The sequence below is a fragment of the Durio zibethinus genome, chromosome 5, assembly GCF_047325235.1.
Source record: "Durio zibethinus cultivar Kanyao isolate XHJ-2024 chromosome 5, ASM4732523v1, whole genome shotgun sequence".
In the NCBI taxonomy this organism is placed as follows: Eukaryota; Viridiplantae; Streptophyta; class Magnoliopsida; order Malvales; family Malvaceae; genus Durio; species Durio zibethinus.
Genome location: NC_143166.1, coordinates 6,870,894 through 6,942,982, shown reverse-complemented (window position 1 = coordinate 6,942,982; position 72,089 = coordinate 6,870,894). Strand labels below are relative to the sequence as shown.

Here is a 72,089-nt window from a genome sequence, read left to right as displayed (position 1 = left end):
GTTTTCGTATTTAATTTATAAAATATTATTTATTTTAATTTAAAAAATTTATAATTTTAATTTCTTAAAAAATATTTCATTTAAATTTATATATATATACATATCATATCATAACATTATATTTTTTTATTAAAAAATTAGAGGTATCACAATCTCCTTTGTTAAAATTTGACATACAATCATATTTCATATCAAATCATAATCAAAATCATATCAGATATTGAGATTTTAAATATAACTATAATTATATAGCATTTAATTCTCACTTATTGGAACTCTAAAGGTAACTCTTATGATGTAACACTTAATTTTTAAACTTTTAATTGATGATTGCTTTGATATTATTTATAAAAATCTATATTCAACCTGTGAAATATTATCCACTTTGATCTAAAAATCTCATGGATTTATCTTACAAAGGTATCTCACAAGTAAACTTAAAAATCTAAAATAGATATGATGACATAATATGAAAATAATACAAATAAAATATACAAAAATGATACGATTCAAAATTTTAGCAAAGATTATATATGGGTTTAACAAAAAAAAAAATCTTATATTTTCGTATTTACATGAATTGTGACATGTAATTTTTATATAAAATACAATATGAGTACAAAAATTGTTTATATTTTATATGACATAAATACATAAATTATTACGTTTATTCATAAATATAAATTTAAATATCTACATATATATTATATCATATTTTTACATTTTTTTAATATAAGATTTGGCATCACATAAGCTATCACTATGTTAATTAATGTGGTATTTATAGAGTTATTGTTCCATTACATTACATCACTTGAAATTAATCACATTAAAAATAATTATCATATTAATTAACAAATTTATAATTCAAATATTATATTAAAAATTTTTAAAAATAAAAATTTATATTAAATATTTTAATATAATTTAAAATCATTCCTAACATTAATTCTTTTAAAAATGAGGAAACCGAAAAAAGCCAGTTTACTAGGTTTATCAGTTACCTCAAACATGGAAAGGAACTTTGTCAAAGGTGAGAGACTGACTAATTGGCTTCGTTGCTCCAGCTTCGAGATAAGACGAATTTCTAACTGCCAGTTGAACATTAATGATAAATATTGTCTAGCTCAACTCCCAGCTGCATTTCATGGGCACGAAGGCTAGCCAGTTTTTCCAAGATTCATTGCACCAAATCGCAAATGAGCGCCGCCTGGAGATGATCTTGCAGAAATAGAGCAGGCGTTAGGTATGACATGGAAGCAACATGTCGAGAGAAATTCAGGAAAGCAATTTTAAATTATTACAGTACCGTCTATGAATTGCCTATGAATAGTTGTCAACGCTGTATATTTCCTTTGGATAGCACTAGATACAATGGTGGATTCAAGATTATATATATATATATATATATATATATATATTATTTATCATCTATTTAATTTTTTTATAAAAATGTGAATTTCAAAATTATTAATAGTGACCAACTTAAATACCCTTATACATTTTTAAATTAATAAATTCATCTTTAACTATATAACTTTTATTAATTGATTTAAATATATTTAAAATAGAGTTTATAAGAAATTAAACTACTTAGAATTTTAAAATTTTAATTTTAAGTTTTAATAGTAATTGACTAAAATATCTTTAGTAAATTTTTTTTATAAATTTTAATTTAAATGAATTTTTTTATTATTAAACTTTATTTTTATAATTAGATTAAAAAAGTACTAAGTGATTAACTAAACCTTAATAAAATTTTAATTTCAAAAATATTAAAAGTGATTGATTAAAATATCATAAGTAATTTTTTATAAATTTTAATTTAAATATTTTAATTTTATTATTAAACTTTTTTTTTCATAAGTAAAATGATTTTTCACATAAAATGAAAATACAAATAAAACGATACAAAAACTTAATGTGCACAAGAGTAAAACAATTATATGAAATTTGTTTCATTAGTTGTTATAAAAATAATAGTATATGTAGTTTATGTTAATAAATAAATTCATTAAAAATAATTATAATTGAGTCATTTAAGTATTTTTATTTTTATTTTTTTTCTTTCAATTTTTGTTTTAATATATTAACGATGTATGCATAATAATGATTTTATTATTTATTTGTTTTATGATTTGATCATTTGATCATGATAACATAATTAAATCTTTTTAATCCTTTGAAATTATTTTTTAATATATTATTCTTACACCTTAGTATGACCTTTATAATTAATTTTTTTTTTTTTGTATTTTCTTCTTTAAAATTTATAATTGTTATTCCCATGAACAAAAATTAATATCAAATCAAATGTAAATAAATTACACCCCATTCACCAACAATTAGCACTTTGTGATTTATTGAATACTTTAATTGGATTTTTCACATGTAAAATTAGATAATTCAAGAGATGGTGGAGCTATCAATAGCTCAATATGGGTCCCGTCAAATTGTCATAAGATTGTTCACATTGATTGAAGTAATAATTAATTTAATTTTCTCTAAACTTTTATCTTAATATGCTTATATATAATTAATTTATATATCAAGATTATTTAATCATTCTCAATTATATTAAATTGCTTGCTTTTTTTGGTCATCTAGGTGGTTGAGTTACTTAATGTGAATTATTTTAAATAAAAAATTATCAAGGAAAGTAAAATTAATTATTTGCAGTGAATTCTTTTAAGGTATGACAAAATTTATTGGAACTATCTTTTAAATGTGTTTATGCCAAAGTTACATTCATTCATAAAAATTTATTTGTTAATGTTGAAAATGAAACCATCATAAATTGTACAAGTATTACATAACAAGTTTGTTATTCTTGGAATTGAAATTTTCTTAATAAAACACGACAAGTACCAATATTAAGAATTTATTTTATTTTATTTTTTAAAATTATGTATTTTAATATTTTTATATAATAAAAATTTATATATAATAAAACTTTTTAAATAAAAGAAAATCTAATTTTTCAATTGATAAAATATACAATTATGTTCAATTGATGGAAGCATCAATGAAAAATTATCCTACGCAAAAAAAAAAAAAAAAGAGATGAAAGATTGATTGGTTATGCATAACTCTATTTTTTTCATATGAGAAAGAAAATTAGTGCTCTATGATTTTCAATGACAAATATATTATTATATTAGTTTCAAATTTCTTTAGGATTCATATGAAATTCTTTTATTTGGAAAAAGCATTGTATATTTCATCATTTTCTTTTTTATGTCAATTGAAAAATATTTATTGTTGTATCAAAAATATTATTATAAATTATAATTTAACTTTACTTAAAAGTGATTTAAAGACATTCATAAGCAAAATTCATTTGATAAATTTTTATTTCATTGTGTATTTAGTATTTCAATTATTTAAATTTTGATTTTTTTTTCATAATTTTGAGTTGAATTTTAGACTTAGATTTTGGGAATAGTGACTCAAATCTCATAAGAAATTTGTTTGAGATTTGTTAGAAACTAATAGACAAAAAAACTTGCAAAAAAAGAATTCTAAGAGAAAGAGAATTTTTAATAGGCAAGTATGACTTACAGAAAAAGAATTCTAAGAGAAAATGGATTCTTAATAGGCAAGTTTATATACTTATAAATAGGTTAAGGCTTTATAAGGTTAGGTATGAGAAAAAGATGTAAGAAAGTTGTAAGATTTTATGGGATAAACACCTCATAAAACTACTAGAAATTTATGTCTTATGGGTGTGTAGATTTGTATGATGCATGAAATGGACTAGAGGAGACTGAGAGGGTCCACATAGGTATGGTACATAGGTGTACAAGGTTTTGTGTTTGTTTAGGTTAAAAATACTCCATAAGACTAGAGAAGATTGAGAGGGTCCTATGAGTATTGATTGTTGAATGGTTGATATGTTTCGATGTATGTTTGTAATTCTCTACAACTAGTGGATCTTGCTTCTCATCCATGGACGTAGGTCGATTGGATCGAACCACGTTAAATTATTGTCTCTTGTGTGATTGATTGATTATTTGATTTCGCTTTCACTAGTGTGATTAGATTAAGGCTTTTTGGCCTAACAAGTGGTATCAGGCTGTGATGATCTCCAATAAGTGATATCAAAGCATGGTTCGAGACATGAAAAGAGACAAGCCTAGAGGAGCTCGATTCAAGAAAAGAATTCGAGTTCAAGTTTTGAGAATTGATGATTAGTTTGTATGAAGCGTGAAGACACACAAGACAAGATGATTATGAGACTTTCATTATAGGTAGAGCCAAGTATGCCTTACATGAAAATAAATGATTTGATGGAATTTGAGTCAAGATGGAGATTGTTGGGAATAGTGACTCAAATCCCATAAGAAATTTGTTTGGGATTTGTTAGATATTGCTTGATGGACAAGAACACTTGCAAAAGAGAAATTATAAGAGAAAGATGATTCTTAATAGGTAAGTTTGACTTGCAGAAGAAGAATTCTAAGAAAAAAATGATTCTTCATAGGCAAGTTTGTATGCTTATAAATATATAAAGTTTTTATAGGATTAGGAATGAAAAAAAGATGTAAGAGAATTGTAGAATTTTATGGGATAGACACCCTATAAGATTACTAAAGATTTATATCTTATGGGTGTGTAGGTTTATATAGTGCATAGGAGTGAACTAGAGAAGACTGAGAAGGTCCATATAAGTATGTTGCATGGGTCTACAAGGGTTTGTGTTTGTTTAGGTTGAGAATACTCTATAGGATTAGAAGAGATTGAAAAGGTCTAATGAGTATTGATCGTTAAGTGGTTGATATGTGTCGATGTATGTTTGTAATTCTTTACAACTAGTGAATCTTATTTCTCATCTGTAGACATAGGTCGATTGGATCGAACCACGTTAAATTATTACCTTTTGTGTGATTGATTGATTATTTGATTTCACTTTTGCTGGCATGATTGGATTGGGGCCTTTTAACCCAACATTAGAATCATTGACCAATTAAGTTGAGTTAAATTTTAGATGAGTACTCAATTATTCACTTATGCAACTGAGCAAACTTGACTTAATAATTTGCGTATGTTTCTCTTTATTTAAAAAATTGGATTTAAATCTAAATCAAAATAAAAAAAGTATATTCCATTACTTATCATTGCAATTTCATTTTAGAAATACTTTTTAAATTAATTAACTAATTCAACCACAAAAACAATAAAAATAAGACATTAAAGATTAAGGTAAAAAAGCTTAAATAAGAAAATTTTAAATTATTATAGAAGATAAATAAAAAATATTAAATTTTGATTAGGTTACTATTTTAATTTGGATTTTGGTTATGTTTAATCATTTTGGGTTTTAAATAACTACTAAGTTGTTAACTTTTAAAATCAATTGAAATCGAGTCAAGTTAGTTTATTTTTATAATTATGTGTATTATATTATTTTTAATTAAATTAAAATTTAAAATGCATAAAAATTTTATTTATACTCAATTTGAGTTTTGAATTGTTTCAAATTTAAATTGATTAATCCATGTTATTTTATCTATATTTTTATCATACCAATATAAAATTTCAAAATAGAATGAAAACACGACACAATGAAAATTTTAGTACAAAAATATGGAGATATTAATAATAATTAAAGAAGAAAATTCTTATGTTCAAGTCTTGCAGAGATTAAAGGATAAATTTTCTTTTGAGCATTTTGAAATTTGTATTGTAGAAATATTAATTTAGGTTAATAAATTTATAATCATTCATTTGTTGATCAAGTTGCAGTTATTTGGGTTAAGGGAAATAATTCAAAACATTTCATTTGAAAGAGATATCATAGTCCATACTTATTCAAGAAGATAGCATAAAGTTAAACATTTTTTGAGTTGTTATGACCTCTTACAATATTTTTTACTCTTTTCAAATGGAGTGGTAATTGGCATCAAAATGTATAAAAAAAAATCATTTTGAATGATGGTAATAGCAATAAAGAAATAATTAAAAATACACCATCTTTTTGTTTGGTATAAGAAAATTTTTATACAGAATGTGAAGATAATTATTATAAATTTAATATTTTAAATTGTGGTTTATTTAATTTTTATTTATTTTATTTAATAAATTTGTTCTCATTACTTTTGTCACATATATAATAAAATGTTTACCCAAAATTATATAATTAAAGATACAATCATAAAGCAAAATTTATTACTTCCATTGGTGATAGAATACTTCAAAATTTTTAATTTTTTATATGCAATTGTACTTCGTTAATAGGTGTAAAAAGATTTATACTAATAATTCAATCAAATCGTTAGTAGAGCTTATCTTAATATGTACTATTTTATTATGAACTAAAAAATTTGAAGAATTTCTTAGAAATGTTGACTTGATATATATTGTATGTATTATTTAACTTAGTTTTAATACCTGCATTAGTTTAAAAAGTTATAATTTTAATTTATTATTATGTGTTAAACTACTAATAATAAATTAAAAACATTTCTTGATGTTTTTCAAGTCATTTATACTTGAACTTTTTCTTCTTTCTTTCTTTACCTTACGAATTATATCATCTGAAATAAAATGTGATTATTTTCTTTTTAGATATATATATATATATATATATATAAATCAATGATAACATAACAATGGATAATTAATACCTTAGTAATTAATCATTAAAAACTTAAATTTAATCAATATAACTTAGTAATAATCATTAACAACTTTGTAGTAAATGAATGATAATTTAATAATAAATAATTGATAACTTTTTAGTAAATTAGTAATAATATAATAATATATGCATAATATATTAATGGTAAATCAATTATAATATAGTTGTAAATGTATAATAACATAGCACTAAATCAAAGATAACTTAATAAAAAATAAATGACAACTTAGTTGTTAATTATTAATAACTTAGTAATAAATCAATGATAAATTAATAGTGAATTAGTAATAATTTAATAGTAAATCAATTTCAATTTAATAGTAATTAATTGATAGCAATTATTCATTGAAAACTTAAAAGTAAATTAGTATAACTTAATAGTAAATCATTGATAATATAATAGTTAATAAAGGATAACTTAATAGCAAATCATACATAATTTAATATAAAATAGTAATAACTTGATAGTGAATCATAAATAATTTAGTGATAAATCAGTGATAATTTTGTGATAAATAATTAAAAATTAAATAGTAAATCAATGATAGCATAATAATAAATATATAAAAATATAATAGTAAATCATTGATAATTTAATAATAAATTGATAACTTAGTTATAAATCACTAATAATGTAATAGTAAATTACTAATAACTTAGTTGCAAATTAGTGATAATTTAGTAATAAATTAGTTAATCATTGATAACTATTTAGTAAATCATCATTAAATTAGTAATAAATTAGTTATGATTTTATAATAAATTATTAATAACTTAATGATAAATCACCAATAATAATTGTTAAATCATTTATAATTTAATAGCAAATCCTTCATAAATTAGTAGCAAATCATTCATAAATTAGTAATATATAATTGCTAGCTTAATAGTAAATAATTGATAATTTAATTGTAAATCACTAATAATTTTTATTATACTTAAAAGTTACCAGAGATTGAATCTTGAGTACTAGCAGAAATGAAATCAAAACTTTCACTTTAGGGATTAGGATAAACCAATCATGAATATATTCAATAAAAAATTAGTAAAAAAATTATAAACTAGAAGAAAGCAATAATATTATTATATAAAAAAATTTATCTAGTATGTTATTGGTGGACTTTTAAATTTTATGTTTCATAATTGTAAATATATAACAATATAATAGTAAATCAATAATAGGTTAATAAAAAATAAATGACAATTTAGTTGTTAATAATTGATAACTTAATAAGAAATCGATGATAACTTAATAGTAAATTAGTTTCAATTTAATAGTAATTAATTGCTAAATTTAGTAGTGAATCTTAATAACTTAATAGTAAATTAATGATAATTTAGTAGTTAATCATTGAAACCTTAAAAGTAAATTAATATAACTTAGTAGTTGTTAACTATCAATAACTTAATAGTTAATCAATGATAGCTTGATAGTACATCATGGATAATTTAATATAAATCAATGATAATTTGATAATGAATCATGGTTAATTTTGTAATAAATTTGTGATGATTTTGTAGTAAATAATTGAAAACTAAATAGTAAATCAATGATAACATAGTAGTAAATGCATAATAATATAATAGTAAATTATTAATAATTTAGATGTAAATATTGATAATTTAGCAATTAATTAGTAATAATTTTATTGTAAATAAGTGATAATTAGTAGTAAATTAGTTAATTACAGATAACTTTGTAGTAAATCATTTATAAATTAATAGTAAATCAGTTATAACTTTATAACAAATTATTACTAACTTAGTAGTAAATTATCAACAATTAATAAATAAATTAGTCTTAACTTAGTAGTAAATAAATATTAATTTAGTAGTAAATTATTGATAATTTAGCAGTATATCATTGATAATTTAGTAGTAAATCGCTTATAATATAATAGTAAATCAATGATAATTTAATTATCAATCATTGATAAAATTTTTTTTTATACTTAAAGTTATTAAGAATTGAATCTTAGTTACTAGCAAGAGTTAGAAAATTTATCTTGGAAGACTAGGATAAACCTACCATAAATCTATTAAATAAAAAAATTTAGTGAAAAAATTATAGATTTAAATGAAACAATAATATTATTGTATAAAAAAATTACCTTAAACTAAAATTGAATCTATGCTTTCTTATAAGAATCCGTTTTTAAATATATGATAACACGAATTCTTATCAATAATTACTGAAAATATATCATAAGTTATCACAAAATTAATAAAATTAAATTAAAGAGGTTACTAAAATTTTATAAAAAAAATTACCAAAATTGTATCAATAGTTATCAAAATTATATTATAAGTTACTAAAATTATGTCAAAAGTTATCAAAATTTTATCAAATGTTATTAAAATCAAAATTATATAAAAAATTATCAAAATTTACTTATATTATACTAAAATTAAAATTAAATTATTAGTATTTATTATTAGTATCATAATATAAAAATTATTTATTAAAATAAAGTTTTAAAAATAAAAATTTTACATGCATCACGCACATGCCAAAAACTAGTATATATATAATTGCCTTTGGGTTTATTAATTTTGTTAGTGGAAAAGATGTTTGAAAAATTTTTTTGACGGCGTTCACAAAAAAGTTTTTGTTCAAACTTTTTTTTGTTTTTTTTTAAATTTCCTTCAAATTTTTCTAAAATTTACTTTTGAATGTAGATCCACCCCTAACTAAACAACAAGGAGAATATTAATATGATCTAATTTTTGAACATATTAATTGGTTACTGCGTAAGATGTGTTAGGTGCAGATGCAGTTACTCTTTCCCAGGAAGTGAAATCCGCAGTACTTTTCCAAAGACCGTGTGCAAGTGTTACTGTTGTAAAAGATACAAGACATTCATATGACTTCACCTTTGAAACGCAACTTATGGACTTTTTAATGTATATATTTTGGTCTTGATATTTGCATGAATATAGGGTGAATCTAGGTCATAGCAGTTAGTGCTATTAGCTTTTGAATGCTCTCCCTTTTTAGGCACAAGGCACTGGACCAATATTTGGTAGCATTTTTCAATTTTAAAGTGGTCCAAATTTTTGAACTCGCTTTGAGGACACCACTCGAGAAATCCCTACTTGTTTTTCCAGTTCAGCTGCTATGAAAAAGGGTACAGCTCCCCATTTGTATACTTTTCCAGCCATAGGAAAGTGAAATTAGATAGTGGTATTTCAAAATTTTGGCACGCTGTAGTATTCCATTCTATTAGCTCCCTCTGCCCTGTGATTGAGACAGACTACAACTGAGCATAGGTTAAACGAGGTATAGTATTTGAAGTTTGTTTTCTTCTTCATTGTACGGGCGAGTTGGCTGTTGTTATTTTCCACTATCACATATATATGTTTCTTATGTGGGTGGCATGCTTAGCTCTAAGAACAGTTGCAGAAAACCAATTTGCATCAGAAAATGAAAAGGTTTTAACGTTTCTTAAAAACCTTATATTTGAATTAATGATCTTATGTTGCCAAAATGGTACTCTTATATCTAAATTTATCTTAAGATTTCTGGTCATGATCGAGTTGGGTAAATCGAATATCGATACTCTTGTCTCAAGAAAGTTGTGACTTGTGACTTGTTTATTCTCTTGGTGGTTCCAAACCATGCGACCTGATGTAGTGAGCTTCTAACTTGGTTCTACAATTTAAAAATGTCGTGGAACAAGCACGTTGCTTATGGGTACAAGGAATTTGGTCCAAATAGATACTCTGCAGCTGTTTCATAATTTGCATGTGGCTTATATTAATCATGTTCTTAAACATTGTTTAATTCCCTACTAATTCTGGTCGTGACATCTCTGTTATCTGGATTGGACTTGTACATATCCTTCTGGGTAGAAAATTTTTACCATAAATGTGCTTTAAAAAAAAACCATTGGAATCTGATTGTGAACATTGCCAAAATGGTTCACAAACATTAATGAAACTAATTGTCCTCCTTTTCTTATGATGAAAATTACCAACAATTTATCGATCCCACAACTCGCTTCGTTTCTTCTTTCTTGTTTCTCCTTCATTCTCAAGTGATCAACTGGAAAAAGCAGAGTTAGATCTGTTTTTCTGGTCAACTTGAAGCTTGAACTAGGTTTGGTTGCCCTGAGCTTAAGATCCTAAACTGTGATATTCGACCAAAAAAAAAATCGAATGGAAGGCAACAACAACATACACTTTTGAGTCTAAAAAACAAGTGGAAATGTGTGGACAAACAGAATTGAATATGGGACACGTTCAGAATAACAATCTCATCTCATGAACCTTTGGTTCTCTATCCATGGATGATTTGGATGCAACCTGTCTTGTCATGCTAACTAATATATAAGTCCTGATGTTAATGGTTGCGACAAACATCCAGAGAGCAGTAATTTTTCCTAACAGAGAAACCCTTAATGCATACAGCATCGTAGATCAGGTATGGTCCCCTGTGGCCATCCGAAATTCACCGGTCTTTCCGCAGCTTTGCCTATGGCATTGCATGCCCTTAAATAGGTTTACCAAAAAGTTGCTAATTCCTTGATTTTGTTCTTGCATACCAAGAGAATGGAAACTAAAATTGACAGATACTAATAGATTATAGGTAATGCAAACAGACAAATAGAGATGAGTAGTGCAATAGAATGGTTGTATCTGATGACAAAAAGAATATGTTCTTTTCTTTGTTGTTTGGGATTAAATCTGCTAAAAGATTGTAGAAAAGTAATTTTTCGTAACTTTATTGATTTGATATAAATAACCATGCTTCGATGTATACGAAAAGAATGTATTAAGCAAAATTCAAAAACATTTGCCACTTTGAAAAAAAAAAAAGGAAAAACAAATGAATGTCAAGGCGTTGTTATAAAACTAATTTTTATTAACTTCCCCAAAAGTTTGACGTAAATATCATTTGCTCAGATATTTTGTTTATAAGAACCTATGCTTAGTTCAATTCTGCAAATTGTTTGCAAGTCATGTTGGAGGATTCAATACTGATAGATTACCAACTTATATTCAATTATTGTTAAAATTTTAACACTAGGTTGATAGACTTTTTACTCTTTTCATGTATAAGATTTACTATTGCTTAACAAGTAAGATTGATACTATTATGAATCTTTCCAGGGTTGACATTAGAGAACAAAAGAGGCATGTTTGAAGCAAAAGTTGAATGAGTAATGAGTGGAAACGAAAAGAAACTCATTTAAGTATATTTATGAAAATCATAGTGTCTAATAAATTTGCTGCCCCATGTCTTGCACATTAAATCATTTTTGTCCAAATACTAGAACTTTCTTGTTTTTTTATTACTTAGTGGTAGCCTAGGCTCGTAGGCTCGATTGACATCAAAACTAGTGTTTGGGTCCCCTTTCTCATGGGTTAATTTTTTTTTACATTAATAAATTACTGAGATATAATAAGAATAATAATAGTAATTAATTATCATCTCTACTTAAAATTTAAATGTATTTCATATTTTAACATGTAAAAAAAAAATTTATACCTTATATGTAAAAATATTATGATGCTTATCAATTTAATTCATTCAATTTATATATTTCGATATCCATCATTTAGAGATAAAATAATAATAATAATAATAATAATAATAATAATAATAATAATAATAATAAACCCAATAAATATCATACAACAACTCATTAGTCATCATTTAACATAGTTTCTTTTTATTATTATTTAACCATTATAATAAATTTTTTATTCAGTACCTAAAAGTTTTTAAAGAATGGTATTTGTAAACTTGAAAGAAATAGTATATTGAACTTTTTGACAAAAATAAATTAAAAAAAAGGGTATAAGCACCTTGAAGAAGAATCAAACTTATATAAATTATTTTGTTAAAATTTTTATCTCTTATCTTCTATTTTATTTCAAATTCATTTGTTTTTAATGATATATAATTCTTATATTATCATTTTTTACATATATTTATTAAAATATGATTTTGAGAAAATTTGAAAATAATCTGATTCATCTCCTTCTTAAATTGCTATGAATAGTAAGATAGTCAATTAATTTATAAATCTTTTAAGTCACTCTCCTAAGCTTTCTGGATTTTAGTGATTTAATAAATATCATGGCTATTTAAAACACTTCACCAACCAAATTCTTTCATAAATCCTAAACTCTTATATTTTCTCAAGTTGTTTAGTATTTTAATTTGTGCAACATTTTTCTCCTTATCTTGGGGGCAAATTAACTAAAAAAGCCAAGCTTCCTTAATGTCCCAAATAATCTTTTTTGACTATTTTGACTAATGAACATCCGAATAAGTTGTGAAAAGAAAAATTATTATGTTTCACTTCACTTGAGTAGAAAGTTGAAAAATTGAATCATGAGTATAAGTAGCAAAAGAAAAAAAAAAGAAAAAAGGAAAAAAGAAAAGATATGATTATGACATCATGCATGTGAGACATTTAAATGAATCTAAAATCAATGAGAAAAAAAAATCTTCTCTTGAGAATGGTTTTTCAATAGAAGTATCCATACTTGAAATAAAAAATGACCATTTTTCAAGTTCATTACACAAAAGAAGAAAATATTCATTTGCTATCCCATTTGAGTCTGTTGATTTTTTTTTTGAATGAACCCTAACCAAGGATCAATTTTCAAATTTAGTGGCAAGTTCAAAAAAGAGGAATCTCATCGAAAGGGTATTTGATCTTATGTTGAGGAGCTAAGAAATAATGCCTTATGTTGAGGGAGAAGTTGATGTAAGTTGAGATCCAAAAATTTTGAACTCATGCAAGAAAAAAAAAGCAAAAAATAAAAAAAAAGAAAAAAAGAAAAAGAAAAAGAAAGAAAAAGATGAAAAGGCATGTTTGGAGTAAAGGAAAATGTCCTTATAGAAAAGAATGATCCTTGGTTTAATTACTCTTAAAACATATATTTTGAACCTTTTTATCCTTTTTTTTCAAAACCTCAAATCCTAGCCTATGTTGTAAAGTCCATTAGGATCATATATGGATACCTAAGCTGGATAGCTTGTTCTTTAGGAAATCATTATGATTTGGTTTTAGATGAATTTTGAGTATTTAGATGCATGGTGGAATAATCAAAACAAAGAATAAGAAAAGAAAAAAATAGAGAAATAAAAAAGAAAAATAAAGCTCTATGGTGAAAACCTGAAAGGAAAGTTTAGAGTAAAAGAGAAAATTTAAAAGCAACTCATTGATTGATGCAAGAAACATTAGATGAAGGCATTTTCGATTGAACTTCGAGGCATTGGAGACATTTGCGAATTTTAAGATCAACTCCATTTTGGTGAATTGCTTTTAAGTCTGAACCTTTTTTTTTATCCCAAAACTTTAAACTTTGCATGACTAGTCTTGGCATTTATTAAAATACTATATATTTAGAACTTAAAATAATGCCAAAATATATTGTACTTTAAAAGACAATTTTCATTTATGAGCCTAGATAAAAAGATGTTCATTTTTTCATTTCAATAGCCAAATACCTTTTGATAACTAAGATCATGATGTGCCAAACCATTACATCATTTTAGAAAGACTAAGTTGTAATTCATCACATTTATTCTAGGCAATAATAACCAGTTTTTAAGAGATTTGATCACATATGAAAAATTAGTTCATGTTTAAAAATATAGATGCATGGGGTAATTTCCATTATTATTGGTGAAAATTTTAGGAAATGTTCAAGTGGTCTTTTGAATCTCAATGTTTATTGTCCAAAACAGGTAAGTACTATGATGAAAGAGATATTTATGGGGCAAGGAGAAATTCCAAATGTAAGGGACATCTAGTGAAAAAGACTCATAAACAAGAAGAACGATTTTTAAGAATGAGAGGATTTAGCCAAGAAAATGTGAGAATGTCTAAACTTGTTAGTTTGTTTTGACACAGTATGGTGGAAAGTTAGAATGAAGGTTTTGAGAATCATGTTACCATAATAAATGACATATGGAATTGATTGCATGCATTGCATTCATTGTATGCATTTCATGCCTTGTATACATCACATTCATTCATTGTATTGCACTTATTGCATACTATTTAATTGATAGGAAAACTAGAAACTTAGGTTTGAAACTTTGGTTCAAAAAAAAAAATTTGTATGATAAGTTTTTTTGAGATAAGAAACCTCTTATGATGGCATCAAATGGAGTTTTACCTCAAGGTTTTTTTTTATAAAACTTTTAAGTATTGGTTTTGAAAACCTTCGATAATACTTTTTAAAACTTTTGGATATATTTTATAAGCTACATGATTTATAAGACCTCTGAACATGATCTATATAACTTTTGGGCATGATCTTTTTTTAAAAAAAAATGTTAGGGTATTTTTCTAAATTTTAAAGTTGTAGAACCTTCATATGGGATGAGCTTTTTTAAAATTCGATGTATAATCACCAAGTCTTTTATGTAAGGTTCAGAAGTTTTCCAAGCTAAATTTGTTTTAAAGTTTGATTTGTAACACCTCCAAGCCTAATCTGAGCAAGATTCGTAAGTATTTTAAGTTGAATTTGTTTGAGTCGAGATTTGTAAGACTTTCAGGCATAATCTCTAAGTCTTATGAATAAGATTCATAAGTCTTTCGAGTTGAAACTGTTTGAGTTAAAATTTATAAAACCTTCAGGCATAATCTCCTAGTTCTTTGGACATGATCTATATGACCTTGAGGTATGATCGTTAAGACCTTCAAGTGTCGTCTTTATTTTTAAAGTTGTGTGCCTTCATATTTGAGGAGCCCTTTATTTTTTTAAAAGTTGTCTCTGTTTTTAATGAGCCTGTCATAAAAAAAAAAAGAAAACAAACAAAAAAAGTTATGAAATAAGTTGAATCCAGATCTAATAGGTGTCTATATCTTTGCACAATTCTTGTTTCATAAAAAATATGTAAAGAGAGGCAACTGCAGACACCCCATTTTAGGATCATTTAAAATAATTTTGAATTTTGGTACTTAAATTTTGGATTTTTATTCTTTAATTTAAGTGATTTGACCCATTTAAATTTGAATTTGTTATTTGGGTGATGGGTTAACTTGTTTATTTTTAGGTTTATAAAGTTTTGGACTTAGATGGATTTAAAACCCAACTCAAGTATTTGACTTGCTGTTTCTTTCATAATTTTTATCTTATTATTTTACTATTATTTTATTTTTTTAAAATCTTCGAATAAATTGAACAAGATGAATAATCTGATTTTTGAAAAAACTAGATTTAGTCATACTTGTGTTGAAGATAAAATTTCAATGACTAATTGATAAAGATAAATAAAAAAAAAAGATAAAGAAGCAAGTCTTTTCAACAAGGAATTAGTTTTGATTTTGAACTCTATCTCAATTGAAATTAATCCCTATATAAACACAAAAAATAACAAGAATAAAAAATAGAAAGACTAAGCAAAGTCCACCCCACTAGCAAACTCCAATAGGCCCCTTGTACCAAGTCTTCATACCCAATCTTTACTGTCACAATTCCTATCAGCCAACAACACCTATAACCATCATCCTAACCATTGATACTTTCACCAATCACTAAAAATCATATCACCTCTATCATCCCACACATCATTTACACAATCACCATTGAAAAACCAAGCTCACTAACCCAAACTCTATATCACCAACATCAAACTCATCTAGCCTAACCCAAGGGCCTCAAATCCAATAAACAAACAAACACAATCACACAAACTCAAAAGGTACTACAATTACACAGAAAGCAAACACTAGCCATAATCAAACAGAAGAAAACCTAGAAGCAAGAAATTTGTAAAACCCAAAAAGTGCCATAATTTCCAGCCATGGCCTGGAAACCTAGAAACACAATCCTTGTTTTAAGCAATTCTAATTCTTTAAAATTTTGAACAATCACACCATAGCAAAAGAAATACCATAAACAACTACCAAAAATAAAAAAATGAACAAAAAAAGAGGTTTTTAGGGTTTCAGCTTCATGGTTTTTTCAGGTGTTATTAGAGTCTTGAGTTTAGGCAATAAAGGAAATGGTAGATTAGGTCAAGAAGAAAGGCATACCTGAAAGTGATAGGGGTTAGAGATGTGTAAAGTTGGTTTTGGTGGTTTGAACCCAAAAGCTTTTAATGTAGATCTAGGTCATTGCATTCATTATTTGGGAAAACTAATATGAAAAAGGTGAAGAGCACATTAGGAGGAATAAGGAATTAAAATTAGGATGCCAAAGGTGGCTAACAAACGACGCTTGATAGAGGAGAGCATGGCAGCGATGACAACCCTTGTCGATTTTTGAGCTTTTGGTTGCCAAAATTCACAAACCTAGTAAAGAGAGAAACAGAGAAATTGGCTTTTAGTGAGAGAAAAAGAATAAGGAAAAATGAAAAAAAAAAGCTTTAAAAAGGGATTTTATAATTATTTTAAAATAACAACATTTTAAGGTTTAAAGGAACTGGTTCTTTTTAACCCATTTAGCCCATTTTTGGACCTGACCTGATCGTAACTTGCCTTCTGTGTGATTCTGAAATTGTGCTATATTGCCGAGCCATGAGTTGTTAAACCAATTACTATTTCTAGAGCCAAGCTGAATTCTATGAGCTGCCAAGCTAGAATTATTTTTTGGGTATACTTTTATTTTATTTTATTTAGTTAATTATTTTTTTAATAAATTATAAAATCTTAGCAATATATTGGAATGTTTTTATTTTTAAAATAAATTGTTAAATAAAATAAGATCTTACCAACATATTAGAGGGCATGTGGTTTTATTTTTAGAAAAAATAAAGTTTTACTAATATATTGGAGAACTTTATAATATTTAATAAAAATTAAGTTTTAAAGGAAAAAGAAAAAATTAGTTTTCATAAAATTATACCAACATATTTGAGGATAATCTTCAATAGGAAATCTTACCAATATATTAGAAGATATTTGTGAAAATAAAGTGTTTTTATAAAAATTAGATTTTGAATCTCCAATGATAAAATTACTGGTAGCGTTACAAATAGCAATCCTATGTAAATTCTTAGGTGAGAAACTCTTTTCTAAAATTTTCCAACATATTAGAGAATTTAGATAAAATTTTTTATACCAAGGTTCTAAATGTCATTTGTTATCGCAAAGACAAGCCTTTACAAAAATTAAATGAATCCGATGATGAAGCCTCTTCAAATTATGACAAATAATCTCTTTAAATACTCCTAAGATGAGAAAATGTTCTTAAATTATTACAAACATATTGAAGTAATTTAAGAATAATTTTTAATATTAAATTATTTGATAAAATTTTTTAAGGTTTTTGGGTAAAACGAAATCAAATTGATACTATCTTTTGAATAGGTGTTGTGAAGCTACTATAACCTTCCTTACACATAATCGTAATTTTAGACCTATTCTTGATTTCATAGACTTGAATCTACCTTTCAAATATACTTAAGTCAAGCGTGAAATTTCTCATGAAAATAAAATAGATTCAGTTGGGTGACCAATTGCAGCTAAATAAAAAAAGATTTTTGACGACTTCTAAAGTCAAGTCTAGCGATAGGTTCATAGATCTATATATTATAACAGTTTGGTTACTCCACTGAGGATTAGCCAAAAGTTAGGCTAGTAAATTCGTATTATCTAAGCCTAACTTAATAAAATTAAAAATTTTCTTTAAATGTTTTATTTATATTTAACCATGTAATATTTTACCATTCACTTGTATAACATGAGCTTTATAATGGAGCTCTGTCCCTTAAGAGAGAGTAAAATATCTACCTTTTAATGAAATATCATATCTCTACTTGGATGAGAATGTGAGGAATGATTTGAGAAAAACCCAACCACATGTAGAAAATATAAGAAGTTAACATTCGGTTAGAGCCATGTCTACTCATTATTATAATGTAACGCTAATTAAGACATATGAGTAGACCTTTTGAGCTTCATTTGTATCAATTTTATGAGAAATTTTATTTGATCTTTTATTTGTTGTAAAGTTGTTAACATATGCATTCATCCATGTATCATAATATGACAAACATTAGTACATGCATTCATTTATCCATTCATATATTGTTGTGCATACATTTATGTATTTATGCATCATAATTTGTTGTGTTAAGCCTTCAATGCATTCATTCATTCATGTATATAGGATTCTTAAACAAATTAGGTTAATCTTGAAAACTTTGGCATAAACACTTAATAATATATCCATACTAATCATGGTACATAAGGTTCAAGGATAGTTTCACCATCCATGAACCTAGTTTAAGCCATTCACAACACTCAAGCCCAAGCTAGGCAAATGGAACAATAGAATGCACATTGTTTCAAGAAAATAGAAAAGGCTAAAGAAAAGCTTAGAGAAAAGTTAATAAAATTCTAGAAGTTTTAAACAACTTGAATAAAGGGAAAGATGTGGAAAAGGAAGCTAACCCCCAAGACCATCTATCATAAGGAATCATTGAGCCTTTGTGTGGACCATCTCAAGCCCAGTCCATTCAAGGAATTTCTCCATAATAATTCACATTTCCCTATAGGATATCTCGATATGCTATCTAAATAAACTCAATGGCATTTTCAAAGCTTTATTAATCTTGTCACATAACAAAGAACTAGTTCAATTCTTTAACTTAGAAGATCCAAAAGAGAAAGAAAAGCTACACTTAAAGGTAGTTGAGACTCTAGAGGACTCAAAAGCCAAAGAGAAAATGAACCTGCTGGATGAGCAGTTGAGAGGATAAACTTTTATGGTTCCATTGATGTAGCTGGCCTATACCTGGTCTAGATGTTGTAATTCTGCCAAAATTCAAGGTCTTAAAGTTTAATAAGTACGATGGTACAAAGTGTTCAATAACTTATGTCATTATATATGTTCCAAGACACCTAAATAAAAAAAAAATTTGGTGACAATTCTTAAAGTCAAGTCTAATGATAGGTTCATAGATTTATATATTATGGCAGTTAGTACGACCCATTTTACTATAATAATCATGCCACGCCTGGTCTGACCATATTTTGGCTACGAATTGGCAAGCAAAAGCCTATGATTGGCTAAGGGTTGGCCCACAATACAGACCCAGCATAACACAATCCATATTTTGCTGACAAAAATATACAATCAATTAATTCTTTAAAAAGATCTATCCATTTAACAAAATGCTTTATTTTATTATGGCAAGATAAAAAAAAAAATCAATCTACATTTAAAGGGATTGATTTTTTTTTAAAACTCATAATGATCAATCGGTTGGATGCCGAATATTGCTCATAAGAAAAAGTTGTATCATTGGAAGAAAAAAATAATTTATATCATTGGAAGAAAAACTTGTAAAATTTATTATTTTTTAGTTAATTAATCTTTGTAAAATTTACTTATTCATAGTAAAAAAATTTCTTTTTTCCCATAGACGTAGGCATTTTAAAATGAACCATGTAAATTATGTCTCCAATTCTTTCATAATATGTCACTAAAATAAAAAATATATATAAGAAAAAAGTCACAATTTGTTAAAAAATTAATGTAAAAAATTTTAAAAAGATTATTTGATGGCCCATGAGCTAGCACAGTAAAACCCATATCATTATCGAGTTATGGACCGTGCTAGGCCAAGGGTGTTTTTGAATAAAAATTGTGCTTAGCATGATCCATATTTTTTGTGTTGTGCCAACCCAACCCATTATAGTGCTATGCCAAACATAAAATCATGTCGTACCGACCCATTTGACCCATTTTGCCATCTCTAGATTAGTTGATATGATATTAAAACTGACATTTAAAAGTTGTAAATTAAAAAAAAAAGTTTATGTGTCTAATGTCTTTTTCAATCAAATAAGTATAAATATATTAGAATTTAAGAGCAAATTAAATTTTTTTAAAAAATTATGAATAAAAATAAAGATAAAATTTTAAGTTAATACAGTTAGTTAAATGATATGTGAATTATTAAGTTACTATATTTAGTTAATTATGAATGACATGTGAAATATATATGACTCAAAATAAAAAATATATTTAAAATTATTAAAATATTTATATAAATTTTAATAAAGTATTAATAGTTAAATGTGCGAACTAGTGGCTCATATTAAGCTTTAAAAAAATAAGAGGTAGATTGGAATAGGGATTATCGATGACACATTGCCTCATGGTAGGGATCATAATCAAACAAGTGGAGTTCACATCCTAAAGAATGAGGAATGAATTGAAAGATAGTGCTGTCATTGACACTTTAGGAAGTACAACATGAGTATGATCCATATCCCTTTTGAGGTTACTAGCAAAGGGACACATACTACTCAATGCAACCTATTGGCTACTAGTAGTACCTTCTTGCCTTCATATACTAATGCAAATGCAAATAAAATAAAATAAAAGAGAGAAATTAACAAAAATGAAAAAAGTGCCTAGGCTTGTGGCCTAAAGCTAGTATAAGGGGTCCCTTTTGCTTTATTCTCCATGCTTCTTCTTGCTTTTTAAACTTTTTTTATTTGCCTAACTCTTTGGCACTCCATCATTCTATTCAAATTATGTATGAATCTACCTTGTATTGTATAATATACACATTAGTAACTCTTAACATACTGTTTTAATAAGTAGGCCCATGAAAAATAATCCTTCTTTCTTAATTTTTAACTTCAAAACGTCAAGTTCAATAATATGGATATTTATGCCAAAAGCTTTCCATTTCATGGAAATGAGCTTTTAACCTTTAGAGGGCATTTGATTTACAGAATCTTAGATTTTAGAGGAAAGTATGATCCCTAGAAAAGTGCAATACCTAGATTTTTTTTTCATTTTTAGGACGTCTCGTATTCAGATTCACTCGTTTAGTTGGGAGAATCCACATATATTAATTCTTATATAATTACCATAATTTCTTTGACTTATATGATGGCAACTTTTCACTTTTTTTTGTTAATAATAAATACCTAAACAACAAATGATACCTTTAGCAGCAAAAGAAAACAAAATTTTAATTGATTATTGCTTTTATTTATAAAACATCATCAATTATTAGTAAACATTAATGCCTTAATCAATAAGGGAAAGGGTTAGAAAAGGGATCAATTAAGGCATTCGGTACTTTGAATGCCTTAATTGATCCTTTTTATAAATTAAAAATAAGATCAATTAATGTGTTTGTGTAAGGCATTTTTACACAAATGCCTTAATTGATCTTGCTTTTAATTTATAAAATGGATCAATTAAGGCATTCAAAGTGCCAAAAAAAAGTCTTAATTGATGCCTTTATAAATTTATAAAGAGATCAATTAAGGGGTTTGGTCACATAAAGGCCTTAATTGATCTCTTTATAAATTTATAAACAAGATCAATTAAGGTGTTTGGTTACACAAACGTCTTTATTGATCCTTCATATATAATTTATAAATTTGATCAATTAAGGCATTTGTGTTTACCAAATGCCTAAATTGATCTCTTTATAAATTTATAAACAAGATCAATCTTTTGGTTACATAAACTCTTTAATTGATCCTTCATATATAATTTATAAATTGGATTAATTAAGGCATTTATGTTTACCAAATGCTTTAATTGATCATCAATTTAAAATTATAATGTAGATCAATTAAGGCATTTGCATACAAAAATGCCTTAATTGATTATCAATTAAAAATTCTAAATTGGATTAATTAAGGTATTTTTGTACACAAATGTCTTAATTGACCTAAAAATAATTTTTAAAACTAATAAATAAAAGGGTTTGTGTTAACAATCGCCTTAATTGATCATTTTAAAATATTCATTCCCTATTCTTAAACCTTAAAAAACTAAATGGCTAATATAGTTGAACGATAAAAAGCTACAATGCGTGTATTTCCCTAAACCCATCAACCCATTTACTTTGCATTTTGGTTTCTTCATCTCTCTTGTCACTACCGACCGTAAACCACTCAATGCGGTTGCACATAGTTTTTACTAGGTATGTGCAAATTTTATCCTTTTTTGTACAATTTTTATTCGTCTATATATGTCATTTTTTCTTTCCCTATGATATATATTTTTTATTTTTATTTTTATAAGCATTTACTAGTGTCACCTACATCGCATACCCTCCCAGTATTGCATGCATGATGTTTTCTTTTTTGTTTGGTTTGAGTATTGTGGTTTACTAAATGGTTTTACGAAAAATAGTTATTATATTCATACTCATTTATTTTGCATGAAACTCTTATGATATGATGAAACATAGTACGGCTTGTACCCATATAATATTATTGGTTTTATTATGTTTTATATATATTGGTTTATTTATTGTAGTGGATATTGGTTGTTTTTACTATAGGAGATACATAGAGAAACAGTTTGGTGTATTTCATATAATTTTGATTAAAATGACATGTATTATGACATTTGAAGAACATACGTCTTCTTCTACTAAGCATGAAAAAAATAAACCTGTAGTGAATAAAAAGAAAATCAAAGGGACGTGGTAAATAAATTAAAGCAACTGGGATGAAAATTCACTTTGAGTTCAATCAAAATGAATAGCCTATGTTAATTGGAGGTGCAAAGTTGGCTAGCCACATTGGAGCTGTCATTCAGCATAATATATTTATTACATACCTTAATTGGCAAATGATTCCTAATGATAAAAATGATAGTATATGGGATTCAATTGTGGTATGTTTATTCAACAATATCTACATTTTGTTAATTTGGAATTTAAATTGAATTAATGTGTTGAATTTAATGTATTCAATTTATTAAGAACTGTTTAACGTCTCAACTGAGTAAAAAAAACTTGTGTTACAAGTAGCTGAAAAAGTATTTAGAGACTTTAAGAGCCAATTGACAACTCAATATATTTTGTCATTCGCTAACAATTCTAAATTGTTGGCTAATCCTTCAATGACATATGCAAATATTATCAGTTATAAATAGTGATCACAGTTTGTTCGAGATCATCTATCAAATGAATTCTTGATTTGTATACCCAGTTTGTTAATTGTTTATAATATTTTGTTTAATATATTTGATATCTTAATATGTGATTTGGCTTTTTTTTTCAAAAAATCAAAGAATAACAAAAGAACATTCAAACCAAACAAGTATATCACCATGGGACATCGAGAAAATGTTATACATATGTTAAGCATGATCTTGTAAGTATTCACATGCTTATTTTATACTCGTATATGAATATGTATGAACATGCAAGCAGAGATTCTGATTCTTATATCGATTCTTTTTTCAAGAATCATCTAACTCTGTAACCAAAGTTTCTATATGGGATATGTTAAAAAAAGGATATATGCGTAAACTTGGATCGTTCACAGATGAAGCAATTGAAGATATGGCTAAAAAGATTATAAGTTTAATTCGTTATTTTATCATGTATGATAAATGTGCTTGTATGCATGACTATATATTGTATATGGTTTGTTATGCACCATCTTTTTGTGTTTTAGGATGAATTTGCTACAATATTTGAATCTGGTGAATTGTCAACCAGTTATGGCAAAAATCCATTATCCTTAGCATAATGATCCAAAAACAAACATGGTCAAGTTCAAGAGGTTGATAAATTTGTGTCATTATCACAATACTTCAAAAATCAACTCAAACGTCCTTCAATGAAAAATTCAGAATATGAAATAATCATTCAGCAACCACAATAAAGACTTGATGAGTAAGAGTAACACCTAAATGATCAACAGTAACGATTCACAATTTTGGAGGCAATGTCAGTAGCAATGTAGCTTAACATACCTTAAGGACAATCTATTATTGACATCTAGCAGAGACATGATTTCGCGAATCAAGTCTTGCAGCAAATCCAAACTCCAATAATCATCATTATTTTTATTTTGTTTATTCATTCAATATTTATTTGTATTTTATATTTTTTGAATTGGTTTTAATATTTATATTTCATACTCTATTGTAACAGAATGTTCAGACTTAGACAATAACCTCTGCAGAGTTTGCCATTAATGCATTATCTAATTATGCACTTGATTGTTTATCTACAGGAAACATCATTGTCATTGATGGAAAGTATGGGTTGTTTGATCATCCATTGATGTTTTAGATTGGAGCTAGAGATTGAGGCATTATGTATCTTGAATGAGATATTAGCTTGTGATATTGTTGTGTATATGAAGTTAGCTTGTTAATAAATTTAAATATCCAAAGTCAATATCAATTATTCTATATTAGGTAGTATTACTAAATGGTACTATTAATTGTTATCATGCAGCCTTCTATACAATGAGATAAAAGAGAGACAAATGACCCATAGAGTTAGATTTGTTGACCCAAATTTGATTAGTCATGAGAGTGACACTATCACTACTCATTCTCGTCATGTGGGTTAATGCATACAAAAATGGACTCATTATTTTCTAATGCCTTATAATTCTACGTAAGTTCTATTTGTAATACTAATTGCATCATTTATGACATCTAATATCATGCCTATTATTTTTATATCATGCTTATTATTTTGCACGTGTTATTGGTAGCTTAATGTAATTGATACTAATTTGTGGATCCCACACTTATTTAACTTCACTCAACCAATAGTGATGCTTAAAATGGATATTGTCAATTTATTAAAGAGGTATTACATGTTATTAATAAGTGATAATTAGATTAAATTGTATTTTTTTATGATTAATATTAGTTTTTGTTTACTATTTTTTTTTATTCAATTTAGGGAAATGGTTGCAGTTGATAAGAATAAAAAGTTAAATTAGGTGTCATTATCGGCAAGTGTAAAATATATTTTTTTATAATGAGTTTGTTTAGATAAATATTCACCAACCCACTCAATTATATTTTTTAGGTTCCTCATCAACTAGCAACAACCAAATGTGAATATTATGTCCTTCGTTTTATAAGAGAAATTGTTTTATATGATTTTATAAACACACCATACAAAGTTAGTATTAATTTCATATAATAGTAATATCTTTCAATAAAAAAAAAAAAACCTAAATTTGGTGCAAGTTGAATAACATTGACTTATTATTTTTTGTTTATAATAGGAGAACAATGGAAGCTTCACAAAGGACGAACTTGATGAAGTTCGCAAAGATTGGTCTAATTATGTATTAGGATTTGCTAAACCTCGATGTTGGACAGTGTTGATTGACTGTAAATATATGAATTACATTGATCTAATTTTTTGGTAAAGGTAGTATGATTGGATATTTGTTAATTTTGATTAGTTTATTGGTTTATTTTTATTGGATTGGGTTTGTCTTATATCATTTGCATTATATCAAGACACATACAACGTTGACCACCAAATATTCTTCTATCAATACAAATATGAAATTTATAAATCCAAATTGTTTTGTCATTTACATAATTATGATTTTTATTCTCTAAATACAAATATGAAATTCGTAGTAATACAAATATTTATTTCATTCACATAAATATGATATCTGTTATAAATAAACAAATGTATAACATGCCACATAATTTGCATGTTTACAACCTTCCCCTTTTAACCTAAATTAAATAAATATGTTTACAAAATTATTGTATGACTCTATATACAAAATGTAGTGTAGTCTACATGTGTCCAAGAGAAAAAAAGTCAAATGATGGACAATATGCTTTACATTAATTTAACTGTTTCCTAATATAATTATGTCTAATTACAGTAAGTAAAGTAAAGAAATTTATGATTTTTTTTCAACATATAATCACTAACAATGATCATTTCATCAAGCGTGAATTTGTCAAGTTATATTATTTCATTGAAAAGTGACCTTTTTCTATCCATATTCTAGACTTCTATATAGAAGTAAGTAGAAATCTCTATCATATTCATAGCCCTATCATATGAAGCACAAGTTTTCCAATGTGATCAACCAAATCGATGATTGACCCATCTTCGCTCCTAGAACACTTTTTGCCTGACAACATTGTCCTAGCGTTGCTCAAAATAATTGAACCAATTTCTTCTTTATTATCTCATTTCTCCATATTTCTTTTGGTATAGATATCAAACTTTGAAGAGAAGTAAGCATCTTTAGTGGCATTCAATGATTCAACCACATCGATAGTTGTTTCAGCTCTTAGATCAATTGCTTTATCAAATCTGAAAATTATTTTAAAATCATCAAAGAATAGGAAATGTTTGTTCTTTTTAGAATGTGGATGTGCCTACCAAAAGTTCAAGCAAATACAAATCAAATAAAAAAATAGAAAAAAACATAAATAAGTAAGGTAAGTCATAATGTATTATTAAAAAACATATCCGAAGCCATTCATCAAAAACTTCTTTCTCAACTGTGATACATTTTTCTTGATCATTTCACCTAAATGCACTAAAAGTTTTCATATCACAAATTGTGTGATATTGTCCTTTGAATAGCTTAATCTTAAATTCAATGTAAGGGTGGTTTTAAGTTGTGAAGTAGGAATGAGTTGCTCCAGCATTTATTCAATATAACCTAGATATCTGACACAGAATGTCTTATTATCCATTTTCATCTTGGATCATTTGCCAAAGAATATAGGCACTAAATCGGATAAGAATCCTCTTTTTGAGTTTATGAATGGTTACCTACACTCGAACTTTCATTTTTTCTTTTAGGTAGGCCTTGAACGATTGCGATGGATTGGCACATGATGAAAACATGTTCAATTCCTAATCACAAGGTTAGACATTAAACAACAATATCAATATAGTAAATAACAAACCTATCAAAAGAATGAAATAAATGAATTCACATGGAAAGAAAACAAAGAAGCGTGTACTCTAAATTGTTATATACATTGGACACTCGAGAATGCAAAAATATAATATAAACATATCTTCAACATTGATATAAAGCAAAATCTACACTCAATCATATGGTACATACAATAAAATAAATTGAGCAAACGTTATAACATACGAAATATTTTTATAATGTTCTTAACCTTGGGATTACAGCCAATGGGTGAACATCTCATTAGTCAAATTATCTCTAAACTAAGTCCAAGAATTAGATGGCCCAACATGTGTAATCAAATCTTGATGTTCAGATTCATCTAGTTGGCTAATACTTCTTTCAGTAACATCACCATTAATAAGGTCAAAAACCATTTCAAACCTATTAAAATTATAGAAAATGCAACAAGTGAAAATGATTCTACACTATGTTTTTATTGAATAAAATGACTTATCCCTTAAAATTGTGTATCTAGCTTTCAATATACCAAAATATCTCTTAATACAATTTCTTGTTTGAGAGTGTTTTATATTAAAATATTCTTGCGAGATCGTTGGTTGAAGTCTTGCTCTCCAATTACTAAGATAGTATAGTTTATCTCTATAAAGTGCCAAGAATCATTCCCCTTTTGTGTATCAAACACCTCACAAATTGTAATTATGTGTTATCATCTCAACAACATTAATAATATGGAAAAATAATACCTAGTGGGATCTTTAACCCATTTCTACATATAATGGCATCGCTTTGCACTCTTGCATTTACTATAGAACCTTTCCATCCTAGTAGAACATATAAGAATTGCATATCTAGAATGCAAACACCAAAGACATTAATAGCAATATCATTTTTTCTACTCCTATATCTAAGCTTGTCAACTGCATTTACATTGACTTTCATTTATGTCTCATCTATGACACTCAAATAACCCTTGAGCCATTTTCATCTATTATCTATTAAATTTTTTGGTATTGGTTCAAGTTTTTTTATAAATAATAGTTTATACAATCTTAAAATAGAATTCAACATAGAATGAAATTGTCTACTTAGTGTTTCTCTAGATCGGGTCACTTGATGCTTCATAACCCTATTTTTTGTATGATGGGCTATGATATGGAAGAAGCTAATAACTAATTCTTCTATTAACATATGTCTAGATGATTGTAACACCCTTCTATTTTAAGCAAATTACATGATTTTGCAAAAGTTCTCTTGTCCATTTTAGTATTATCTACACATTGTTTATCGCTTTCAAAAACTATTGCATTTAAGTTTAACTCTCTAATATGTTACCTATGGTAAAATGTTTCACCCTAAGATAGTCTACATCATTTTTTAATGTTCATAATAAAGTTATAGCAACAAAACATAACACATGCAACAAAGTCTCTATTTGGTTCAAATGCATCATAAGCATTGTAACCAATTGCATTTTCGTTTTTAGTGATAAACCAACCATAACTGTTTAGAAGACAGAATATTGTTAAAGTTGAAAATATAAATGGAAAGCAAATCTTGGCATATGGTACATGAAATATATCAAACATCATAAAAAAAATATAAATAAGCCATAAAACATTTCTAGATGAAAGAGCTAAAACAAATAAACTACAAAACAAGGCATTTATATTAGAAACATAAATCCAGATTTGAACAACATATACAAATATGAAAAAAAAAAAAAAACATTTGAGGGCATAAAATAAGGCATATCAAATAAAAAGATCAATAAAAAAGTATACACACTGTTTTATGTAAAAGAATGAAGATAAACTTAATAGGACAAAAACTAAATGACGGATATTAAAGCTGAAGTTGGTTCAAAGAAAAAAGTAAATGCTACAAGTTGAGATATGTTGAAATAAAAATAAAAAAATGTATTGGTTATTGAAACATGATGAAGACATCAAATAAAGCATTTCATATATAGAAATGCCTTATTTAATGTATAAAATATAGGCTCTTTTACTTCACAATTAGACATTATAACATTCATATTATTAGAACACGGTTTTTGAAAAGGAAAACAAAATTTTAATATACTACAATTAAGGCATTTGTAGGAAGAAATGCCATAATTTGTTATCAATTAAAGTGTTTTTCCATACAAATGCATTGATTGATGGACACTTCAATTTTTATCATACTGTGATTGAAAATCATTCATATCATAACACGATCTTTAAGAGTAAAAAAAAATTTAATAAATTATCAATTAAGGCATTTCAAGGAAGAAACACCTTAATTAATGATCAATTAAGGTGTTTTTTCAATCAAAAACTTTAATTAATCATCAATTAAGGCATTTCTTCATTAAAACACCTTAATTGCAATATAAAAAAAATTAAATGCCATTGACAAAAATCGACAACTGAGTTCCAATCACTTTCAAACATACTTTTCAAAAGGATAACAGCTATGTTTAAAAATAAGACAACTGCCTTCTGGAATTCTAGAATAGCACAGGAATGGATGAGTTTCTAATTCTGAAACTTTAGGTATTATTGGAAATATAACACTTTCTTCCATAATTAGATTATCTTAAACCAAACGTAAAAATCAACTACCCACCATCAACATTTTAAAGAAAAATTTATAAATTTTTTCAAAAAAACATACTTTTAAGTTAAAATTTTGAGTTCCCAATCTCATGATGTGTCTTCTTCATATAGTCTAAAAAGAAAATTAAGTTTAACTAAAAATTAAATATATCTTTAATCGTATTATCAAAAAGAATAATGTTGGTACAAACTAAGCTGAAAAATTTTATGTCGACAGCGCACATCAATTGTTATTGATGTTAGTTGCTTTTTTTTTTAATTTAAAGAAAAAAAATTCAAATCTTATTTTTTAAATAAAGGAATCAATTATTAACAAACAAAACTAAATGCTTGAATGTTAATGTTAGTCAGTTAGTTAATCCTTAACTTTTCCTCAATGAGTAGGCAATGTCGAAGTCAAGCTCTCAACCTCTTATTCATGCGGTGAAAATTGTTTACCTTTATGCGTTGAAAACAAAAAAAAAAGTGTTAACCTTTCATGTCCAAAAAAACCTCCTTTTTTTTCTATAGTACTACTTTAATAAAATTTCAAATACGAGCACCAAAGTCCTAGCCTACCATTGTTTCTAAAACATGAGTGTGCTGAAAGCAGAAAGTAGAATGAAATTCAATGTGTGAATGATATTACATTGAGAAAAAAAAGTATGGCTCCGTCAGGAACCAAAACCATTGTAAAATTGACTGTTACCTACCACTAACAATGAATTATGGTGTCATGAAACAGACACATAATTTGGACAATCCAAGAAGGAAGGATTGTGGGGTTCCCATTTGGGCCATGGCCTGCCCAAACCTAATTGGATAGGCATATTGCGGCTTGTACCAAAGACATCCTTTGGTATGGTACCATGTTTAACATTAGATATAATAATTTATTTATTTATAATCTAAAATATTAATAATTTATATATTTTATCATTTTCTTACATAAAAATTATTTATCACAGTTTATATTAATTTAAAAATATTTTAATTTTTGTTAAAATCATATTTTTTTATTAAAATTTTAATTTATATTATTTTTATATATTATATTTTAAATTATCAAATTTATTTACCGCGTAATAAATAATGAAGTAACGTCATAATATTAGCAATAGCCGATTGTGGATCTCATTGAAAATATGTGGGCCTAACTTCTTTGATGGAAGGGAGAAAAGAATCTAATCAAAGCCATAATCCAAAATGTGTTTGAACATGGAAAATCAAATACCCAACTCCAATGTATTCCATTTTTTTTTCTTTGAGAAGAGAGACCAAAGAGCATCTTGCCTACACTGTGGCCATTCCCCAATGTGCAATCCCTTCTGTAAAGAAATGAAAGGAGAAAAATGACAAAGGAGAAAGTGCAATTGTTTAGCATTGAAATGACATTGTTGGGGACATCTTCAGGGTGAATAATAATGAATAATTTGCAGACATACTATGGTTGGTAGTTAGGGGGAAAATGTAATATGATGTCACAATTTTGTTAGTCCTTTAAAGCTTCTCAGACTGAGTTTTTGTTTGAATTGATAAATATATATTTATATGTACGTGTACTAAAGGTGTTGTGGGTAATTCAAGAGGAAAAAAAGAAGGTGAGGGGGTACCAATTTTTGGGTGATTGATCTAATGTCTCTGTCTGTACAGCCTTCACATAAGACAGTCGTGTTGTCTTCAACCAAGGGGTTTAGATGCCTATTCTATCTCTCTATGATTGTGAGTCCCTTTCAGTACTCTGTTGGTTAAAGAGGCTAGCATCATCAAAAGCTAGCCCACCCAAGTGGTGCAATCATATAGGTCTCTTTCTTGACTCAAATTAAGCTTTTTGATGATTCCAATTAGTTTAATTAGCTGATTATCTTCCACAATCAGCTCAACCAGACATTTGCATGGCTCCATCAGGATTATTAGGATTGTAGCTTTGATTCTGAGGTTCACTTTACCTCAAATGTCTGTCACAAAATCAATAACAAAAATGAGATCTAAACAAAATGGTTATGTTAAGAATTGTAATTATAGTCTAAAACTTTTTTTTTCTTGATGTTTGGTCTTAACCACTTTATTTGGGTGATGTTGATGAATGATGATAGTGAAGTAAATGGTGATAGCGAGGAGGATGGCCAAATCTTCACAAGCTCTAATGAGAAGACTTGTGTTTGAACATCTGTATCAACAATAAGGCTAGGTGGACCACCATCTGGATCGTCCAATAGATTGACTACTCTAGTGGTAGATGTTAAAAGTTGATCAATCACTTTCCATTTCTTAAACATGAAAGAACAAGAAAAAAATGGAAATTTTTTCTACCAACTTTGAGGTGGGAATGTGTAATATTATTTGATCAAACTTTTATAATTTATCCACTGCTTTTACTTCTATTGTATGGCCTAGATTGAAAATTAAGGCAGCTTCCTATAAGAGAGGCTTGTTCTTATGGTACAATATTGTATAAGAGAGAACTTTTTCCTACATTGATGATGAGGAAAATTTAACTGTGGGTAGGAAGTCAAGGGTTACTGAAGTTTTTCCTTTTTTTTTTCCCTTTTTTTGTTTGAAGGAAAGAATAGTTTTATAGTGATGAAAAGGTTAGAGAAAGTGCTTAAAAAGGACTGTCCTTCTTTCAGTCTCTTCTCTTTATTATTATTTTTCCCCTTTTTTTCTTTGGTTTTATTGGCTAGGTGTATAAGCTTTTCTAGGTCCTAGACGGTGACCACGACGCTTCACGTGATGCCTAGAAGTTTTTCTCCGCGTTAGAAAGCTAGAATTCCTAGTGGCTCCGATGCATTTAACTAGGTTTAGTTCTTTCTTCAGAAAATTAAATCTCCATATATTTTCCCATTTTTTCATACATCAAATTTAATAATATTAGACACGACATAAAAAAGATATAAAAAATATAAAAATAAATTATTCAAAATTTTAGTAAAAATAATATATTTTAACAAAAAAATATATTCTATATTTAATATATTAATACAAATTATAATATAATAATTTTTATTATTTATAAATATTTAATATATAATAAATATCATATAAATATAAGAAATATTAAATCTAGCTTTCAAACGTCAATTTTCAAGGAGACTATATTTTAGAATTTTCACGTCCCTTAATATATGTGATGTAGGGCATCCATAATCATGTAAAACATGTGTATGTTGGACACTTTTGTGTTGTACATTGAAAATCTTCATCATTTTTTCCTTACCCAACTCCTTATAAATGGTGAGGGTTAGCTAGATCGATCTGCAATAAAATATATATATATATATATATATACATATCATGGCATACAGCTAGCCGCTTCAGAATTGTTGTTTCCTCTAATAATGGTTGCTAGGATCATAAAGCTGGACTATGGTGACCTGTCATCAAACCACTAATTAAGTTTAGAGCATATTTTCAAATTGTGAAAAGAACTAAAAAAACCAATTAAGAGGTTAGGCATTTCAACATTTGCTTTGGGTTAGGGATTTTACTCTCATAACCTAATTAAACATATATATATATACATATATATATAAAGGGGATAAAGCTTTCAAATATAAAAATTCATACAACCAACGGTCAAAATACAAACCAAATCTCAAAACTTAAGCAAGATAACTGAATTATTAGAGATAGACATAGACATATTTCATTTTATTTCCATTTGTATTTATATATTTTTCTTTTATATTAGTCAATCTGTATACTATGTTATCATTCTAAATAGAATTATCAAGGAAGAATGACTCACTCATTCAATGAGTTTTTATTAAAAATCTCAAAAGTTTTTATGGTATCAAAGCAGGCTTTTTAATTCTTTAAAATTCTTAGCCTCTTATTTTTTAAAACTAGCCATCGCTTTTACTGCTCAATCTCAAATCATAAATTACCTTTATCTTTGTACACTTAATTTTTTATCTCTCAAATTAACATAAAACAATTTCTTGCTTTGGAAAACCCAAATCATGGGACTCATTGAGTCATAAGATATGATGGGTTTTATTGATGGGAGTCTACCAATTCCACAACAATATATAGAAGGTTTGATATCTGAAGTTGCTATTAGAAAGTATGGGGTTGTGAAACCAAAATATCTAGCATGGCAAAAATTTGATCGTTTTCTTCATGGTTGAATCCCTGGTAAATTGCCAAAAGAAACTCTTGAAATTATTGTTAGACTTGACACATCCGTAGAAATATGGAGAGCTCTGTTAGACACATTTGCTCAAAGCAATCAAGAATGCGAGTTTGCTCCATAGCAAAAACTTCGCTATCATCACCAGAACAATTACACTATAACTGAATACATCCGAATATTTAAAGAAATTTGTCATTAATTTTCAGTTATAGGAAAACCTATCAACAACAAAGATAAGGTATTTCCTCTTTTTATCAAATTGGGTCACGAATATGAATCATTTGTCACAACTATATTGAAACCTCTATGACCAATTTATATTGAATTGGTTTCCTAGCCTCAAAGTCATGAAATTATTAAAGCTATAAAACTTGATAGTGTTATAGGAGCAAATCACAATATGGCTTTTATGGTTCAATGCCAAGGTGAAAGATAAAGGAATTTTCCACGTAGAGGGAAGCACTCATCAAATCAGTTCTCATCTAAAGGACACGGATTTATTCACTCAAGTCAATTCCAAAATAAATTTAAAAATTCCCAATCTTATTCATAAGTAAATTCATCACAAAATGGCAAGCCAGAAAAAAAGAAAAGTGTGGTATGTCAAATATGCAAGAAAACAAGTTAGATTGCACTTGAATGTTATCATAGATTAAATCATTCTTATAAATATAAACAGATTCCTCAGTAATTTATGGTACTATCCATGATTGAAAATCCAAACAATGCTTGGTTTCCCGACACCAGTGCAAGCAATCATATGACCTTAGATCTTGGTAAGCTTAGTTTGTTAATTCCTTATTATGGTCCTAAAAGTAATGGTTGGAAATGATAAATTTATTGATATAACTCATTTAGGTTCCATTGCTTTAAATGTTGGTAATAATGAAATAAAAATTAATAATGTTTTTGTTGTACATGATATTAGAAAAAGTTTAATATTTGTTAGTCAACTTATAAGTGATTTACCTTATAATATTAAATTTTCATACAGAGGATTTATGATAAGAAATACAAAAGTAGAGTTAATGATTGCTACTAGAGTAAGAAGTAATGATCTTTATGCTTTGCAACCAAAACATGGAATGGATATGTATCCAAATCGATTCTGAATTGTGAGCATAGAGACTTAACATCAAAGATTGGGTTATCCCCAATTGCAAGTAGTTAAATATTTAGAAAAAAAATAAATTGATTCAAATTTCTAATAATAAAATTGATCATTTATGTTACAGTTGTCAAATGGCTGTAGGCTACGTTTCTTAATTTCTAATGAACCTTTAGCACAAATTTATTATGATTTATGGGATCTAACCCTAGTTACCTCTTTTCAAAAATTTTAATATCATGTTATTTTTATTGATGAACGTGCTCGATTTACATAGTTTTTTTTTTCATTTCATCGTAAAAGTGATTTTCCAAAATGCTTTATAGATTTTCCTAAATTTATTTTTAATCAATTTGATAAAAATTAAAAATTTTCCATCAGATGGTGTTGGCAAATTTTTTAACAAAAAATCTTAAACATTATTTAGTAGAACATGGAATACATTATTAAATGTCACGTCCAGGTGCTTCAAAACAAAATGGCTTAAAAGAATATAAGCATAGAAATATCACTAAACGTGGCTTGACTATGTTATTTCATGGACAAGTACCTAAAACATTTTGGGTTAATGCTTTTATTACTGCTGTTTGGTTAATTAATAGATTATGTACACATGTTTTAGACATGAAATCGCCATATGAAAAATTATTTGGTAAGACACCAAATTATACATCTTTACAAGTCTTTGGTTGTAAATTTTTTCCTTACATTCATGACTATACAAAGCCCAAACTTGATCCTCGATCCTTACCATGTGTTTTTCTTATATATAGCTGCCAATACAATGGCTATAGATGCTTGTATCCTTTTACAAATCGTATATTTACTTCATGCCATCTTTTTGATGAATGAGGATTTCGTTTTCAAAAATCTAAAAAATTATATGCCATTTCTGATACTAACCTTAATCTTAGTAGTTTTAGTGAATGGTTTCCAAGAAAGTTGTTTGCTCCAATTTTTGCATCATCTATAGAAAATGAAAAACAAGACATTAAAAATTTAGACTCGTCACAAACTATTGAACATCCTATGCCTCTCTTGACCAAGAAAATACTATTACCCATGATCTTCTAAACTTCAAACCATTTATAGACACCTCACTACCACCATTAGATGTCATCATCCCAATATCCCACATAGACCCCACTAATGCAAACATTACTCATATTAATGACTTTACCTCCACCAACTTTAGAAGTGAATAAGTTGCTCATGAAGCTATAGTGATACCAAATGATCTTGAACCACCTAATCAAACTCAATCCATTAATAGTCATCCTATGGTCACTCGTTCCAAGATTGAAATTATTAAATCAAATCCTAAATACTTATTATCCACTACTAGTGTCCCTGTTGAGCCAAAAACTATTCATTCGACTTTAAAACATCAAGGTTGGTATGCTACTACAGAAAAAGTATTAGGCTTGGTTTCTTTAATGTGGAGGTGGCCTCAACCAAAGCCCATTCACCAAGGACTTTTTAGTCCTTTCATGCTTGTTTATAAGGTTTTAAACTCTTATATGGCTGAAAAAAAAAAAAAAACAAGAGTGGCATGGCAGCAACAGAGAAAAAAAGGAAAAAAAAGGGTTTTGTGTAGTTTTGATCAAGTAGTTTGATTGAAGTTAATCCGTTATTCGATTGAGCTAAAATTTTATCAGTGTGTTCATGACTCATTGTTCTTTAGTTTGAATAGTGGAGAGTTTTCTATCTACTAATTTTGTAGGTATTTGTTAATCTCTAAATTTGTTGAGACTTCTCCAAATTTCTCTTGCAAAATTGTTTCCTACCAAGATTGTTTAATCATGAGATATTATGGTTGTATATAATCATGAGATATTATGGTTGTATACCTCTAGTTTTAGCTAGAGAGAACTTTGTATTCCAATTATTTTGATAGTGAAAATTATTTGTTACTGCCTGTCATTTTACTTCTTGTTTTAAAGAGGTTTTTCATGTAAATTACTTGTGTCCTTATGCTTGTGGTTTGGAGATTTATTTGTTAGTTCAATTTATTTGATTCCTATTAGATTCACACAAGAGAGAGATATTTTGATTTTTTTACTATGTGACATATTCGATTTAAATATTATTTGAAGCTATTTTATCCCATCAAAGTGATATCAGAGCTTAGGCTATTTGATTTGTGTCTTGTATTGAATAATGGAAGTCAATACAAGTACAATGATTAATTTGAATGGTTCAAATTACCATGTGTGCAAAGGAAAAATGGAAGACTTGCTTTATGTGAAAGATTATTATTTGGTTGCGTTTGCCACTAAAAAATCTAAAAATAAAATAAATAGGAAATGAAATTTGTTTCATCGATAAGTATATGATAATATTTTGAACCATGTTAGTGGAAAGACACATGTATGCACTATTTAGAACAAGCTTAAAGAGTTGTATACTCGAAAAACTAAGAATAATAAATTATTTTTAATTAAATAGTTGATGAGTTTGAAATATCATGATAGAATTCCTATGACAAATCACTTGAATGCCTATCAAGGTATTATTAATTAGTTGGCTAGCATAAATCTCAAATTTGAAGATGAGATAAAGGGCTTATGGTTTTTCAGTACATTGCCAAACTAGATGTTTAGAACAACATTATATAACTCAGCCTCAAATGGTATTATTACTATAGATTTAGCTAAGAGTGGTGTTTTGAATGAAGAGATGAGAAGAAAATCATAGGGTTTCTCTTCACAATCTAAGGTCTTAGTGATAGAAAATAAGGAGAAAAGTAAAGTTAAAGGTTTGAAAAGCAGAGAAAGAAGTAAAAGTAAGTCCAATACATTTGCCAATATTGAGTTTCATTATTGTAATTTGAAAGGACATATAAGAAAATATTGTCGAAAGTTGAAAAGAGACAATGATAGTGACAAGGATAAGAAAAAGAAGAATGATGATGGTAATGATGCTGATAAAGTTGCTACTATCACAGATGACGTTCTTATTTTATATGATGATGATGCTGTTAATCTTGCATGCCATGAAACTAGTTAGGTGATTGATACTGATGTCATAAATCATGCTACATCTCAAAAAGATTACTTTACATCTTACACACTTGGTGATTTTAAGAGTGTTAGAATGAGTAATGATGGCTTAGCTAAAGCCATTGGTATGGAAGATTTATTCTTAGAAACTAATAATGGCACTACATTGGTCTTGAAAAATGTTAAACATATTCTCAATATTCATATGAATTTGATTTTTGCAGGGAAGCTTGATGATGAAGGGTTTTGTAACACTTTTTGTGATGGTCAGTGGAAGCTCACTAAAGGTTCTATGATTGTAGCTAGGGGTCCAAAGCACTCTTCATTGTGTTTGATGTAGGCTAAATGTAGACACCTTATTTTGTTCAAGAATTTTTAAGATTGGAAATAGGCTTTTGGGTTGTGAACTAATCTCAATTGAGAAACTCTGAGCCTAATAAGAAAAGTTTTAATTTTAATTTGATTTAGTTTGTTTTATTTGTTTTTGTTTAATTCTACTTATTTGAAAACAAAAAAAAAGTTAAAGATTTTGCAATAAATTTCGATGCTTAATTCATGCAATTACATTGAAGATTTTGTATGAAGTTTTGGTGCGTGATTTATGCAATACATTACTAAAATTGATTCATAATAAAAAGTGATTAAATCCTATAAAGACAGCACCAAATCCACTATTACAGGATCCTATCAACCAAACCCAAAAATTCCCATACATGGACCCATTACCAGCTTTAATCACCAAAACCACTCTTCAATACCACCACCACTCGCATCTTTTTGCTCTGTATTTCTTCCTTAAAGGTGGCCCACTAGCCAGGGTTTCGAATGAGGAAATGTTGAAGCTTAAACAGAAGATGGTTTTCCTGATTTTGGAAATTGGGATCATTTTCCATTCGGTGATAATAGGGGTGACGATGAGGAGTGCCAGCCATGAAGCTGAATTTCACAGAATTGATTCCTTAATGCATCGAACACATAGTGTAGTCGGTGATACAGAACTCAGAATAAAAGATGCTTAAATTCATGGTCAGACTGGTGAATTTACTCCATACCTAGGTTGATGGATGAAGTTGTCCCTGACCAAATAAATAAGGAAAACTCTTATGGTGACAACCAAGCAATGCTATCTCGTTCTCTAGGAGGCGGATCATTGTATAAGCGTAGCATGGGGCATAAACCAAGTTGATTGCAACAGTTGCCTCAATGATACCATATCTAAACTCAGGCAGCAATGTCCCTTTTACAAGGAGGTGGTTGGATGGTCTGAATTTTGTATGCTATGCTACCAAACCAAGACATCTTCGGAGAAATGGAATACTCTCCTAGTGCTTGTCTACTCAACACACAGGACGTAGCGAATGCTGATCAGTTCCATCAGGCATTGGGTAACCTGTTGAATAATCTAAGCAGTCAAACCGCAGCTGGGGGTCCTCTTTGCGAGTATGCAGCAGATAACTTATCGATGGGTGCCTTTCAAACAGTATATGCTCTAGAACAGTGCACTCCTGATTTGTCCAAGCAAGAATGTCGTGATTGTCTAACTGTGGCTAAAGCAAGGGATTAGAGGTTGCTGATTCAAGAAGATGGGATACAGGGTTCTTAAACCAAGCCATTTCTTGAGGAGAATCTAGAAACTTTTTTGGGTTTATGGATGAACTTTCCAGTTGAAGTTTGAAGTTCTTTTGCTTGACTTGGCGACCCTCTAGAAAATCCATGCTTTAAACATAACCCGATCGTAAGTTTTCTATTTTTTTCATTTTATTTTTATTTTTATTTTTTTATTTTGATTTTGTTTTTATTTTTATTTTATCATTTTTATATTTTAAGTTTTTATTTCATTTTTATTATTTATTTTGCTATTTTTTATTGAGAAATTCATTATTTATTAAATATTTTATAAAAAATTCCTTTTATTATTTTATTTTTGAATAACAATAAAAAATAAAAATAAAAAAATATTTTCAAAATAAATTCATGAATTCTACCAAACTATTAGAGAATTTTCATGGATTTAATTTTTAAAATAGAATCTACCAAATTATTGAGAAATTTTATAAATCTATTTTAAAAAAAAGTAAAAAAATAGTTTTTATCCTTTAAACTATTGGAGGATTGCTTCCCAAATTAAGTCTTACCAAATTATCGGGAGACTTAATGAATTTTCTCAAAAAGAATAATTTTTTATAAATCTTTTTATAATAAAATCTCACCAAACTATTGTAAGATTTACTTCAAGGTAAGTCTTACCAAACTATTAGGAGATTTCACTAATTTTTTTGAATAAAAACCTTAACAAATCCGACGACGGAGCCTCTTTTAAGAGTGAGACACTAGTCTTCATGAATACTCTTGAAGTGAGAGAATTATCTTAAATTACTACCAAACTATTGGTACAATTTTAAGATTAATTTTTAATATTAAATATTTTGATAAAACATAAATATTTTTAAGGCTGGGATGATCTGAAAATAAATTGATACTATCCTTTAGATGGGCGTTATGGGGGTGCTATAACATTCCTTATACGTAATCGTACTTTCGAATTTAAACTCTGATTTTATAGATCAGAATCTACTTCAGGTGGTCAATCACACCTAGACAAAAAAGATTGGTGATGACTTCTCTAATCTATGTCAAGCGGTAGGTCCATGGATCTATATGTTATGACACTATGGTATCTTATTCCATTATCAATGCAGTATATAATGATGATATAACTGAGTTTTGGCATAAGCAACTTAGTCACATGAGTAAGAAGGGTTTAAAGGTTTTGTCTAAGAAAAATCTTCTTTCTAAAGTGAAAAATGTATCCTTGAAGAAGTATGCTCAATGCTTGGTAGGGAAGCAAATCAGAGTTGCATTCAAGACATCTCTTTCATCAAGAAAGCCAAATATACTTGATATAATATATTATGATGTTTGTGGTCTTATGAGAACAAAAATACTAGTGGTTTCATCTATTTTGTGACTTTTATAGATGATCATTCAAGAAAGATATGGGCCTATACATTGAAATCGAAAGATCAAGTGTTAGATATATTTAAATAATTTTATGCTTTAGTTGAAAGACAAACAGGATTGAAATTGAAATGTATAAGGACTGATAATAAAGGTGAGTACACTGGACCTTTTGATAAGTATTTTAGCTTGCAGGGTATTAAACATCAAAAGTCATCTCCTAAAACTCTTCAGTTGAATAGGTTAGCTAAAAGAGTAAATAAGATACTAATGGAAAGAGTTAGATGTTTGCTTTAACAAGCATAGTTATCAAAATCTTTTTAGGGTAAGCTTTTGAGTATAATTATACATGTTTTAAATATTTCACCATGTGTTCCTTTTACATTTTGATGTTTCAAATAAAGGTTGGTCAGGTAAGGATGTGTCCTACGATCATTTGCACACCGTTAGATACAAGGCTTTTGTGTATATTTCCAAAGAAGAGAGGTTCAAGCTTGATGTTAAAACTAGATAGTGTATGTTCTTTGGTTATGACTAGGATGAGTTTGGTTATAAGTTTTATGATCTAGTGTAAAATAAACTTGTAACAAGTAGAGAGCTATTTTTGTTGAAGATCAGACCTTACAAGATATTTAAAAGATTGATATATCAATTCCATAATGCAATGCTGGTTTAATTGACTTAGATCTAGTTCCTTTAATACATATACCTAAAAAGGTTAAAGATGTTGATGATAACCAACATAATACAAATGATGTTGATACCAATTCTACACAAGTTGAAGGGGATGATGATGCCCATAAACAATTACCAGTATCAAAGGTTCAACTAGAAATTTCACTAAAAGCTCCACACAGAAGGTCTACTAGAGATTGACAGCTTTTCATATGATATTCTATTGATGAGTATATACTACTAACTGACGATGAAGAACCCGAATGTTAGGTAGATGCCATGAAGGATAAACATAAGAAAAAGTGAGCTAATGCCATGTAGGATGAGATGAAGTCATTGTATGAGAATAATGCTTTTGAATTGGTAAAGTTGCCTAAGAGAAAAAGAGCTTTGAAGAACAGATAGGTATACAAAATGAAGCAAGAAGGACACACTTTACAGCCATGTTTCAAAGCTAAACTGGTTGTTAAAGGATTCAGTCAAAAAATAAATATTGACTTTTTTTAAATGCTGTTATCTATTCGTATAGTTCTAGGTTTAATGGCTAGTCTTAATTTGGAGATTGGGCAAATGGATGTTAAAACTACTATTCTCCATGGTGACTTGGACAAAGAATTTACATAGAATAGCCAAAAGGTTTCATAGTAAAAGTAAAAAAGGACTTTATGCATAAGTTGAAAGAAAAGTCTTTATAGGTTGAAACAAGCATCGAGACAGTGGTGTAAGAAGTTTGAGTTAGTTATGGGTGAGTAAGGCTACCGAAAAACTATTTCTAACAATTATGTGTTTGTACAAAAATTCTCTGATTGATTTTATCATATTATTACTTTATATTGATGACATGTTGATTGTCGATAAGAACACTTATAGAATTGACTAGTTGAAAAAGCAATTGAGTAGATCCTTTGCTATGAAGGACTTGGGGCTAGCACAACAATTCTTAAAATTTGAATTTATTGAGATAAAGTAGCCAAGAAATTGTACATGTCACAAAAGCACTATATTAAAAAGGTGCTTGAAAGATTCAACATGTATCAAGCTAAAATAGTTAGTTTTCTTTTTGCTACATACTTTAATCTAAGTATTAATCAGAACCCTTCTATAGAGAAAGAGAAAGAAAACATAGGAAGAGTTTTGTATGCTTTAACTATAAGAAGTTTGTTGTATGCAATGGTGTGTACTAGGCTAGACATAACCCATGTAGTTGGTGTTGCTAGTCACTTTTTATTAAATTCAAGAAGATAGTATTGAATGCAGTTAAATAGATTATAAGATATCTACAAGGTAGTTTCAACTTGAGTCTTATTTTTGAAAGCGAAAAACCAGTGCTAGTTGGCTACGCTATTTCAGATATAGCAGGAGATGTTGATTTCCAAAGTCTACTTTGGGTTATTCGATTACATTATCAAGTGGGGCTGTATCTTGGCAATCGAGACTACAGAAATGTGTTGTACTTTCTACAATAAAGATAGAGTATGTTGTAGCCACTGAAGCATGTAAGGAGTTATTATGAATGAAAAAGTTCATACAGAAACTTAGTTTCAAGCAACAACGCTATGTGATATTTTGTGACAATCAAAGCACAATTCACCTTGGTGAGAATTCTATTTTTCATTCAAGATCAAAGCACATTGATGTAAGGTACCACTGGTTAAGAAATGATCTTAATGATAATTTATTTGAACTTGAAAAAATTCACATCGATCACAATGGTTCTGATATGTTAACAAAGGCATTACCAAAGGAAAAGCTTGAAGTTTGTCATTCGATCACCGAAATGGTGATTCCCTCCACATAGTTAGAAAAAATGAGATTTGTTAAACTTGGTTTTCTCCATGTAAAGGTGGCCTAAACCAAAGCCCATTCACCAAGGACCTTTTAGTCCTTTCATGCTTGGTTATTAGGTTTTAAACCCTTATATGGCTAAAAAAAAAAAAAGAGTGGTGTGGCGATAATAGAGAAAAAAGGGGTTTGTGTAGTTTCGGTCAAGTAGTTTGATTGAAGTCAATCTATTGTCTGATTGAGCTAAAATTCTATCAGTATGTTCATGAATCATTGTTCTTTAGTCTAAATGGTGGAGGTCTTACTCATTGTTTTGGAAAGGTTTTTCATGAAAATTGCTTGTGTCCTTGTGCTTGTGGTTTAAAAATTTATTTATTAGCTCTATTTGTTTGATTCCTATTAGATTTACACAAGTGAAAGATAATTTTATTTTTTCGTTGTGTGACATATTTGATTTAAATATTGTTTAAGGTTATTTTATCTCATAAAAAAGAAATATATTTTCTTCATCTCAATAAAATGATCTACCTCCTCGGACATTGAAATAAATATTATCAGGTGTAAATGGGTCTTCAAAACTAAGTTTCATGCAAATGAAACACTTGAGCGCCTTAAGGCTCACCTTGTAGCCAAAGGATTCACTTAAATTCCAAGTATCGATTTTTTATAATCTTTTTCTTCGGTTATTAAACTAGCTACTATACAAGTGGTTTTGACTGTTGCATTAGCCAACAATTGGGATATACACCAATTACATGTCAAGAAAACATTTCTTCATGGTCGTCTTACTGAACTAGTATTTATAGAGCAACCACCAGGTTTCATAGATCAAGAGTATCCAAATCGTGTATGTAAGCTCAAGCATGTTCTTTATGGCCTCCGACAAGCACCTAGAGCCTGGTTTGATCAATTTGCCTCCTTTCCTTTATCTATGGGATTGATTTGTTCTTTTGTAGATTCTTCACTTTTTATATTTCGTGGTAGTCATGGAATTATTTTATTATTACTTTATGTAGACGACATTATCCCTGCAGGTGACAATGCTGAATTTTTAAGATGGTTTGTTACTTGTCTTATCAAGGAATTTGTTATGAAAGACTTACGACCACTACATTATTTTGTGGGTGATGAGGTCAAGAGTATCTAATATATAGCTTTTTTTCTTAATCAAGAAAAATATGCCAGCCAATTATTAGCTAGAGCGCAAATGAGTGGCTAAAAGCCAATCTCCACTCTCATGATAGCTAAAATAAAACCACCTACTATTGATGAGCCGAGCCTTCTGCAGATCCTCAACTTTATCGCAGCATCGTGGATGGACTTTAGTATCTTACCTTTACACATCCAGATAAATCCTTTAGTGTGAATTATGCCCGTCAATACATGCATCAACCTATAAATTTTCACTTTCAAATTGTTAAAAGAATAGGTCGTTATGTTGCAAGAACCATTAGTCATGGTGTTCAACTTCATTCCCATAATCCATTGGGTTTATATGCATATTTTGATGCAGATTAGGCAAGTTATCCATTTACTCAGCGCTCCACAATCGGTTATTGCAACTTTTTAGAAGGAAATTGTATTTCTTGGAGTGCAAAAGAAACAACTTACGGTGGCGCGATCTAGTGCTAAAGCCGAATATCGTGTTTTAGCCTCCACAACAGTTGAATTAACTTGGATATCCTTCATTCTACGTGACTTTGGTGTTCACTTGCCTAAAGCTCCAACTTTGTTTTGTGATAATGTCTTAACTCTCCACATGACCATTAATCCTGTCTTCCATGCTCGCACTAAGCATGTGGAGATAGATTATCACTTTGTTTGAGAAAAAGTTGCCATTGGTTCACTTGTAACATGATTTGTTCCTCTTCCAAGCGAGTTGCAGATATATTCACTAAGCCTTTAACCAAACCCACTTTTGAAGCTTTGCGACACAAACTGGGACTTAAAACAATTTTCTCTGTCAAGGTTGAGGGGGAGTGTAGAAAAAGATAAATCAATTAAACTTCGAGATTCATGCAACCAACAATCAAAATACAAATCAAATCCCAAAACTTAAGCAAGACAATTGAATAATTAGAGATAGGTAGATTTGATTTTATTATCGTTTGTATTATATATATTTTTTATATTAATCAATTTGTATACTCTGTTATCATTATAAATAAAATTATCAAGAAAAAACAACTCAATCATTCAATGAGTTTTTCTAAAAATCTCAAAAGTTTATATATATATATATATATATGTGTACACATGCTCCTAAAATCGTCTAAAAAAGAAATTATGATCAAACAAAGCAAAAGAGTACCTCTGATGGTCTTATTTAAGAAAAAGTATACACATTAATTTGTCAACTTTGGCTAATCCTTCTAATATTCAAGTAATTGCATAATAATATGGTTTTGGGAAGGAAAAATGTCGCATTACTCAGGACAACATGGCATAACCGGTGGGCACATGAGCATGGCATGCATGAAGATGCATGCATTATACACAAGTGATTGGAAATAGCTAGCAGGTTTTCCAGTTTTTGGACAAAAAAAAACCATGTCAGGAAACGTACGTGGAATATTACATTTTAGTACATAGTAATATTTTTAAATTAAAATACCAAAAAATATTTTTATATCAGAAACAAAGCGTTCTGTTTAGATGATTAGTTATTTCATTACTTCTAGAAACACTATAATTTAGATCTTTGGACATCATCGGCATCAAACATCCAACCCTTTCTAACAAAACCCAAGTACTGAGATTCAAGTTTGTACATCTGTTTCTCGAAAGCAAGAAAAAGGAACTCTAGCCCTACCTGTAATATATTATATAATATATCATCAAACATTCCAAATCAATATCAAATGAATTACACTCTCTTTTTCGATTAATAATATTCAATATATTATTATATTGTGTTTCATTGTCTGAGATCAATGTTCATCAGACGAACATCTATATTTTATTGTTATAAAAACACTCATTCAGTCTTTATTTATTGATTTTTTTGGTTCTTTGTTGGATGGGAAATACTTTTTTCAATGCCAACTGGGACATTGGAAGGATGGGATGAGCAGAGATTCCACTTCCTTAGCAGAAGAAAGGGATGGGGCATTTCAACACCTGTTATCTTGACCAAGAATCTTGTGCCACTCTTTTCTCCCATGCATTTCTATTCCACACAACATAATAATAATAATAAATCATATACTAGTATAAAGCAATAGGAAGAAACAATGTAATATGGTCACTAGACCAATCACCCCTTATCAGTAAAATCCAATGCTAGTTTCACTCGGGAGACCCGGCATATTGCTTTTGCTGACATCAAGTCATCAGAGGCTGTCCCCAACTCTGTTGTTTTTTACCTTGCAAAGGGACCGTACATTAATGCATAACATAACTTTAAACAAACAACAGAAACTATTTATAACCCCATCTCTAACACTAGCAGGTTTGCCTTCCAAGGCGCTAAAGGGCATATGCAATAGCATTATATACATATAAAATAAAACTATAAGAAGATAGGCTTGCCTGTCACTATCAAGAAATGAAGGGCGACAAATGCTAGCTGGTTGATGATAATGTGGTGAATTATAGGCTGTTTACAAGGCTAATGATCTCACTTTCTCATTAACAGACGGTCAAAGACGAGCATAATTGTCTGTCAAAACTTTCTTGGTGTCAGGAAGGTGAATTGAAAGCACTGAAAGCTCCCTTTAGTCATCACGTAACTGCAGACGAGAGAGAACAAGAAAGAGAAAGAGAGATCCCAAACTAATGAAAATCTTTTCTACCTGAGGTTGAAATCTACTACTACAAAGTACACTGGGTCTCATACATCTTTGCATCAATGTCCGTGTATGTCAAGTGTACAAAACTGTTTGTAAAGCATCTCTGGTAATCAATTAATTACCATATGACTGCAACTCAACATTTCTAATCCTGATTTGCTTTAATTTACAACCAAACCCTTTCAGGATCTCTCTTATATATCTGAATTTCCTATCAATAGAACCTCCTCTTGAGTGGTAGCTCGCAGGTGATCCGTCGATCAAAATTACAACAAAATGTATCCATCTGAAGCCAGTCAAACAGACCACTTACTGAATCTGTCAAGAAATCAAGAGAATCATGTGATTTTTGAGCTCTAGCACTTCCAAAGGTGGGATACTTTGTTTTTCAGGCTCACAATCTGTACATACTTTCATGTCATAAGAATGTGGCTGATGATGGCTTATATTTGGCAATATTTGAAGTCATGCATGCAGGCGTGTAGCAATATGAATATATCAACTCACCATACATATTCTAATTATATATGTGTTACAAAGGATTGAAAGTGGGAGCAAAATTTGACGTTTCTCTTCTAAAATATCACTATCAACCACCTAAAACAGCATCAATAATAATTCTCACACGTCTTCCTGATCATTCTCTCTCTTTTCTTTCATGAATCTGGAACCGTACAAGTTAAAAATACATGGTAAATAATAATTAGGCATAAATAAACTTCTTGCATTCATATTCTGTAGTAGCAAAGTAATAAAGTGTGATGATATTTGGTTGTTGATATGCCCCATATAGAGGGACACTTCTTGGAGTTGGATGCACCAAAATGATGGTAATAAAAAATGGATGGAAAGAGAGAGAAAGTAAGAGAACTAACCTACAAGAACAATTAAAAATGCTCTGCTAAAAGATCAATGGAGTTGCAACTTGACATTGAGAGTAAATAAATAGAGAAGGTGGAAATATAAAAGTTTTTCTGGGACTGAAATGAGTGGTAATACCTTGATGTGTCAGAACTGTAAGAAAATAAAATACACATTGGCGTTGAAGAGAAAGATACGGGTCCTCAGAGAAATGGTGCAAAACTCATGATGTAGCCTAAGAATAACAAGGTTTGATCTGTCTTTGATTGTAGTATAGTATTATTGGGATAAGGGTTGAAAGAGAGAGAGGAGAAAAAAACAATACTACTGGTACTGGAGAACAGTTTTGAAATGGAGGATTGATAATGAGACCATTGGGAACCGAGAAGGCAAAAGCGTGGGGCCTCATAAAAGCATTTTGGTAAAATTTAAAGCATGATTAAATACAATACAGTAAGAGAGAGAGGGGGGTCTAAATGTGACATTTCCATGTTGGTTTGCTTATAAAGGAGGTTAAGATATTGGGTTCTCATTTCTTTTAAGGAAAGATAAGAGTAGAGAGAAAAAAGAAGAGGGGAAAAAACAAGAAATCAAAGAGATCAAGGTCTAAAAAAACTGTGAAGAAAATTGATGGAGGAACATCTCAGCCAGTTAGCTGTTACTCATCTCCTTCAACACACACTAAGAAGCTTGTGCATTCATGAGAACTCTCAGTGGGTTTATGCAGTCTTTTGGAGGATCTTGCCTAGAAATTATCCACCACCAAAGTAAGGAACAATAAAGCCAACTAGAAAACACTATAGGTTTCCTTTTCTTTCCTGTTAGGACTGTAGTAGGTTTCCTTTTCTTCCAAGATAAAGGATCCAACATTCTGGTTCATTCCGTAGCTAAACAATACAAATGTCATAATCTCTCACTAATTTATAATTTATCAAGCCTTTTTGTGATATAATTGTTTTTAATAACTTTGTTGATATATAGATGGGATGATCAAGGAGCTTATGACAGGTCAAGAGGTAACAGAAGAAACTGGTATAGATTTTTTTTTTTTTTTTTTAATTTTAAGTATCGAGGACAATATGACATACGTATGTGATTCTTATTCTTAGTAACACACTTCATACTAAACAAATTGCAGGATATTAGTTTGGGAAGATGGCTTCTGCAACTTTGCAGCCTCAGCGGCTGAAATCAACTCCGGAGACTGTCCTGGGTCCTCAGTCTATGGAAGTTGTGAGTTTCAACACTATCAAGGACTGCAACCAGAGCTTTTCTTTAAGATGTCCCACGAAATCTACAACTATGGAGAAGAGTGAGAAATTGATGTGCTTCTGATCACTTCGCTGTTAAAGTTATTTCCAGTTATTTCAATTAACTGTAGATAATATTTCAGGCAAACTGATTTTTTTTTTTTTGATATGGGCAGTTTGATAGGAAAAGTGGCTGCTGATCACAGTCACAAGTGGATATACAAAGAACAACATGATCAGGAAATCAACTTCTTGTCAGCATGGCAAAACTCTGCAGACTCAGTAAGCATATATGCTTTCCCATTCATGCTCACACCAGTTGGTGATTTCACGTTCCAGTTGTTCGCGGAAAAATGTTTGTTTCTCACTAAATGTTTTCCTGTAGCATCCTAGGACATGGGAAGCACAGTTCCTGGCCGGTATAAAGGTATAAGCCTTAGCATCGTAAACATTACAAAACTCTCAAGAGTTAGGTAGATAGACTTGCTTTGACTTGAATATCTTTGCAGACCATAGTCTTGATTGCAGTTAGAGAAGGTGTTGTCCAATTAGGAGCTGTTCACAAGGTCCTCTCTCTCTCTCTCAAGCTCACACACAACTTGCTTTGCAATCATGTTTAACTGATATCTCCATTTTCTTTCTCAATTATGCTACTCAAGGTAACTGAAGACCTGAGTTATGTAGTTCTACTAAGAAAGAAATTCAGCTACATAGAAAGCATTCCTGGAGTACTGTTGCCCCACCCATCATCTTCTGTGTACCCTTTTAAAGTAGATGCGTATGGCACACCAGAAGCATGGCACTACTCTCCAGCAGGGACAATTGCACCACCAGCTGAATTCTACGACCACTTCAATCAGCCCATGAAAATAACTCCTTCCATGAGCAGCCTTGAAGCCCTTCTCTCCAAGCTCCCTTCCGTGGTACCACCGCAAGCTTCCGGGTACTGCGAGTCACTCCCACAGTCACAGTTCTTGTCATCACAAAGGCCTGTACAATACATTGGAATGGAGAAAGCGGCAAAAGAAGAAATCGATGAAGAGATTAGGCCTGAACAGGATATGGGTGAAAGTAGCAGCTCCATTTCTGCATATCGTCGTCAACAGCAGTATCATCACCACCAAAATCTTAGTGTAACAAACGGCAGGCCCAACAATTGATTTTGATATATAAGTGGTATTTGGAGATAGTATCATATATATATATATATATATATATATATATAAGTAGATTGTACAGAGATCAGTGCATTGATTTCTCTAACGTTTCAGTTAGCAATCTTTTTCCCTTTGTCTCATCGAGGTGGTGTTAATTTTCACTAAAGTACAAGCTTTTACTTGGCAGCTTTTGTTAGTTGTTGAAGCCGTGTTTAGCCATAGATTCGTAGCTAGTATAGTATAATGAATCCTCATCTTTCAGCCCTTCATATATATGAACTTATTTCCATGTTAGTATGATTCTTTAGCCCTTCGCTGAAAGCTGTATGGTATGGTGCATATTTATATGATCTACTGTTACTTTTGCAGCACTGCTACCGCATAGCTTCTAGCCTTGTACGAGTACGACGCAATTGTGACTGTGATCAGAAGATAGGTAGGCGTAGGATACTGGTCGCTCTGGCCGAATTGCATAGTATATATTTAGAGATCTATTTAGAATCAGGTAATACGTACGATAATTCTCAATTACTGCATTCATATTTGAAGAAATAATAATAATAACAATAATAATAATAATAATAATATTATTATTATTATTATTACAAACCGTTTGAGATGAATGAAATTTAAGCTAAGGCAAATTCTTAGTTCAGGAGTATGTCTTTTTCTTTTATCTTTTACTTTTCAAAATATATAGAATCTAATCGTTAAGAGCGAGAAGGAAATCTTAAGTCATATTTATATAAAACCCTAGTAGCTTCCATCAAGGCTTTAAATGGATTAAGGCTTACATATACGATCTGATTACACTGCCTGAATATATGTAAAGTCCATAACTAAACTTATCACTTTAATTTAATTGGGCTTACCAATATGTTTCTTTTAGAATTCTAATTAATGGCTTACCACAATTATTGAAAATCCTAACATTTTCTCACTACATAACATTAATTGAGTCTTCAATTTTAAGAAAACAATTTATTTTCAAAACAATAATTCTAGATTGATTTTTGAATTTGCTAAAAAATCATTTTTGTCAGCACTTATAAATGTTAGTAAAAGATAAAAAAGTGCTGATATTATTATTGTCGATAGTTTTTTTAATTGTTGATTGATCACCAATTAGGTAAGTGTTGGTGAAAATTTTCTGGTGGTCAACCCACCAATGCCAGAATTACATATGTACTTGCCGATATAACTTTTTTTGACACTTTCAATTGTCATTATAAGTAAAAAAATTTTTAAGGCATTTTAAAGTGTTAATAAAAGTCACATTTTATTTAAATTTTTTATATTTATCATTCCATTTAAATTTTTTTATATTTACTGAGTGAGCTATATTGATGCTTAAAATCGCCTTTAAAAGTCTTATTTTATTTTTTTAAATAATTTTCATATTTATAATCTTTGTACCCAATGAAATTAAAAATGATTCATACCAAATATAAGCCTTCCTTTTCTTGATTTTAGTAGGGAATGAAAGTTTGAGAATGTAATTGATTTTAGTGGACCAAAAGCAATATGATTTGTAGGCAATGTAATTAGATAAAACCATAGAATATAATTGATTTCCATTTTCCCTATTTTCGTTATAGCATTACAAAATTGCAACCATTTGCATTACAACATTAGAAAGTTGCACAAAATTTCAACTTAATATTAATCCCATTACAAACACTAAAACTATCAAAACACTAAAAAATTATCAAAATACCAATTATTAACAATAATGAAGTAGCATCATCCTCAAAATATAACAATGTAGTGTAATTAAAGAATAGCAATTACCATCATTCTAAAGTATAACAGAAAAAAAGAATTGATCCTCAAAGCTATCAAAGTACCATAAAGTCATCAAAATATCAATTAGCAACAATATGCAATAGCATCATCTTTAAAGCTTTCATCTTTCCTAATTTATTTGCACATAATGATCCTAATGAACTCGATGCATCTAAAACCTACAATATAATACAATTTTTGGATTTTTTTCTATTGATAAACAGTATTACAATCATCCTTTATCATATATATTGCATAGTTTACTTATGTTGTTTTACAAATCAATTACTTAAAGCAAGGACAGTAGAATTTCAGAAAGTGTTCCTTTTTCAACATACTATTATAATATAAGGTTATTGAATAATCAACTAACTAAAAGGCTATTGAACAATCAACCAACTAAAAGTAAATTAAAAAAAATACCAATCTGAGTTAATCACTTGCCTTCAATAATCTAGGTCAAATAAAGCTGATGAATTAAACAAATTTAAGTACTTATAGTAAGAGCAAATAACTATTATTTCTAATTAATAATGCCAGACTAAAATTGCCACATCTAATGTAGGATACTTTGATAAGCGAATGAGTTGTCTTGTGATCTTTTATTCATATTTCAATAGCATGGAACCTTACCAAATATTAGTTTCCCAAGTTGCTACTTAAGATTAGATAGTTTGCTTTCTAAATGCTTGTCAACACCAAAAGTGTATTAAAAGTATTGGCAATGCTAAAAGGCCTATATAAATAAAGGAAATTTAGTCATAAGGACCATTTGATCTCTGGTTCCTATAGCAAGTAATGAATGTTAAGTTTCTAAACCTGAAAACGAGTATTTAGTTTCACAATTCTATAACTGGATTATCTATGTTTTATTCTACACCTTTTAATGGCTAAGCTTTGCTTGCTTAAATACTTGGATTGATTATTCTATGGTATCATAGATTCAATGATCAAGTCAACAAAAGATGTCAAAGATTACAACTATAGTTTCATTACAACAATCTTGAAAAAAAATACACTATAACAATTCATACTAAAGTTTTTAAGTTGATATTTTACTAACTACAGCTCCAACACTGTAATGGAGTGGAATAAAGAATTTAGACATAGTTTAACTGCTAGCCAATCTTTATATGGACCTCAAGAAACGAGTTTGTTCATATTGGAAAAGTTGAAACAAGCTACCAAGCAATTTGCTGATAATAATCTCACCAAATGTGACAGCTCGATTGGGTATATAACTATTCTACTAAGAGCAAATAACTATTATTTACTAATTAATAATACTACCTATTGTCGTTACCTGTCTATTACCTATTGGTATGGAAGCTGAGTTGATGTCTATACTCGGCAGATGTGGAAATCTCTTTTGTATGGCAGTTGCAAATTCAACTAACTTAGCATTCACTTTTTTAAGTAAAACTATAATGACCTCAAGTTCGCTCACTTTTGAAACTTTATCTTCCAACTCTAACACTTTAGCAGTTTTTTCTTCCAAATTAGCAACCTTATTTGTCATAGCTTCTAATTTCTCTTGTAGCTTAAGTACCTTTTCATCTCTACCATTTTCAACCTTATCCAAGTTTTGGAAGTAATGAAAAGATAAACCTTAAATCTCTATAGGTGTAGGTCCTAATCCCAAGCCTCATACATGACCAAAATGTTCCTTCCCCATGACTTCAACAAAAACCTCATCTACTAAATAAGTTGTGACTTGTGATTGCTCTAAGCTAGTAGCCTTATTTAACATCTCTTATAAAATATTCAACCAATAAGTGAGGGTAGCAACGAATATATCAATTTTGAGTTTAGATTTTGTAACAATGAGATAGTAAATGTGATTTTATAATCAAGTAACCACTTATAGCAACTTTTGTAACAACAGCATCCATAAACTTCCATCTTTATGTTGATGAGTCATCACAAATAGTTCTATTATATTTGGTTCTTCCCCACTATTTTATTTTTACTACCGTAAACATCCCAATCAGATGACAACTCTTTCCCTTCCTAACACTAGGCTTAAGCAAAAAAGTAACTATATATATTATCACAAGCTAATTGTATCCATGAAGATAAATAATATTTGGTTTGGAGTATAGATTATTCCATTTTTATATGCATTTAGAAACCTTAAATGTATCAACAAAGGAAAGACTTGGATCTAGAGACTTTTATAATTCCAAGATGATTGGTACCCCCAAATGACAACTAATAAAGATTATTTATGTTTCATATATAATTTTTAAAGATTAAATAATTCAATATGTTTTCCTTTTTTTAATCCACCTTTATTGTTACAAGGAAAATGAAAGAACTTAGGTTGTTTGAAGGATAATAAAAAGAAAAAGATCTCTTGAAAGATAATAACCCAAATTTTCTAAAAGATTAATATGTTGGTAAACATTTAACTATAGAAAATAGTTGCTAGAGTTCATACCAAGACCTGAGAAATGATGAAAACTTGGACTGAAAAGACTACTCTTTTTGTTTTGAAACAATACTAAGTCAAATAAAAAAATACTAGAGCCAGAAAACAATGCTTAATTAGAAGGGCTAAAGAAAATATGAGTTATACTGTATAAACCATGAAGAATAATAGATAGTTGAATTTTTTATTTGTAGATACACTACTACCTTCTTCATACTATGAAAATTTGGTTGGAGAAGCTTTCTCAGAGTTTGTAGACTTGTTATTTTTCATGGGTAGGATTGAATATGTGATAAAAAGAGGGAAGATTATAAGAATGCATGATGAAAAAAGAATGGATGTTTTTGGTGGACCTATTCAAGCAAAAACTGTTGGGCGACTAAATAAGAGAAAATTTGATATAATGTAAGAAGAATGTTTCAATGCTTATTTTCACCCACCACTACCCATCAATAATGTGTTTCCACATTTTCACCCTCACATCCAAGCATCCAGTGCCAACACTTTACCACACCTATTTCACCTCTATGCCTTAGCACCTTTTGCTCGAGCTTTTTCACCTCAAGTGTTTGTTTTGCCTAGTAACCAAGCAATCAGCTCAAGCTATCTCCAAGATAATAAGATAAAAAGAGTAAAAGTGTACCAAGCACTTTCAATGTCTTATACTGAACTTCTACCTTTACTTGTCCAAAGTTAGAAGATTTTTGTTGTCCCTACAAAGCCCAAAAAACCTTTCTATCAAAAATGGTATAATCCCAACGTCAAGTGTGAATATCATAATGAAGTTGAAGGACATTCCATTGAAAACTGCTCTATATTCAAGGATAAAGCTCAACCTCTAATTGATACAAATCTTACAAAATTCAAGAAACTTGTCAGTCGTTATGGTAATCAAGGGTGATAAAGTTAAGGACTAAATTTCTAAAGGATAGTGTGCCAATCAAGGGTAATTTATCTTGGTTTAAGCTTACACATATTTCTATCTTGAGAGCACTCTAGAGAATATGAATGCCTGTTCAACTTGAAAGTTTGCATAAAATGAATATGCATTACATTATTTCATGAATTTGTGAATATTTTCATTTGAAAATTTTGAATTTTTAATGTTGGGATGCTTTTCAATAAAAAAAATCTAAAGAAAATAAAAGGAATAAAACCTTACATAACTTGTATCCAAAAGTGTGAAAAGAGTGGAATACTTATTAAGAAAGAGAAAAAACAAAGATTTTTTTTAATGAAAAAATCTTGAAAGAACTAGTGATAATTATGAATTTACTCCAAAAAACATCTTTTCTTCAAACATTTGCACCCTAAATCATTTGAATATCCTTAGTGTTTGAAGGACAATGTGAAGTCCAAGAACCTTGTGAGGAGATGACTTTCGAAATAGATAGCTTACAAAAAAAAAAAAAACTTGAATTCCTTAAAGGTTAAACAAATATGATACTTTTTGAAGAATTTAAAATTTGGTAATTTAATACATGTGAAGACAATGTTAGATCTTCAAATATGGCAAAACTCTTCATTCGTTAAATGACTAAAAATGCCCTAAATTTTGCATCCTTTTGTCATGTCTAACGGCATATTAACCAAAAAGCATGATTTCGTATTGCCTCTAAAACAATCTAATTTGTATCTTATAAACCTTTTCAATATGATTTGGCTTGTCAAGACAAAGCACTCTCCTTGAATTGTACCATCAACGAAGATTGATTGTTGCACAAGTTTAAAAAGCATGAAACAAAAAGAAAAAAAAAATGGATGATTACATCATACACTTGAGATGTTCGAATGATCCTAAAAAAAAAAATAAAAAAAATCCAAAGTGACTAAAAACAAAAATTAAAAAAAATATATAAAGGTCTAAAAAATGAAAAAAGATAAAAAAAAAAATATTCAAATTGTTTTGAACCCATATGTTCCAAGGAGTTGCCCTTCAGCTTAAGTGATCATATTTTGAATGACAAATAGCTATCTTTCATTATTCTTTCACAAATATAAAATCATCCATTGTTTTCCCTTTGAGCTTAATAAATTCTTTCTAAATGAACTTTAAACAAGGATCAACCTCTACATTATGGGGCAAATGTAAAAAAAGATCCATTTGATGAAGTCACTTTTCAACCATAAAGGAAGAATGCCCTTTGTTAAGAGGTAAATGTTAGATAAATTGAGTTTCAAAAGTTTTGATCCCATTCCATCAAACTCAAAATATGTAAAGAAATTTTTTAAAAAAAAAAGAGCTAAAAAGAAGTTGAGAAAGAAAAAAGGAGAAATAAGACATTGGGATAGTAAAAACAAATGTTCCAAAGGGCTTTTTTCACATAATATGAAATGATTATTGATTTGATCATCTTTAAATGTATGTTTTGGGCTCATTCATCCATTCTTTCAAGAAGTGTGAATCGTAGCCTACATTACGTATGTCAAAAAATCCATTTTAATCAAGTGTGGATACTTAAACTGAAGAGCTAATTCTTTGAAAAATCATCAATGTGGCTTTGACCTCTTCCTTTTACCAAAAATATCTTTTTTAAATCATAAATCATTTCAAATAAATTTCAAACTTAAATGCATGATAAGACAATCAACAAAAAATAAAAGAAAAAAAATGAAGTTTTAATGTGAAAACCCGAGAAGGCAGTCTAGAACTAAAATGACAACCCATGAATAAGTTGTTGCAAAAAAAAAGCACAAAAAAAGGAAAATCTGAAGAAACATCTAATGAACATGGAGAATAGTCCAAGGGTAATGTTGTTGCAACCTTAAACTCTTTTCTTCTTGCTAACAATTCATTCAAATTTATGCCCACAAATAAAAGCTACTTTTGACATGTTTCAAAATACCATGCGAAGATGTTTAAAGAGGGTCAGAATTGATTTTTAAGGAACATAAGTTAACCCGTCTCCCAAATTAATCTATAATTCTTATGAGGCTCTCCTTGAGATATGTTAGACAAAACTAAATCATCATCTACCCCATCCATAAATATTTCAAGTAATAATCACCAATTTTCTAAATACTCAAAAATTACATATTTTATAAGGGAATTTGAATTAACTAGGGCAATTTTGTTGGTCATTTTGAAAATCTTTGAGCAACTAGTTAGGCTTATTTTAAGACAAGTTTTTATTCAAACATAATGATAAAATGTCTTCCATTGAAAAATAAGCTTTTTAAGGAAAAAAAAGAAAAAAAAAAAAAGAAAGAGAAAAACATTTTTTAGATAGAGGGGTAAAAATTCCATCTGAAGTAAAAGCAAAAAAATGCATGTAAAACCATGAAAATCAAAACTCAAGTTGATATATAAATTTAATTTTTTTGAGGCAAGAATACATAAAAGAGAATGGTTTTTATGAAAAATGTATTAGATTGGTTAAATCTCACCAAAATGTGTTTAATAATCAAGGAACATGATGATCTACTTTCTTAAGCTTTTCAAAATCAAACTAAGTATATACTATTACGTGTTGGATTTGAAAATGAAAATAAAAAAGGAAAATATGGTTTAAGAGTTAAAATTTTTTGGGAAGAAGTAAAAGAAGTGATTTGATAATAAACAAATTGAAAGGAAAATAATTTTGGAAGAAAGAAATTTCTAACTTTTGAATTGTTTGTATCTTGGAATGACAGTGAACAATGAGAAACTTTGCATCACACTTGTATCTCAATTCAGGGCATTTACATCATGGAAAAAAATTGCCATGTTATCATTAGTAAGGATTTATGCACTTGCATCTTTGTAGGTGATACTTGCACCATAGAAGTAGCATTTAATTAAGTGGTAAAGACTTTGCATTTACACAAATATGTTTCATTTACATAAGAACTATTGTGAAATAGATTATTGAAAATAAAAGGCTCTCAGAATCTTTTTGGGATATTTAAGATAAGCTTATATAAGTCAGAATTTTAAGCCATTAGCATTAATTAGAATGATAAGCCTAATCTAGCTGGCAAAAAGGTTAAACCCAGTTAAATTGGCACGAGATGAGTGTTAAACCTAATCTAGTTGGCATAAAGGTTAAATCTAATTAAATTGGCATGATATGAATGTTAAGTACAATCTAGCTGGCACAAAGGCTAAGCCCACTGAAATTGGTATGAGATGAATGACATGCCCACTCTAGTTGGCACAAAGGTTAAGCCTAGTTAAGTTGGCACAAAACCTAAGTTTAAGCCTAGTCAAATTGGCACAAAATGAGATTTTTAAAGTTGTCAAGCCTCTAATGAGAGGAGCCTTTCATTTAGATTATTAAAGTTGTCGTGCATCTAATGAGAAGAGACATTTTGTTTAGATTTTTAAAGTTAACCTTTAATAAGAAGAGCTTTTTTTTTTTTGAAAGAAAAAAGTAAAACAAAAAAATTGAGATTTGAAAAAAATATATATGTTTTCAATCATTTGACTGAATAAAATTATAATCTATATCTTTAAACTATTTCTAATTCTCAGCAATATGCAAAGATGTACAATTCTAGACATTAATTTTTGTTCAAGTTAATGATTATATTCTAAATCAATTTGACTTTCAAACTTATATTCAAATTTTCACTAAGTCAATTTAACATTGATTTTTGAGCTATGAATTGTCGATAAGGATTCCGAGATTAATTTCAAAATGCAATCAAGTTAGAAAGGTCCAAAATTAAAATCAACATATTGGGCCTAAGCCCATTGCAATTTGAATGAGTCAATAGGGCTCAGAATCCTAGGGTCCAAATAAGTTGGGTTTAAAAGCCCAAGTTCCAATTTTCATATTTAAGGCCTGAAGGTGATTATTTATAATTAGTTAAATTTTAATAATTAAAGAAATAAAAAAACCTAAGAAATTAAAGAAAAAATTTTAAAAAAAGTCTATGAAATTGGCAGCAAGTGTCGTGCATAGCACCATGTGCTCAAGCCACTCTGGCGCCACCTTACCCCTCACCTACAACTTTCCCTTCCCAAAACACCCTTGTAACCACCTCTTTTAGGTTCTCACCCCATAAGCAACAAAGTTAAAGCCAAAAAAAAAAAATCAAAATTTTTAAATCAACTCAATTTTGAAAACCAAGAATATAAGAGAGGGAAACTTTGCAGCTACCTTTGCAACACATAAACCAGTAGCTGAGATAGTCGTCGATAACACTTTGAAGACCCTAAAATCCTAGAAAATCAAGGGTTTGAGATCCCTATCCTGGCTCTATAAATTTAGCCTTCACGAATGAAAAAAACAAAGGGAATTTTTGCCAAAAAATGGAACAAAAAAAAAACATTTATAAAAAAAATTTCTTTTCTAGCTTGTAAAAACACCAAACACACAATCACACACACAAACATAAAAAATTCCTTAGAACAAGGAACCACAACACCAAGAACAAACATAACCAAAGAAAAGAAAACCAAAAATAAAAAAAAAAAGTTTTCGACCAAAACTTTAAAGGTCGATTTGGGTTTTTAGAAGGAGTTTTTTTAGAAACGGGGTTTAGGATATTCTAGAATAGACTAAAAAGGGCTTTTTGGTGTTTTTTGGTGATCGATGATTGCATTCAGCAGTGGTGATGGCAACAGCAAAGCATGATTGCTACTAATCAATTTTTTGGGTTTCCTCACCGATAGGGAAGGGCTTCTTTTAAAGAAAATTGGGCTTTTTTTTTTTTTTAAGAGGGAGAGAAATGAATTAAAAATTTTTGTTTCTTCTATAGCTAGAAAAAGAATGAAATGGTGCATTTTTGGGTTAAGATCCATGAGCCAATCCGACCTGAATATTAACACACTTGACCTAACAACCCGCACCTTAGACCAGTTCAGGTGAACCGCCTACGAACTGGCACTAAAATGGACTAAACCACTTTAATTTGTAGGAAACCACCCACAAACTAGTTTAAACCGTGGAAAACTACCAAACCACTTCCAAACCAACCTGTTAAGGTCTTTTTGTTATTTTTTTATCTATTTTTATTTATATATTATTTATAATTATTTTTTAATTTTTTTCAAGTTATTTATTTTCTTATTTATGTATGTTTAAAATCCTAGATCTCAATAACAAATATTTAATATTTTTATAATAAAACAAAACTAATAAAAATAAAATTTCAATTCAAAAAAATGAATAATAAAGTTTAATGTATTTATTCTAAAAAAAGGTTACTAATAAATAAAAAAAGCAGAAAAAAGACATTTTTATTCCATGATGGAATTTTAAGGAAACTTGCCTAGTGGTTCATATGAAATCTCTTTTAAATACTACCAACGTATTTGAGTATTTATAAAAAAGAAATCCAATATAAAAAAATCATTTTTCTTTATTAAAAAATGCAAAAAAATATAAAAGAAGGGAAAAAAAAGAATACTAATAAACAAATTTTTCTAAAAAAAAGGACAAATAATTAAAAAATAATAATAAAATGAAACAAAAAAAGTATAAATACACAAATAACAAGCGCATACCTTTGTATGAATATTATATTTTATTGTTTGTATTACATGTATATCACTCAATCATGGAAAAATACATGTAAGCTTTCGAATATGAGATTCTAAGAAAATTCGAGTAATAATTCTTAAGAAATTTTCCAGTGAGAAAAATTATGTCAATATTATCAACGTACTAGAATTTTTAGGTGTTTTTAATAACAAGGTTCTGCTTTATTTTTTCCAAATAAAATGGAATAATTTTCTTTTCAAAAAATAATTAAACGAAGAGAGAAATAAAAAAATTACGACAAAAAAAGGGAAAGTTAAGGAAATTTCTTTTAAATACCAAAATTAAGATATTTTAATTAAGATTAAAAAATAACACATAATTAATTGGTACCACTTTTAAAACGGGCACCGTAGAGGTGTTAATCCTTCTCTAAGTGTAATAATACTCTCGAACGCAAATTGTTTTCTCAAAATTATCTTTTTAATAAAGTTTTAATTAATTTTAAATTTTTATTAAAAAGGTATATTTTAATTGGTGTTGTCATATCGTGTAAATCTATGGACCTTTCTCTAGACATAGACTTTAGGAGTCATTGCCAATCTTTTTTGTTTAAGTGAGATTGGCTACCTAACTGAATTTATCCTATTTAAAAAAAAAGTCTCAAGATTAACTTAGGTATCCTTAAACAGTAAATTTCAATCCACAAAACCAAAATTTATATTCGAGAGTACAATTGCGCGTAAGGAAGGTTATAGCACTCACACAACACTCATCCAAAAAATTGTCATAGTTTCATTTCAAGTTATCTAAGCCTTAAAACATATTTATAATTTACCAAGGTAATTTTAGTATTAAAAATTTTCTTCAATTACTCCAATATGTTGGTAATAATTTAAGAACATTTTCTCACCTAAAGAGTATTCAAGGTGACTATTTATCATGCTTCGAAGAGGCTCCATTATTAGATTCATTTACTTTTGCTTATGGAAATAGATTTCTATAAACCTGGTCTATAGTCAAAAATATTATCCAATATGTTGGTAAAATTTTCTATTAAAAATTATCCTCCAATATATTGGTACATTTGTAGAAAAAATAAGATATTTTATTTTATTTTTTTAAATTGATTTTTTAATAAAAAATTATAAAGCTTTCCAATAAGTTGGTAAAACCTTATTTTGAAAATAAAATATTGGCCAACCAATCCGTTGGTAAGGCTTTTTATTAAAAATTATTAATATTTTTTAAAAAAATTTATAAGGTTTTCCAATATATTGGTAAAACTTTATTTTTGAAAATGATACCCTCTAATATGTTGAGTAAAACTTTTTATTTAAATATGTTTTTATAAAAATATTTAAAAAAATAAATAGATAAATAAATAAATAAATAAGTCAAACAGATTAATAATATAAAAAATAAAAATACCTGAGGTTAGCTTGGCTTGATGGTTGAGAAGTGTGACTCAACTTCAAGCATAAGGATCGACGTGGCTCAACACTCGACTAGGGCACAGCTTAGCTTAGAGGAAAAGGGATATACAGGTTAGAAACTGGGTTACATTGTGGTTTGGGTTGGAATATGGTAAAACATGCGAACCCTTGGTATCTTGAATAACTTAAAATGGCATCGTTTTGTCTTGGAATAAAAACCACAAATTTCCTTTTTTCTTAGAATTGCTTGAACTATCTTTCTCTAAAATGTTTTTCCTTTGTCTCTCTCTCTCTCTCTAACCAATTCAACAGCACCCAGAAGCCAATGAAAATTTTTCAAAAACCAATAGGATTCATGATTATGGGCACTGAAAACCTCAACTTCTCGTCGAAAAATTCAAAGAATTTTTCAAAAACCTAGAAAAAATTAAAAAAAAAAAACTCCAGAATCTTGAATCTAAAGCCAAAAATCCCCAAAAAATGCAAAAAAAAAAAAAATCAAACAAACAATAGATTGAATCACAGTTCCAGAAATCCCAAAAAAAAAAAAAAAAACAAATCAAGCCTAAAAATCCCAAAACCAAAATAAAGCAAAAAAAAAAAAAAAAAACCTCTGATTGCTATAATGTTTTTTGTATTTTTTTTTATGTATTTTCTCTTTGTAGTCTCTGTATCATTTCTATATGTGTTAGAATATGATTTATATAGAGTTTTCAACAACAATGTTAGGGATTGATTATCAGAGATTAAATCTATCACAAATAGATTCAATCCCATTAATTGCTCGATTTATTACATTAATCATATCTTGTGATTTTTTTTTTTTTTAACTCAGGTTGAATTTTTGGGATTGAATCACACGAGCCAAATCCAAAACTTTGATGTTCTTTCATTTTCTTGTTAAAATAACATAAAAAAAATTTTCAGTAAAGTTATTGACAAGCCAAGGCCCGAACACAAATAGAAAAACCCAAACAAGCCACCTAATAGGCTTATAACCCAAGCACAATAAAACTATATGAAACCCAATAAACATTTTAAAGGCCCAATGGTCCTGCCAAAATTGAAACCAAAAATCCAATTACAAGCCTCGGATAAAATGTGGTATTTATAGTTGTCCCTCTTTGCACATTTTTGTGAAACAAAAATGATGAAAAGATATAGAAAACTATTGCGTCCAGTTCAAGTCAAGCAATTTTAAAATAATCATCTAAATAGAGGCATGCAACTTTTGAAAAATTTTAAAGAATTCTTCTAAATAGAGGCATAAAACTTAAAAACTCCAAATAACTCTTATAAACAAAGGCTCTACAAAATGGACTCCTCTATACAAAGGCAAAGCAACCTCAAATTAAGAAATGGGCTCTTTTACAAAGAGGCTGAACAACTTTAAATTAAGATATGAGCTCCTCTATACAGAGGCCAAACAACTTTAAATTAAAAAATTAGCTCCTTTATATGCAGGCTAAATAACTTTAAATTAGAATCTTCTGTCCAGAGGCTTAATGATTTTAAAATAGTAAGTGGGTTCCTTTAACTAAAGGTTCAAATATATTGAGAAACTTTTTCTTTGCAGGTTAAATATCTTACCTCGAAAGCTTCCTCTTCATCGAGAATTTGCAATCTTTGCATTTGCATTCTCCATGTTGGATCTTGCAACCTCTCTATTCCAAATAAATGCAATGGATATCCCTATATGCAATGTATGTAATGTAAATGATAATTAATTAATTTTCAATTATACTACATAGATTCTCAAGACTTTTTTTTTTTTAGTTTCAGTTCTTCAAGTTTCTAGCAATAGGAAGAAAATCAACTCCATTCTTCATTATTCAAAATAGTTAATCGCCTTCCTCTTTAGGGGAATTTTCTTTCTTTTCTTTTTGAAATCAATGTCTTTACAAGGCTTTGAAAGTTTCATTTTTTGCCTTTGTCCTTTTCAACTTCCCCAAAGTAATGCACAATCTTTCATGATATTATTCAATTATCAATCATTATCCCAATTTCAAGATATATAAGATCCAAATCATACATTTCTTCTATTCATTGCAAAGCATTATAATAGAAAAAGCAAAGGTGATAAATGAGATATAGATAATGAAATGAATATATTTATTTAAAAAAGAAGTCAACTTATAAATGATGGCTATGTGGGACAATTTTGATAGATGGACATGGCAGTAAACAATGATGGTTATTTGGGATAACAATGCCCCAAGATGAACAATCAAATAATCATTACTATATCTTGGATTCTTTTCAAAAACTTGGCCATACAATGCCCTTAGCAATTCAAAACTCTTTAAAATATACTAGTTTTCATGTTGATGAGCCTTCCAAATGATGATGTATTCTCTTTATCCAAGTCACCCTTATAAGTTTATAACTTGGATAAACCCATTTTGGTTCAAATTGCCTTTTCAAATTTTTAATTTAAACTTTTCTTTTTTTTTAAAGCAAAGTATTTCTTTACAACATTAGAATTTATAGGATTGGAAAGATCATCCCCATCCATCTCCATTAAAATTAATGCTATACCCGAAAAAGCCTTTTTTATAACATATGGCCTTTCCTAGTTTGGTGTCCACTTTCCTCTGTTATTGTGCTTATCTAGGAGAATTATTTTCAACACCAACTCTTTTTTTCGAAATTAATGAGCTCAGATTTTCTTTTCATAAGCTTTCATCATCATTCTCTATATATAATTGACCATTACATAGCATTGCCATCCTCTTCTCTTCAATGAAGTTTAGTTGCCTATAACGCTCTCGAATCCATTTAGCTACCATGACATAGCATTGCCATCCTCTTCTTTTCATGAAGTTTAGTTGCCTACAGTGTTTTCGAATCTATTTAGCTTATTTTAATCCCACTTCCCTTATTACTCTCAAAGATAAAATTTTTACTTTTATTGATAATACAACTTCCATTCCATAAATCAAAGAAAATAGAGTTGCCCTAGTAAAGGTGCATACTGAGGTTTGATAGGCATATAAAGCAAAAGGTAAATTCCCATGCTAATCTTTATACATCTCGATCATTTTCTCCATAATCCTTTTGATATTCTTATTCACAGCTTCTACTACCCCATTTATTTTTAGGCAATACAATGTCAAGTTATAGTGCTTAATTTTGAACTGAGCACAAATCTCTTTCATCATCTTACTATTTAAGTTCTTGGTATTATCTGAGATGATACTCTTAGGGATCCATATCTATAGATTATTTCTCTCTTTTATAAACTTGCAAACCACTAATCTTGTCATATTTTCATATGATGTTACATCAACCTATTTTGTGAAGTAATCGATCACTACAAAAATAAATTTATTTCCTTTCGATGCCTTAGAAGTAATGGGACCAATAACATCCATGCCCTACATAGAAAATGACCAAGGTGATACCAAAACATGTAAAGCAGTGGGTGAAGTATAGACCTTATCAAAATAAATTAACACTTATAACACTTTCGAGCATAATTGATGTAGTCACTCTCTATTGTTAACCAGTAATACTCAATCTCATAGTATGTCTTGCCATCATATGTCCATTCACAAATGCCTTGTATACCCCGTCATGCACATCTTCAATAATCTTGTTTGCCTCAATTGTATTTACACACCATAATAGCACTAAATCTCAACTTCTCTCATAGAGAACATCTCCATCTAAGAAGAATCTCATAACTAATCTCTTTAGGACTTTTTTATCATTCTTTATCGCTTGATCTGGATATTGCTAATTTTTTAATTATTGTAGGATATCATAATATCAAAGCTTTTCATCTTTTTCCTCTTCCACATTAATGTAATGCATCGGCATATCTTTGATATCTACCTTAACGGGCTAAATCTTAGTATTGTTGTCAACCTGGATCATCATCACCAAAGTAGTTAAGGCATCCACAATTTGATTCTCTTCACGGAGCAAATGTTCCAATTGGATTGCTTTGAACTAGTTAAGTAATTTCGACATGCACTTATGATATAAGCTTTGAATCTCTTGTCTCCTATTCTTTTTTAATTGATAAATGACCAAAGTTGAATCCCCAAACTCTTTTGATACTTAATTTTTTTATCCATGACTGCTTGTAAACCCATAACACAGGCCTTATATTCTACCATATTATTGGTGCAATTAAAGTTCAACTGTACCGTAATGAGATAATCACATCCTTCAAGAGATATCAAAATTACCCCAATTTCGTGCCCTAAGACATTAATAGCCCAATTGAAGTATGTTTTCCAGAACTTCTCATTATCATCTTCTTCCTTTGACTTAGAAATGGCCATTAATTCTTTCTCTAAAAAATCAAGTTTCATTGGCTCATAGCTTTCAGCAGCATGATCTATAAAAAATTCTATTATGGCACTTCTTGTAATTGGTTTTTGGCTTACGTACACAATATTATAATCTAAAAGCATTATTTATTATCTTGCAATCCTTTCAAACAACGACAGCTTCTCGAAGATATACTTGATTAGGTCTAACTTGGCTATAAGCCAAATGGTATCGTATAGCATATACTGTCTGAGTCTTTTAGCTGTCCAAGATAAAGCACAATACATTTTCTTTAATGATGAATACTTAGACTTGTATTTTATAAACTTCTTGCTTAAATAGTAAATAGTTTTTTCCTTTTTACTAGACTCTATGCCATTACACATCTCAATGACTTCTCATGTACAGTTAAATACAAAATTAGCAATCTCCTTAGAACAGGTGGTACCAGCATTAGAGGATTTTATAGGTACTGTTTAACCCTATCAAAAGCCTCTTGACGTTTTTCATTTTACTCACTAAGATTATTTTTTCGAATGAGCTTAAAGATAAGATCATATTTGGAAGTAAGTTGATAAATGAATTAAGAGATGTAGTTCAATCTACTTAGAAAATCTTGAATTTTTTTTGGCGTGCTTAAAGGAGATAGATTATAAATGGCACGTATCTTGTCTAGATCTACTTCAATCTCTCTTTCACTAAACATGAAGCCTAACAATTTCTCTGACTTAGCTTCGAATGTGCATTTGGATGGATTTAGCTTGAGTTGAAACTTCATTAACCTTCTGAACAACTTTCTGAGGTTACCTGCATGGTCTTTTTCTTTATGAGATTTTGTGATCCTATCATCCATATACACCTTAATCTCCTTGTGCATCATATCATAAAAGAATGTCACCATAGCCCTTTGATAAGTTACCTCGACATTTTTCAATTTAAATGGCATAACCTTATGACAAAACATACCTCACATAGTTATGAAAATGGTTTTTTCCATGTCATCTTAGGCTATCTTTATCTAGTTATAACCTGAGAATCCATCCATAAATGAGAATACAAAATTTTAGGTAGTGTTATCCACCAATGTGTCAATGTGAAGTAAAGAAAAACTATCTTTTAAGATAGCACTATTCAAATCACAGTAATCCACACACATTCGTACCTTTTCATCTTTTTTAAGAACTGGTACTATATTAGCTACCCACTCGAGATATTTGGCCATTTATAGAAAGCTTGTAGCAAATTATTTTTTTACCTTTTTTTAATCTTCAACAACAGTTTAGGCTTTATTCTTCTTAACTTTTGTTAGACAGGCCTACATTCAGGCTTCACAGGTAACTTATGCTCCACTATTTTAGTGTTAAGTCTAGGCATATCCTAATAGAACCAAGCAAATACATCTATAAATCCTTGAAGCAAATCCTCTAACCTTTGCCTATCAGTTGATGAAAGTGATGTACCAACCTTAACTTCCTTTTTATTCTCATCATCCCCTAAATTTATCATTACAATGACTTCTTCAAGAGGCTCAATAGATTTATTCTTCTGTTTAATTAATCTTATTAGATCTAAAGCCAAAATGTATTCTTTAGAGCCAACTTCGGTGTCAAGTTCATTAGCATTGATTAAGTTGTCAAAAATTAAATCCGTAATTGTTATCATGATTATCTTCATATTCATTTGAGAACCTGAAATTAAATGACATGGGAAGTATTGGCAAAATGATTTGATTGAAAGGAAAATGAAAATTAAAAATAAAAAAAAATGAATGAAAATGTATACTCCTACTCTTTTATTGAGATAATAAATGATAAGAGGCCCACACATAAAAAACCATCCCAATGCTTTTAGACATAAACAATTAGGAGTTATAATTATATTAAAAATGTATTAAGGACAACAGGCATCTTGATGACACTCTAATTTTTCAATTCAAAGTTTGGTGAATATGAATGGACCAACACCTCTTCCTCTTAGACTTTTTTATCTTCTTCACTTATCATCTAGATAAATAACTTGGCAAAAGCTTTTTCCATGCTCAATTCCTTTTCAACAGTTTCCTCTGATCTTGAATAAATATATTCTCCTAGCCTAAAAGTTTCATATAGATGCAGAATGACCATCGGCATATTTTTTACTATACTTCTTCCTTTTTGGTTATCCCACTTCATCTTTATCTCTCATTCCTTAACTCCATACCCTAGGCCCAATCTTTCACTATTTTCTGCCATCGTTGGAGGCTTATTTACTTCTTACAGATTTTTACCTAGCCCAGCTCTAGGATACTAACTTTTATTGACAATCTAATTGACCACAATCCTAGTGAAATTTGGCTGGAATAATTTAGACCCCTCACCCACATTATTGACAAACTCGAATGATCGATAAAAAGACTTAAATAATTATTCTATAATTTTTACATAAGGAGCATTCATAGGCTAAGTCACTAATAGGTCTACCTTTCCAACCATGATTATAAGTTGACCCTTTACATTAAACTTAACTTTTTGATGTAAAGATAAAGGGACAGCACCTGCCATATGAATCCATAGCCTATCTAACAAACAACTATAAGAAAATGATATGCTCATAACCTGAAATTTTACATTGAATGTGTAATGCCCAATCTATAAAGGCATTTCAATGTCTCACAATACTTCATGCCTAGTCCCATTAAAGGTTCAGACAATTATATAGTTGTTTTTAATATGAGACATATCAATGGACAACCTTATTAAGGTGGACATAGGCATAACATTAATAGCAAAGCTATTGTCAACAAGCACCTTGGTTATAATATGACTCTTGCATTTGACAGTAATATACATAAGCTTTATATTTCATTTTTCCTCCGGTGGGATCTCATCATCACTAAAAGCTATGTAATATGGCAACATTAGGTTCTCTACCAAATTGTTCACATATTCTATTGACACATTATGGGCCATATAAGCCTGATTTAATACCTTTAATAAAGCATTGCGATATGGTTCTAAATTCAATAATAGTGATAATAAAAAGATATTAGCTGGCATCTTATTTAACTACTCCACTACAGAATACTCATTATGTGTTACCAACTTCAAAAACTCATAGGCTTTCTTTTCAAACACTAGTCTTGGATTATTTTTTTTTTTTTGGAATTAGCTCTGACTCAATTTATTTTTCTACTACTATTGCTTTTTTTTTTCTTGCCCTTTTTATCATCTTCGGAGTATAGCACCTTCCACTTTTGGTTATACCATATATACCAGTTATATTGGTAATGTCTAGTTTGCATGTTGTTTTTTCTTGCCCTCAAACTGTCATTTCATAGCTATACCTCTATGACACAGCCTTTTCATCCTTGTTAAGGAATGGGCTCGAGACTTTGAAAGTCACTGGATTGGGGATAAGCTTGTCTATAATTGATTTTGACTTTTCACCATAATAAATGATTATTGACTTTTGCACCCACTTTGACTTATTAGTCATAGACATCTCAACACTTTTCGACACTTCCCCTTTTTATATAGCTCAATCTGATAAAAATCCATCAATTTTTGTGCCTATCATAAAATTGCTTGCTAGTTTCAATAGAATGGCCTGAAGCCCCACTATGGTATTTACACCTTTCATTTAGGATGCATCTCCGACAATAAGTGTGTGGGTCCACTAGTTGTACCATCTCAGCCTTATATAAGGCATTATATAATTAACTAAAAGAAATCTTGATCTTTTCTACCTTCCTCTTCATACAATGCTCTTTCTCCTCATTTAAAGCATTTACTATATAATTAGGTAACGGATTACCACTATCATTGGGTATTGTTTTCCTACTGGTATCAAAATTAATCAACCCATTTTTGGTTAAATTTTGCACCTTGTATTTCAAAGCGTTCCAATTTTAAGTAGAATGGTTCGTGATTCCATAATGGTAATCATAATGAATAGCAAAATTGTACCAGTCGGGATAAAAGTACTCAAGTGGTTTTATATGAAAATGAGTAATTAAATGATTGTTGTGGAGTTTTTGATACAATTTTGTATAAGTCATAGAATTAGGATCGAAGTTGAGCTTATCCCAATTATTTCATGGTTCTCTTATATCACTTATTAGGTTGGATAGGTACATAAAGGGTCTTGTAGTATGAGAGATAATAGGGCTGTATGTGTTCGTAGATGGTCTGAATGTTGGTTGATAAATGGATGGATAATAGGGTTGTGGAACTAGTTAGTATGAGAAAGCTGAAGCATTATTTATGGTGGGATAGTATATAAAGTAAATGGGCTATGGATAAAGAGTATAGTTCCTGAATTGTTGCCCTTCAAAACTCACAACTTGAGTTTCACTCTCTTTTTTCTTAGGCATTTTTTTGGCTATAAAGAACTCTCTTCCTTTAAGCTTGCCATGCTTAATGATATTTGCTTAAGATCATTATATCAGTAAAATTTTTAGTCATATTTCCTATCATCTTCTCATAATAAGATGACTTCAAAGTGTTCACAAATAAAACTATTATCTCTTTTTTAATTAAAGGTGGCTAAACCTGAGTAGTTATGTCCTGCCATCTCTAAAATGATTCAGTCACCTTATTCACCATACTTTACAAATAAAGGTGATCAAAAGCTATATCTATGATATTACAATATTGATTAATGAAAGGGCGAGTCAAATCCTTCCATGATCGAGTACGAGTTTTATCTAACTAGACATACTACCTTGTAGGAAAACTAGTCAAATTGTTTTGAAATACATACATAAGTAATTTTTTATTATTGATGTAAGCCGCCATCTTATGATAGTATATTGTAACATACGTGATAGGACATTTGTACCCTCATATTTCTCGAACTATGGTGTTTTAAATTTAAGACGTATAACCACATCTAGAACTGGACAAAGCCCAGCGGCATCCATGAAACCGTAAAAATGAATACCTTCCTCAGCTTATAATCTCTCTTGAAGCATATTCATCTTGTAATCAACTTTAGAGTCCTGTAAAGACTCAACCACCTTCAATTTTAGTTTTTCTTTTAGGTCATCCAAATTGGGAACTTAGACCAATTCAGCTACCTTTTTAGTGAAGGCAAGGTTGATGTAGCTTTAAACATTCCTTTAGCTAGGTGTAGGTGGCATTCTTGAGTAAGCATAGCTTGTAGGAAATGCAAACTATTATGGTAGGAAGCTTTGAGAAGATTAAGCCTGATATTGGCCATAACCCGGAGGATATAGAG

At 29.0% G+C, this 72,089-nt stretch overlaps 1 protein-coding gene across 1 annotated transcript; it reads left to right on the top strand.

Annotated features, from left to right (window-relative positions):
* The first annotated feature begins 48,655 nt into the window (after positions 1–48,655).
* LOC111282695 (protein RICE SALT SENSITIVE 3-like) lies at positions 48,656–50,990 on the top strand. The gene is made up of 7 exons (XM_022870899.2): positions 48,656–48,892; positions 49,107–49,157; positions 49,264–49,437; positions 49,552–49,657; positions 49,761–49,802; positions 49,885–49,941; positions 50,035–50,990. The coding sequence occupies exons 1-7, from the start codon at positions 48,756–48,758 to the stop codon at positions 50,533–50,535; spliced, it is 1,068 nt and encodes a 355-aa protein (XP_022726634.2). The 5' UTR covers positions 48,656–48,755; the 3' UTR covers positions 50,536–50,990.
* Positions 50,991–72,089: the final 21,099 nt, after the last annotated feature.

Coding starts and splice junctions, on each gene's coding strand:
- LOC111282695 (XM_022870899.2), top strand. CDS start 48,756: ATGGAGGAACATCTCAGCCAGTTAGCTGTTACTCATCTCCTTCAACAC. Junction 48,893..49,106: donor AGAAATTATCCACCACCAAA/GTAAGGAACAAT, acceptor GTTGATATATAG/ATGGGATGATCAAGGAGCTT. Junction 49,158..49,263: donor AGAGGTAACAGAAGAAACTG/GTATAGATTTTT, acceptor AACAAATTGCAG/GATATTAGTTTGGGAAGATG.